The sequence below is a fragment of the Gossypium hirsutum genome, chromosome A08 (assembly GCF_007990345.1).
Source record: "Gossypium hirsutum isolate 1008001.06 chromosome A08, Gossypium_hirsutum_v2.1, whole genome shotgun sequence".
Lineage (NCBI taxonomy): Eukaryota > Viridiplantae > Streptophyta > Magnoliopsida > Malvales > Malvaceae > Gossypium > Gossypium hirsutum.
Window position 1 is genome coordinate 90,577,197 of NC_053431.1, and position 72,089 is coordinate 90,649,285.

General features: G+C 32.0%; 3 protein-coding genes and 2 long non-coding RNA genes across 15 annotated transcripts; 3 read left to right on the forward strand and 2 right to left on the reverse strand.

The window, feature by feature from the left end:
* The first annotated feature begins 1,411 nt into the window (after positions 1-1,411).
* On the forward strand, positions 1,412-3,259 carry LOC107947665 (uncharacterized). Of its 2 annotated transcripts, XR_001697212.2 has the most exons (4): positions 1,412-1,818; positions 1,968-2,047; positions 2,401-2,837; positions 2,922-3,259. It is a non-coding gene; the product is annotated as an uncharacterized lncRNA (long non-coding RNA). The 2 variants fall into 2 exon arrangements; XR_001697211.2 differs by having other exon boundaries at positions 1,434-1,818; positions 1,968-2,837.
* Positions 3,260-10,279: 7,020 nt separating this feature from the next.
* LOC107947654 (uncharacterized) lies at positions 10,280-11,690 on the reverse strand. Its single transcript, XM_016882240.2, has one exon. The coding sequence runs from the start codon at positions 11,254-11,256 to the stop codon at positions 10,513-10,515; it is 744 nt and encodes a 247-aa protein (XP_016737729.1). The 5' UTR covers positions 11,257-11,690; the 3' UTR covers positions 10,280-10,512.
* A 163-nt stretch (positions 11,691-11,853) lies between these two features.
* Positions 11,854-21,154, forward strand: LOC121204589 (uncharacterized). Its single transcript, XR_005899709.1, has 2 exons — positions 11,854-12,520; positions 19,436-21,154. It is a non-coding gene; the product is annotated as an uncharacterized lncRNA (long non-coding RNA).
* A 6,232-nt stretch (positions 21,155-27,386) lies between these two features.
* On the forward strand, positions 27,387-40,730 carry LOC121203189 (F-box/FBD/LRR-repeat protein At1g13570). The gene is made up of 4 exons (XM_041075964.1): positions 27,387-27,521; positions 39,079-39,924; positions 40,003-40,146; positions 40,255-40,730. The coding sequence occupies exons 1-4, from the start codon at positions 27,387-27,389 to the stop codon at positions 40,546-40,548; spliced, it is 1,419 nt and encodes a 472-aa protein (XP_040931898.1). The 3' UTR covers positions 40,549-40,730.
* A 5,344-nt stretch (positions 40,731-46,074) lies between these two features.
* On the reverse strand, positions 46,075-49,248 carry LOC107947595 (uncharacterized). Of its 10 annotated transcripts, none has more exons than XM_041074475.1 (6): positions 48,954-49,248; positions 48,746-48,869; positions 47,948-48,003; positions 47,791-47,868; positions 47,325-47,672; positions 46,075-46,507 (listed from the first exon to the last, which is right to left on the reverse strand). In XM_041074475.1, the coding sequence occupies exons 5-6, from the start codon at positions 47,666-47,668 to the stop codon at positions 46,231-46,233; spliced, it is 621 nt and encodes a 206-aa protein (XP_040930409.1). In that variant the 5' UTR covers positions 47,669-47,672; positions 47,791-47,868; positions 47,948-48,003; positions 48,746-48,869; positions 48,954-49,248; the 3' UTR covers positions 46,075-46,230. The 10 variants fall into 10 exon arrangements, with proteins under 10 accessions (XP_040930409.1, XP_016737692.2, XP_016737702.2 ...); XM_016882203.2 differs by having other exon boundaries at positions 47,948-48,078; positions 48,954-49,243; XM_016882213.2 differs by having other exon boundaries at positions 47,948-48,074; positions 48,954-49,208.
* Positions 49,249-72,089: the final 22,841 nt, after the last annotated feature.

Sequence of the window (72,089 nt, forward strand, 5' to 3'; positions counted from 1 at the left end):
CGGAATTTTGCAACTTATAATATGGTCAAAATATTGAAGTAGAGTAAGTTGAAAGTTTAACCTACAAAAATTTGCTAAAAATAATATAAGTTCACTTTTCTCCAATTATTTCATCTAATACATAAAAATTGAAATATGAGACAAAATAAAATAATTAAAGTATTCAATAACACAATTCAAAAAAAAAATTTATCACAAATATTGAAAAATTTATGCTCTATTATATCTAAAGTGGATTTTCAAGGGATGCTTAGATGACATGGATATGAAAGTCAAATTATTAATCTTTGACAAATTAAAGGAGGGTAGTTGATTTTTTTTACTAAAAAGCTTTAAAAAAATAGATTTAATGAAAATGCCGTTTTTTTTAAAAAATTGACGATTTAGGCTATTTTTATATTATTTAAGAAAATAAAGACCCGTTTTTAGAGTTAAAAGTTGACGTGATAGAAAATGCGTCTTGTAAAAAATACTTTTAGACAACGGTGTATATGAATCGCACTTTTAAAAAGTACTTTATACCAAACATACTTTCTTTTAATAACTTAGTTTTTTTTGTTTGGTAGGTTAAATATTTGTATTTTCTACTTATAGGTTCTTAGTTCGAATCTCTCCTATGTTGGTTTGATTGTTTTTTTTATATTAATGTTTTTGAAGGCTTTTTTAATTTAATTAATATTTTTAATTAATAAGCATGTTATTTTCAAGTTTTTAATTAACAAACATGTTTTAAAGTTTTTAATTTATTTTTAATTAATAACTTCTTTATCTATATAGACAACATAATAAATTATATAATTATGTAATTAAAATAAATATTTTATATGTTAAATATATTTTATTTTTTAAAAAATATCAACTATTTTTTTGATATATTTTTCTTTATATATAATTTTTATGTCAATTTTTTATGGTAAATTTTAATATTATAAAAATAATTATTTCAAAAATTATTATTTTTTCACCTACATTATGGATATAATAATGAAAATATATTTATATATATCATTATGTAGAATATATTTTAGTTTTTAAAAACATCAACTAATTTTTTATTTTTTAATATATTTTTTTATGTTAAATATTTGTTTTTCATTATATATAAGAATAACATATAAAAAATTAATTATATATAAAAATATATCAAAAACTAAATATATTCAATATAATGATATATAAATTTATTGTCGTTTTATAGGTGAAAAAATAATGATATTTAAAATAATTACTTTTATAATATTAAAATTTATTATATAAAAAAAATATTTGACATGAAATTTTTTTTTAAACAGAAAATTCCACTAATCCATTAATAAGGAATGCCTTTCTTTACACCTTCTGACAAAGAAATAAATGACATCTCATCCTAATTGGCCCATAAGATCGGTTCACTCTAATTAAGAAAAGCCAACAGCCACATAAATTAAAACAGTAAAACAAAAAGAAAGAAAAAAACCTAAAGCAAACATAAAACCTAAGTCTTCATTAGAGGGTAACTAAACAATTCCCATTTCTTCCCACAATCTATTCAATCAGTGGTTATTTCGACAACCCAAATCTTGCAACCTTCCATTCCAATGATCATCTTATAGTCCTAATTGCTTTCCTATTGCCGATCTGACACTCTAAGGGCATTTTAACTTCTTTTTTTATCCTGACTTTCCTTTATAACTCCATTTCCTCCCCTCTGCATTCGCCTTTTGTCCTCTATCACCAACTCTTCCACTCTCATCGGGGCCTCTTCTATCCAGTACTTGACCGTTTCAAACCTCTTGCCTTTTTGAGCCAGTCCATGCGCTGCGACATTTGCTTCTCTAGGTATGAATCTAAACTTTATCTTTTCAAAATTTTGGGCGTTTGTTTTAATTGTTTTAATCATTGTGCTCAATATTGATTTGTCTTCGTCTTTTGATATTACTTTTTTGATTACTGTCAATGCATCTCCTTCCACCGTGATTCAACGAAAGCCCATCTATTCTGCAAACTACACTGCTTGCTGACATGCACTCGCTTCCGCCATTGCTGGGTCCAAGACATTTTTAATCGGGTATGTGCATGCTCTCATTATTAATCCTTCATGATCTTGAATGATGATTCCTAATATTGTTGAATTTGTGATTTGTTGAAACGAAGCATCAAAGTTGATTTTTACTATCGATTCCTCTGGTGGGTGCCGTGATTTGCCTTCATCTATTTTTTTGTCTGATGTTACATTTCTGATATCCTTGACTTTTTTGATATATGCCTTAACGTAGGATATAACACTAAAACTATTCTGACCAACATTTTCATGTAGCCCAGAAAGCCACTGTTATTGTCTTGCATTCATCTATACTTGCTTTTATAAACTCAACTGCTAACCACATTCTCCATTCTTGGTTGTTGTTGTCTGTTGTGAAGGATACTCCCAGGTCTTGAAGGACCTGCCTTGTGAACGAGCAAAATCTCGAAACCCATACTCAACAGTTTCCTCTCCAGCTCCACAAACAGGACATTGATTTGTCACTGCAAATTTCCTATTTTGTAACACTTGTAATGTAGGCATATAGTTATTAGTTGTTCTCCATAGCGTAATCTTTATATTAATAGCAATCTGTAAATTCCAAAGCTTTGTATAATAGGTTTTTAGTGTTGTAATTTGTAATGTGCGCTCTCTGTTTGATGTGTTCGTGGCCTCTGTCATTAACCACTTGTATCTGTTCTTTGTGGTGTATACACCACTGTTGTCACCTCTCCAAACCCACCTGTCATCTTGCACACAATTGCTCAGTGGGATTGTCAAAATTCTTCTTGCATCATCTTCCTCAAACAACTCACAAATCACATCCTCTTTCCAGGTATTTTCTTCTTCATTAATTAAATCAGAAACTGTAGTATATTCCGTACTAATTCTTTGCACTTGAACTCTCTCCCTTGACCAGACCCCGGCAACCAAGCATCTTTCCATATATTGACTCTAGTTCCTCCCCCAATTCGCCACCGACAACCTTGCTCCAGCAACTTCCTAGCACTCCAGATACTTCTCCAGGTAAAAGATGGGCAAGAGCCTAAATTAGTCGTTATAAAATCACCATTCAGAAAGTATTTTGCTTTTGTAACTTTTGCCAACAAAATATTTTGATTCATTAATATTCTCCAGCCTTGCTTTGCCAGCAGCGCAATTTAAATTTAGCAAGGTTCCTAACCGCCAACCCCCCTTGTGCTTTTGAGCAGCAATTTGCTTTCCATTGACACCAATGAATTCCTTTATTTGTTTTTATATTGCGCCATCTGAATCTAGAAATTAATTTCTCTAATTCACGACATATATATCATGGCAATAAAAAACATTGCATCACATATACCAATATAGCCTGTAATATAGATTTAATAAATACCTCCTTACCCCCTGCTAAAAGTTGTCGTGTGCTCCAAAGTTCCATTCTTCTGACCATTTTCTTCTTCAGGCTTACGAATGCGTCTACCTTTTTCCGGCCCACCGTTGTTGGTAGTTCAAGGTTTTTCCAGGATTATTAGATATCCTTACCCCAAGCACTCGACCAATTTGATTCTTTACCACGCTTGGCACGTTTTTGCTAAAAACTAATTGACCTGATACCCCTTCATACTCCTCTATAATCCTTTAATGGCAATCACGCTTTCTTCACTTGCTTCTGCAAATAAAATGCTATCATCTACAAAGAATAAGTGTGCTACCTCTAGTCTACTACGTTCCAACTTAACCCCTTTAATCAACCCATCATTCCTTGCTAGATTAATAAGACGCGAAAAACCCTCCGCACAAATTAAAAAAAGATAGGGGCTTAACGGATCACTTTGTCTCAATCCCCTAGAAGGCCTAAATACCTTTCTTTGTTCTCCGTTAAGCACTACTGAATATGACATGGTTTTAACACAACTCATTACCATATTAATCCACCTTTTACAGAACACCGTAAATGCCATCATCTTCTCAATAAAACTCCATAATAAAACTCCATTTTACGCGGTCATATGCTTTACTCATATCTAGCTTTAATGCAATTGCTCCCTTAGCTCTCACCTTTCTTCTTTTTAGAGAATGCAACAATTCATATGAAATTAAGACATTGTCTGTAATATGCCTTTCTAGAGTAAAAGCACTTGTACCTCTTCAATGTAGTTATCTAACACTCGTCTAAATCTATTAACGACTACTTTAGAGACTATTTTGTAGATTACATTGCATAGACTAACGGGCCAGAACTGAGTCATGTTGTTAGGCATATTTATCTTTGGAATGAGGATAATATTAGCTCGATTAATCTGGGTCATATCCTCTCTATTCATTAACACATCTAAGTATTTTGAAACATCCTTTCAACCGATGTGCCAGTATTTTTGATAAAAGACGGCTGGAAATGTATCCATACCTGAGGCTTTCAATGGAGCTACACTTTTAACCATCTCCTAAGCGTCTTCAACCGTGAATTCTGTATTAAGCTCTTCGTTCATTTCCTCTTACACATTGTTGCACTTTTGATTGTTGCACTTTTGATAACACGTGATCGCAATATTGCACTTCACTAGTTGAAAGTAACTCTTCAAAATAAGATGTCGCCACTCTCATCATTCATTTATCATCATGAGCCCATTCTCCATTTTTCTTGCACAATCCTTTAATTTGATTTTTCTTTTTCTTGTTTCGATCCCCAAAACGAAGCCAATTAGCTTTTGTTCTCTGCCCCCAAACAAAGAACTGTTGGAAAAATGAGTTTGGAAAACGTAGTGGAAAATAAATTTAGGGAAAAATCAGAATTTTAATTTTTTTTAATTCAGGGAAAGATTTTGGTTGTGATATTTAAGGTAATAAATACTTAATCAAAATTGTACCTTATCGATTCGTCCAGGATGAGCGCTTTGACCGAGTAGTCTTCTCCGCTATCCTCAAACTCACATCTACCGAGTACGGGTTCTCTTTGAATCAGAAAATTTTTCACAAAAATTACTAGTAAGGTAATTTTATAATTTCTCAAAACTTTTGGGTCAAGTTGTAAATTAAAAAAATATCTCTATAAATTTTCTGAAATAATCTCTTTAGGAAATTTTCTGTCTGCAACTTTCTCTTGAATTTAACTCTATGTAAATAATGACCCAAGGCTCTCTTTATATAGGGAGAGTTTAGAAAGTTCAACTATGATTAAACTTAATCACTTTAATATTAAATTAATATAATATTTATTAAGATAAATATTAAATTAAATTTAATATTAAGATAATCACTTCAATATTAAATTAATAAAATATTATTAATATAAATATTTAATTTAATATAATATTAAACTACTAAAGTAATATTATTTTTGGAATACTTAATTTAAAATCAAATTTTCTAGTAGAGTCTAAGTAAGAGTGTAACTCTTTCATTGCTCAACCACTGACGACCAACCAATGCCGACAATCGGGATGTCGCTATCGCAGTCACCGACACCGTCGTGTTTGGTGATGCAGGTGCGACACCCTTACGGCACCCTGAGTCAATGCAATCCTTGTCAATGACGACCTAATCGGTTCAGTCTAGCCACTGATTGGACCGTATGCCCGGTTTCACATATCGGGCCCGATTCGACCAGTTTTAGGTCTTAGTCTCGGTTTTGAGCTCTCGGACCCAATTAACGATCTCAGGTCCAATTTTCAAGTTCAATTACTCATTTGGCCAATTGTAGGACTTGAAAATTAACTTCCAAAAATATCATATTAATTGTAACTGATTTGATTAATTTTAATTTTACTTGATCAAAATTAATTTTTTTTAAATTACTTAGATTTTTCAAATCATTTTTTCAAGAAAATTCTTTAATTAAATTCTCTAGTTGAACAATTCTCACGACCACCTAATTTAATTCCATATCAAATAAATTGACTCAACTAAATTATTCTCAAAGTCGTAGAATTTTCGTTTGATTCAAAAGCAGTTTGATTGAGCTTTTGTTGAGCTAGCAGAGGGACCAATCAGACATATACAATTATGCTCTAGTGATTGCAATTACTTAATCATGGAGTCAGTCCATAAGAAGTACCATGATTGAAAACTCCTTATTGTATACCCTTTACGAAAGCAATTTATCCAACTGCTTTGTCCAATGACCTCGTCATGTGTGCGTTACCTTCATATGATATTCTTAACTCCTTTGAGTTAAATCTGTTCACTAAATACAATCCTATTTTATCTCATTGTCACAATTGTGTCTTCTTAATTATTAATATGATCACTGTCATTAAATGACTGTGATAAATTGCTTATCGAGAACAAGTAACCCATGACCAAGTTCCATATTTATCAATTCACATAATGCCAATGAGAGGATATCATTAACTCTTTAATTGGGCTATGAATTCTACTGTTGCTAGTAAAGCCATGCTATATACAAGTCATGTACCCAACATACCAACTATGGGCTCAATCATCTTCAGAGCATAAGCCTCCACTTATATTAAAGTACATGAGTTGCATACGCATGGTCAATAGGATTTAGGTAAATCACACCATGAACATCACAATGAATTAATTAAAAAACGGGTTTAAAATTAATTCATCTTGGTCTGGTCAATGTATCATTCTGCCAATGAATATATCTATGTCTCTACTCGTGGAGTCAACTGTTTTGATAAACAAGACTAGTCATCTTCCCAATTGAAATTGTAGACGACATAATAATCCTTATTAATATTTGAATCAAATGCTCACTTTGATTCTTTTACGGGATTATGGACTTATTTAGATTATTTACTGAAGTAAGTTTTTGTCTCACAATATAATCGTTCTTTACAATGCCACTTATTTTTAGTTTGAACTTTAGACAACTAATGAGCTAATATTTGCTTGTCACAATTTCGCTATATATCCAAAATATAAAAGATATAAATACAAAAGATATAATAGTGAAATATGGAATTAATTTTATTTATTTATTCATCGTTCAAATAAATAGAAAACAGTTACATGTTTACTACAATATGGACACATTTCTCAACAAGAACTTTCTTCTTATCTGCCTCCTAATTGATGCGAGTCTAATTTCGATTAACTCGTCCAATGTTTCATCATCAGGTTCACCTTTATTAATTTCACTTAACCTATAATTTAGCATAGTCGTCTCGCACTTTCTATTTTTTTTATTTACTGCTGCCCACGTCGCCATCCCATGCCCAAGATTATATAACTTCTCTGGTAACCTTCCCACTACCTTCTTCTTACATCATTTTTACCTCCTCCTCCAAATATTCTTCTAAAATCCAATTTGCATTAAAACGAAACTAAGGTTGTGTTCTTTTCCTTTTTCTTCTATTGTTTCCTTCTATTTCCACCAATAATGGGTAATGATCAGATATGGAATGAGTAAGATGTTTCACACAGTATTCGGAAAAAAAATGCTCCACCATCATTGATTCACCACTCCTCGATCTAGCCTTGCTTTTATGTTATTTTTCGGTAATCAACCTCTTTCCTATATAAACCACTTCCCGAGAATCCCAAATCAACAAGTTGACAATCCTCTAGTACCGTTCTAAATACTTGCATATTATTCTCATTCCGAGTCCATCCATCTCTCTTTTCGAAAGAATATTTTATTTCATTGAAGCCCTCAACAACTAACCATGGCAAAGAACTGATACTATTTAACTGTCTGATTAAATCCTATGATTCCATTCTTTATCATTCATCCGGTGCACTATAAAAGCCTGTTAACCTCCACGGGGTCATTCCTTCCCCTTCAGAGACTTCAACATCGATATGCGACTTTGAAAAACTTCTCAGTTGAACACAATAATCACTTGTCCATCCTAAAGACAGACCTCCTCTTAATCATATGGCTTCAACTTCAATTCCATTCAAATATCCACACTTATTCCTAACCTTTTCCATTCTTTTTGTATTTAGTTTTATTTCAATGAGAAACAAAATATGGGGCTTGACCTTTCTCAGCTTATTTTTGAGACAATTTACTGCTCGTGGTTGTTCCAACTCACAAACATTCCAACTTAAGATTTTTATTTCTTCCGATTGGTCTACTTTCCAGTGATTGCCAGAACTTTTAAACCTATTGAATCACTTTGTATAGAAACACTCGAATTTACATTATGTTTTCTTTGCCTTTTTTTGTTTTCTACCATCTCAATTGGTCTATCTTCCAAATCTGAACCTAACTCCATTTGTCCATCTTCCTCTAGTTTTGATGTTGATTCTGTCTTTCAGTATCGATTGAACCTCCCTTTACTAGGTTTCGATTCTTCCTCAACCTTGGCATTGGGGTAAAACCCCCTTTTTTTATTCCTCTCCTGATATGACCATGGCGCTTGTCTAGATCAAAGTATGACTCCTTCTTTGTCCTTTCTCACCTCCCTTCCCAACGAATTATCCCCCTTATTGTCCTCCCTCAGCCACTTGCTTACTTCTATTTGACCTCTTCTTGGGGTCGCCCTTAATGAAATATCCCAGCTAAATTTTACTTCTTGTGATTGCAGTGTTAACCTAATCCGACAAAAGCCTTCTCCATGCCTTAATTTGCCACATAAAAATAGAATATGACAGTTTTTTGTGCTAAAAAGTCGCATATGTTGATTGGTTTGAGCCAATTGCTATTCGTTTCTTTCTTTTCAATGGCCTTCTAATATCCAACCTTACTCGTATACACATATATCTTTTAATACCTCTTGTAACTAACCCCGTGTCATATTCCATAAATTGTCCAATAAAATTTCCAAATTGGTGTGCCATTCTTTCCGACATAAGCCCCATCAGTAGATTATGTAGTTGAACCCAAAACTCCACAAATATCAACGTAACTTGTAAAGGATCTTCCCCCTGATTTAGTTGATGAAATAAAATAAGATGCCTATTGAAAACCCATGGTGTTCCTTGAAGAACCCTTTTTAGGTCTAACTCATGATAAAATCGGAACAAACTTCTCTTTTTACCAATGTTTGTGATAGTAATACCATCCAATGCATGCTAAAGTTCTGCTAAAGTGCTCCTCATTGAAGGAAAATGAACCACGCTTTCTGTTAAAACCCTTCCAACCAAACATAACTAGAACTTGTCTTCCACTTCCTCGATCTCTTCTTGATTTTGCAACAAATCTTCTTCGTCATCTAACAAGTTTAGGCTAGCCAGTTCGTCTTCCATATTTCTTTTGATTTACCCTCCTATCATCATCCTAAAATCTCAAGCACATAGCGCAAAAAGGAGAAAAACATAAAAGAAACTAGAAACCCTAGATATCTTGCCAAGGTAGCAGATAGAGAAAAACTCTTGCCAAAGTGGCAGACTTATAATATAGTATAGGACTTTAATATGCTAAAGTTGAAAAATGAAACTTATATATAAAGAAAAAAAAATTAGTTGATGTTTTTAAAAATAAAATGTATTCAACATAATGATATGTAAAAATATTTTTTCATTATATCCACAATGTATGTGAAAAATAATGATATTTGAAATAATTATTTTTATAATATTAAAATTTACCATACTTACAATCTATGTGAAAGAAATAAATATTTGACATATGAAAATTATATATAAAGAAAAAATATAAAAAATAGTATATATAAATTTTATTGTTATTATTAATTTAAAAAAAGACAGCATATTTAGTATAAAGTGTTTTTTAAAAAGCATTTTTTATAGGATGTGCCTTTTGACACGTCAGTTTTTCGGTCTATTTCCTTAAATAATATTTAAAAACAATTTAAATGGTTAAATATTTTTTAAAAAAGGTATTTTTTTTTTCTTTTAAAACATTATAAATGATAAATATGAAAATAAATCCGTAATTGAAGAAGTTGAGATGTTAGGAGAATAGTATATGTCAAAGAAATTTCAATGTATAGCATTTGAGCTCGTGCTTAAAATTTGAAAAATAAAAAAAAGTGGTGCTTAAACAACAATAGAATATTAAACATTTGACCAATGATAGTCTAGGAAGCTTCAGTAGAAAGATGAACAGTCAGAATAAAAGAAGGATCTAACGTGGAAAAAGAAATTTCTTTCGCTTATGGTGTTGAAGATGATGCCACTTGTACTTCATCTCATCCTTAATTCCAAATCTACATTTTCCAAATTCGCCAGTCTCGTTACAATTAACGTTTTGAAAATATTTATATTTGAGTGGATTTAAATCCATTTAATTCGGTGGAATTAATTAATTATAGTTGAGTTAAGGGTTTATTCCATAGTAATTAAGTTGGCTCACCCTCTAAAAACCTTACTAAGGATTATTCAAAAGAACATGATTAGTGTAACTAGACTTAGAGCTGTTATTCATTAAAATTAACCACTCTATGTAAAAAAAAAAAATTGTTACCAAATAAATTACATCGAAACTTGGGATGCACTTTTTTTCCTAAACTTGCAAGATATTTTCCACCCCAGATATTTGTATCATGCATTATTGAGAAATTAGTAAATAATCTTGACAAAGGATTTTGATGGGAAAACAATCATACAGGGATCCAATGGAAGGCCACAAATGATTGTAAAAGAAAATGAGTCTAGAAATCTAGTTCAGGCCTGCAACTTTCTCCGATGAACTGTCTTCCCGAGATTCTATAAGTCGTGGTACAATTTAATCTAACCACAACGCGTTTCCTTACAATTTTAAGTATTTTAACTCGACCCGAAATTGTACTGTAACTGCTTATGCTGAACGCCCCTGAATTAAGATCGCTCCTAAAGCTTGGAACGGCCTCAATTTTCTCAGGATCTAATTCCACCGTCACATTCCTCTGCAGTGTACGCCGTGCCTTGGCCTGCCCTTGGAGATGGATGGCCCCACCGATCACCCTCCCACCGTAGTAAATCAACGTTGTGCTGTTACTGAATTTGAAGGTTGCCACATTGGGGTTCTTTACTGAAACATCGGCTAAAAGTGTAACATTCACATCATTCCTGAGACTCCCGTTTATAAGCTCCAGGCGCTGGATGGTTACAGAGTTGATCTTGATCTTGGGATCGTGTATGCGAAAAAGAGTGAAAAACAGCACGAGAACTACCACCGCTAGGATTAAGGAAAGCGCAGCGATGCAACCGCAGCACTGCACATATCTTCTCTTTCTCAGATTCAATTGCGTAGACAAGGCTTCTTCCTCGTCTCTGAAGGCTGCCGGGGCTAAGGGCTTGACCTGCTCCTGCTCGACCATGGACAAGTTTTGGAAACTTTGGTTGCTACACCAGGTGTTATATATAATGGTAGCAATTGGGATTTTAATTATATCCTGTATTTTGTCTAAATGCATATGTAAAACGCGGTTCCAAGCTTCCCACGTCTTGACTTGGGCTACTCAGTCTTTGTTTAAGAAATTCTACCTTTGTTTGAGGTTTTTTTCTACTTTCATTTGTTTTGTTCAAACTATGGACATAAAATCGTTCAAATTAAGTAGCTTCTGTGATTTTCTTTTCCTTTTGGAGAAAGACTTGTGAAATTTTATAGATTATTTTATTTGTTTTGTTCTGTACGTTATCATGATTACATAATTATCTGTATCTACCATCTGAATAGTATGGGAATGGGACAATAAAATATGCCATATTCTCATTACTCACATTACCCTGAATTTCATGTCTATCTACAAGGAAAAGAAATGGCAACATCATTGATTCGTATTACCATTTCCCTTGTACACAAACTGATTTAGATGAATATTTTTGGATAGTAAAAAAGTTTATAAATATTGGCTGCTAAACCAATTCAAAGTCAGCTTAATGTTTTATTTGGATGATAGACAAAGATGAATGAATTAATAAATAGATATTAAAGTATGAAGTATGATGTTAAATATATAAAAAAAGAATAAATAAAATGATAAGGCATGCGTATCTGTATAACATGAGTAGTTACATACCGATGATTGTGTTTTCATTTTCATTGCCTTTTATGGCGGGCTAGCATATAGGGTAGCTGAAGGAAACTAAGAAATGTGATATGACTTCTCATATGATGTTGAAGCAGGTGATAGGTAGGTCTAAGCACATTAACTTTTCGAGGAAGCTAAGTCCGTCCTCCTGTACATTAAAAAAAGTCATGAATGTTAGAGAAAATGAAACAGCTAGAACCAAAGGCAGGAAGCATAACAAAATACAATTACGGTATTCAATTGACGCAACCTCTGCATATAAGATATCTCAATGTTATTAAGACTTTGTTCAACTATACTTTTGAAACAAACTTTTTATTTTGCTGTTAATTTATTTTTTTATCCTCCATTTTTCTTCTCCCAAAACACACGGTATATTCCAATTTCTTCTTCATTTTCTCTTTCAAAGTTGATTCTCTGGTTCTCATTCCCTTTTATCAAAGTTGAGTCTCTGGTTCTCCTTCCCTTTTATTTTCTTCAATTCTTCCAAGGTTTTTGCCCCCCACCCCCCCTCTCTCTCTCTCTCTCTCTCTCTCTACTTCTCTAATTCCATCTTCTCATTTCAACTCCCCAAACTTTTTCATTTTTTCGCCATTTCAAGTTAAGCTATTTTTGGTTCCCCATTTCCTTTTTAATTCTTCCATCGGTGAGCTTCTTCTCTTTTACACCCACTTTTTATTCTTTTCATGTTTGATCATCAATTTGGCTGTAAATCCATCTTATTTATGCTTAGTTTTTGTTGTGCGGAAGCGTGTGAAAGAGTAAAATTATTGTACTAAAAAATCACACTAAGTTCAATTCCCAGGAAAGAGAGGTGGATCACGAGGATCACTTAAGTACCAAGTCTTTCCTAGCCAGAATATCCCTCTATCGTAATTTAATAGCACAATAAATCACTACAATCAAATTCACAAAATATGAACAATAAATAGTAAAGAACACCAGAATTTTAACGAGGTTCGGCAAATCTTGCCTACATCCTCGGGCACTACCAAATATATTTCACTCCAAAAATACAAGTGAAACTTTACAAATAGGGAGAGAGAACAATTGCCTTAAGTAGAGAATGGCAAATGTGGGATGATGAGAATGAGCAATGGTTGGCCTATTTATAGTTGAGATTCAAGGGCCACCTTGCAAAGTCACTATTCACTTAGGGACCAAAAATTGCTATTTTCCCATGCCCAACACTAAATAAATATTTGGTGCCCATAACTTTGACCTTTCCAAAGTATGGGTAGGTATGGGAAAGGTATGGGCAAGGTATGGGGTATATTCTAATAATCTCCACCTTGAAGATTTGATTAGGATAATCTTATCTTCACGCAATTCTTTCTGCTTTTGACAACAATACTTGATAGTGCCTTCTTCAACTGTTAAACTTGCAGGATATTAATCAAGTTCAAACAATGTTCGAACTTGGTTGATGTTACCACCTTGGTCATCATATCTGCGGGATTATCTGCAGTCTTGATCTTCTGAAGACAAATTTTCCCCTCTTCAATAATTTCCCGCACAAAATGGAATCGTACGTCGATATGTTTTGTACGTGCATGATAGACTTGATTCTTTGCTAAATGAATAGCACTTTGACTATCACAATACACGTTAATATGCTCCTGAACCAACCCCAAGGTTTTAGCCATACCTTGTAACCAAATAGCCTCCTTTACAGCCTCTGTTACAGCCATGTACTCGGCTTCTGTGGTTGACAACGCAACTGTAGACTGTAGTGTAGACTTCCAACTTATTGGTCCTCCAGCAAGTGTAAACACATAACCGGTGGTTGATCTTCGCTTGTCCAAATCACCGGCATAGTCAGAATCAACGTACCCAATAACACCTTTACCAAGTGTATTATCCTGCTTGAACAGTAATCCAACATCTACGGTCTTCTGAATATACCGTAGAATCCATTTCACAGCTTGCCAATGTCCTTTTCCAGGATTATGCATATACCTGCTCACTATACTAACTGCCTGTGAAATGTCGGGTCTTGTACACACCATTGCATACATCAAGCTACCCACTGCATTAGAATACGGAACTTGCAACATGTATTCTCGTTCCGTATTCGTCGAAGGAGATAGTTGTGCAGAAAGCTTGAAATGAGAAGCCAACGGGGTACTTACAGGTTTGGTCTGCTCGTTCATGCCAAACTGCTGTAGTACTTTCTTCAAATACTTCTTCTGAGACAAGCTAACTCTGCCATGAGCTCTATCTCTACATATTTCCATGCCAAGAATCTTCTTAGCTTCACCTAGATCTTTCATCTCAAACTCGAGATTGAGTTGAGTCTTCAATCTCTCAATCTCAACTTTGCTCTTAGATGCTATCAGCATATCATCAACATATAAGAGCAAGTATATGAAAGTTCCTTCTTGTAGCTTCTGAAAATATACGCAATGATCAAATTTACTTCTTGTGTACCTTTGCCCTTTCATGAACTGATCAAATCGCTTGTACCACTGCCTCGGAGATTGTTTCAATCCATAAAGCGACTTTGTCAGTTTGCAAACCCAATTTTCTTTATCAGCAACATTGAATCCATCAGGCTGAGTCATATAGATTTCCTCTTCCAAATCACCGTGTAAAAACGCGGTCTTCACATCAAGCTGAACTAGTTCAAGATCATATTGCGCAACCAAGGCTAGCAAAATCCGAATAGATGAATGCTTCACAACTGGAGAAAACACTTCATTGTAGTCTATTCCTTCTTTCTGAGCGTAACCCTTTGCTACCAATCTAGCCTTGTATCGAATTTCATTTTTACCAGGAAATCCTTCCTTCTTTGCATATACCCATTTGCATCCAATTGCCTTCTTTCCCTTGGGCAGTCTCACCAACTCCCAAGTCCTATTTTTATGAAGAGACTGCATTTCTTCATTCATAGCTTGCTTCCACTTTACACCATCAGAGTTACTTATTGCTTCTGTGTAAGTGGAAGGAACATCATCATCTGCAATTGGAAGTGCATAGGCCACCATATCGTCAAAGCGAGCAGGCTTACGAATCTCTCTTCTTGGCCTCCTATATGCAATTGAATCTTGTTGCTGTAGAAGTTCTTGGGTCGAAACTTCTTCATCATTTGTTCTTTCAATATTAGCTGGATCATCATTAACCTTTTCAAACTCCACCTGCTGCAAAGTACTACTGGTTTTGTCATCCTTTTGTGAATCCTCGTTCTTCATCATGGTTGATTCATCAAAAGTTACATCTCTACTGAAAACAATCTTCCTTGTATCAGGACACCAGAGACGGTATCCTTTTACACCACCAGTTATACCCATGAATAATGCTTTCTTTGCTCTTGGGTCTAACTTAGATTCTTTTACATGATAATATGCAGTGGAACCAAAAACATGTAAAGAATCATAATCAGTAGCAGGTTTACCAGTCCACATCTCCATAGGAGTTTTTCCATTTATTGCAGCTGATGGCAATCGGTTAATTAGATGGCACGCATATGTAACTGCCTCAGCCCAAAATTCCTTGCCCAATCCAACATTGGACAACATACATCGAACTTTCTCCAGTATAGTCCGATTCATGCGTTCTGCCACCCCATTCTGCTGTGGTGTATCTCGAACAGTGAAGTGTCGCACAATGCCCTCATCTTGACATACTTGTAGAAATGGATCATTTTTGTACTCAGTACCATTATCTGATCGAAGTCGTTTGACCTTTCGACCTGTCTGAGTCTCCACCATCTTCTTCCACTTCAGAAATGCATCCAAAACTTTATTTTTTTCTTTTCATTAGATACACCCATACTTTTATTGAATAATCATCAAGAAAAGTGACAAAATAGTGCATACCTTCCAAAGAAGCCACTTTGGTAGGTCCCCACACATCACTGTGAACATAGTCCAGAATTCCTTTCGTATTGTGAATTGCTGAACCAAATTTTACCCTCGTCTGCTTGCCCAGAACACAATGTTCACAGAATTCCAATTTGCAAGAATTTGCACCTTTCAACAAGCCTTGCTTCGCCAAAGTCTGCAAAGCTTTTTCACCAGCATGTCCCAATCGCCTATGCCATAACCTGGTAGCCTCTGAATCTGCATCTTTCGCAGAAGCTGTTGATGTTGATCCAATAACTGTACTTCCATTTAAATAGTACAAGTTATTTCTTCTAGTGCCTTTCATCACCGTCAATACCCCAGCTACTACCTTTAGTAATCCATCTCTCAAAGTGATTGTGAGCCCTTTAGATTCTAGGGCCCCTAATGAGATGAGATTTTTCTTCAAGCTGGGTACATAGCGAACATCTGTCAGAACTTGGATTGAGCCGTCATGGTTCTTCAATTTGATTGTACCTACACCCATTGTCTTACAGGCACTATCATTGCCCATAAAAACAACTCCACCTTCTAGTTCTTCAAGACTAGAAAACCAGTCCTTTTTAGGACACATATGGTAAGTACATCCCGAATCCAATATCCACTCATCCGTTTGACATGCTATTGCCATGCCAACCAAGCTAAAGTCTGACTCCTCATCATGCTCCGCTACACATGCATTAGAAATAGACTTGCCATTTTGTAACTTAGGACAATTCTTTTTCCAATGCCCTTTCTCACGACAAAAGGCACATTCATCTTTGGCGGGTCTCCCTTTGGACTTACCCCTTCTACCAGGTTTGCTGCTGTGTGAACGACCTCTTACTGTTAAGACTTCTGCAGTTGTATCTCTGTGATCTCTTTTATCTTTCTTCCGAGTCTCAGATCTATACAACGCACTACAAACTGCATCAAATGTGATCGTGTCCTTCCCATGAAGCAATGTGGTGGTAAGATGATCATATTCATCAGGAAGGGAATTCAACAACAATAATGCCTTGTCTTCATCTTCAAATTTCTCATCCAAATTTAGCAAGTCTGCTAAAATTTTATTGAATGAGTTCACATGGTCATTCATCGACATACCGGGTGCATACGTGAATCGATAAAGTTTCTTTTTCATATAAAGCCTATTTTCAAGGCTTTTCGTTAGAAACTTTTCTTCCAGTGTATCCCATAACTTCTTCGCTGATGCCTCCCTCATGACAGAGTACTTCTGCTCTTTGGCCAAACATAGGCGGATTGTACCACACGCCTGTCTATTGATCTTGGCCCACTCCTTGTCATCCATCTTGTCAGGTTTTTCTTCAAGGGCTATATCTAGCTCTTGCTGACATAAGACATCCAGGATCTCACATTGCCACATACCAAAATTATTGGTACCGTCAAATTTCTCTACTTTAAATTTTGCATTTGTCACAGTAGTCCTTGCTGATGACGATGCTGCTGCCATTTTTCTCCTCAATCCCAACTACTGTATACGTGAACAGTACCGTATACGTGAATAGTTCCGTATACGTGAATAGTACCGTATACGTGAATAGTGCCGTATACATGAATAGTACCGTAAACGGTCGTATTCCCCAAGTACGAACCTTGCTCTGATACCAATTGTTGCGCGGAAGCGTGTGAAAGAGTAAAATTATTGTACTAAAAAATCACACTAAGTTCAATTCCCAGGAAAGAGAGGTGGATCACGAGGATCACTTAAGTACCAAGTCTTTCCTAGCCAGAATATCCCTCTATCGTAATTTAATAGCACAATAAATCACTACAATCAAATTCACAAAATATGAACAATAAATAGTAAAGAACACCAGAATTTTAACGAGGTTCGGCAAATCTTGCCTACGTCCTCGGGCACTACCAAATATATTTCACTCCAAAAATACAAGTGAAACTTTACAAATAGGGAGAGAGAACAATTGCCTTAAGTAGAGAATGGCAAATGTGGGATGATGAGAATGAGCAATGGTTGGCCTATTTATAGTTGAGATTCAAGGGCCACCTTGCAAAGTCACTATTCACTTAGGGACCAAAAATTGCTATTTTCCCATGCCCAACACTAAATAAATATTTGGTGCCCATAACTTTGACCTTTCCAAAGTATGGGTAGGTATGGGAAAGGTATGGGCAAGGTATGGGGTATATTCTAATAGTTTTAGTCTTTTCCTGCTTTCGCTCACATGACTTTCATTAATTTTTATGTTTAGTGCTTTAAGGGAGCAAGGGAAGAGTGCTTTTACACCCATTTCTAGGGTTTTATGAATTTGGATTCTTTAAAACAGCTATGGCAGTAAAGTTAAGAGTTGCTTGGGTTCTGGGTTTTTTTGGGGTTTTAGCTTAGGACTGGAAAATACCTTTTAAATATTATGTCAACATTCTAGGGTTTCAACATAATATTGGATAATTAAAAACAGTCCTGTACATTAAAAGCTAGGGTTTACTGTTTTGGCTTGCGAAAGAATTAGGTCTTATAGCTCTTGATATTGGATAATTACAAGTCTTTTAGTATGTTCTACATTTATTCAAGTCTTGCCCGATAGTTTAGCTTCATTGTCTCTAATTTTAAAAACAGTTTTGATGCAGTAAAGTAGTAGACTTAAAATATTATGTCAACATTCTTTAAGTGTTAAAGCTGATGTTTTCTAAGTGTCAAATATTTGTTACTTATTTCTTGCTAACAACTGAATCTATGGTTTGATTCTAAAACGGTAAATAAGGTAGGAGAAAGGAATGCATTGAATTTAAAATCAATTATTAAGGCTCAGGGTTCTTTGGTTGGATTGATATTATAAAGTAGTTTTTACCCATAGATATAGGAGGGAGTTGTTTTTGCCTCCAATGATTATACATTGGAACCAACCTTCTGAATGTTGGTATGCTTGATATACCAATTCTTGCAACACCATTGCACTCATTCATTCTCCCAACTGCAAACACAATCACCATAGTAAGTCAAGGACTTAGAGAGCGCTTCTAAGGTGGGTCCTGGGCATGGTCTTGAACGGAGTAGTCCCTGTTCTGTCACGACATCATGATATTCGTGTCTAACACAAGCTGGAATTGATGTGCACCATAATGTAAGCGTAATTTTTCCTGGGGCTATCTGTTTGCAATCCTTCCAATTTTTTTGCCTTTCTTTTGGCATCTTTTGTTTGATTTCGCCCTTCCAAGTTGAGAGCAGAGCAATTCAACATGATAAGAATATAAACACATTGATTATAAATTAATTAAATTCATAAATAACGATCGTTCCTTAAGAAAATCCTTCGTTGTTCAAAGTTGTAAAAATGTCTTAAAAACACAAGGGATAGAATACCATACGACTAATCCTTTGGAGAGTGCAATCGCAGACCTTGCCAATCAAACTATGTCAATGCCCTTCACCTTAAACATATATAATCTAAATGGTTCCTATCACTTTTTCATTTTTTCTTGAAATTATAACCAACGCTATAATGTCAATATCATTACATTGCTGCGGTAAAGTAATATTGATTTGAATTGTCATATATGTAGATAGAAATTGATAACTCTTGAAAAGAGTTATATTTCGAGCCTCTAAACTTGATTAAATGTCTATATTTAAGTAGATATATTTGTATTTTTAGGTTATTTTTAGAATATTGCATAAGAACGCTTGGATTGTGCATTGAATGTCATTCTATGTTATTTTTCCTGTTGGGAGAAAGAAATTTGGTTGTTATATGTAGCAGGTGTAGGAAAGATGAAGAAAAGGAGAAAAAAGAGGAAACAAATGAAGGAAGTGAAATATTGCCATGGCAAAAGGTTGGATGGATTTCCAACATAAATGCCATGGCAATTCCAAGATAATGTTGACGCAACACTCAACTCTCTTCACTCTCAGCTAGCTGTCCTTGTATCAGATAAATCCACCTGAAAAAGAGGGAGAAAAGTATGTGCTGAAAGAGGGGAACCTACCCTATAAAATAGGAAGGAGAAATGAAATGAATAGAGGATTTTTGGAGAGAGGGATTAGAGATGATTTAAGGATCAATTTTCTCTCTAGAAAAAGCTGATAGAGAATTTTAGAGAGAAAGGGCAGCAGCTTAAGAAAGCAGAATACAGATGTAAAGAAGGGGGGAGATAGCTATCTTGGATTCACGTAAAATCTGAACATCCAAGAGAAGCTGGAGTGTGGCGAAAATTCTTTCATTTCTGCCTTTATTTTCCTAATTTTTGTTATTCGAACTTATTTGAGAATGTTGATGAATGATTTTATTTTGATGTTAACTTTTCTACCCATGAACTAAATCTTTTTTGGGTTGGGGTTATTTAGGTGAATGTTTTATCATCTTTAATGCCCATGATTTGAGATTGCCTATGTTATTATTTCATTCGATTTATGCTTATTCAAATACATGCATACAAGCTCTAGCATAATTGATTGTGTGATGAGTTCTTAAATGTATTTTTAATTCTGAAAAGGTTAAATATACTAGATCCTGAATAATTTGATGCAAGCGAATACTCGATAGAATATTCGTAGCACTCTAGACATAGATGTTGCGAGTTGTACAAGAAGAACGTTCATTGTAGTTATTAATCTAGAGTACTGTAGACATACAGTAACTTAGATTTCTAGCTTAAGATCTAGCAATCGAAAGAGGCTGGTTACAGGAGTGACTCTCTAAGCAGTTGATTAGACAATATTTTTCCATGGCATTATTTTGATATGAACATTTCACCTAAATAATTCCAACCCTATTCATTCAACAATAGAAATACTCTTGTTTTTCTCTGTAATTTGCCACAGCATTTATTTTCCATATCAATTCTTTGTTTTTAGCATTTGATTTCATTAATTCATTATACAAACATCTTATTCAACTTGAGAATGTTTCCTGCTATTTAGTATAGTATAGTCAATAGGATTGTAATAACTTACTCAATTTCTTACCAATTTTTGATCCTTGTGGAGACGATACTTACTTATCACTTTATTTATTGAATGACGTATACACTTGCACAATTGCATTAGTTATTTACATGCAACAAAAATCAAGGGATTCTTTATTTAAATTTTGAATATCAATGAACTAATAGAATATGTACTAGTAAGTTAAGAATTGTTGGGTATTAAACTTTTGTTTATTTGTTTTTGATGATGTAGTTATGCATCAGTTGTAATTGAGGAATTTATTTGAATAAGTCATAAAAACTCATTGGTTTGGTTTTTTTAGATTTCATGATTAGGTAAAGAAATAATGGACAAAAAAATTTGTGTGTGGGATAGTTGGTTCCATTTAGATCTTGTTGGTATTGACCAAATATTGCCCATATTCACTTTTTTAACTGTGTTTGACACTGTTATTAGTTATATTCTCTTTCTTGGTTATTATTCCAGTCTTGGAAAGTTGATTTTGATTGAGAAAAAAAAAATCTTAGGATCCTATCTTGATTTTGATACACATCTCCACCATTTGGAAAAATCATGTTATCTTCAATTGTTCCTTTCAATAGTTTCAAACGTGTAAAAAATATACTTATGTGACATTTGATTTTCTTGATTACTTTACTGGTTGAAACAAATATGTTTATATACTTAGTGGTGAAAAAGTCAAAGTAATGTGGGATAAGAGATTGATAGAAATATTCCGTAATATTTGTATTAAAGAGATATTGAAAGGCAATAGACTTGGTACTCATTTCACAAAAGATGGATGGTTGAAAATAATGACCAACTTCGAGAAAGAAACAAGCAAGGCTTATTCACAAAGATAACTTAAAAATAGGTGGGATGCCTTGAAAAAAGAATGGAAGGCTTGGAAGAAACTTAAAGGCAGAATACTGGCCTAAGGTGGAATCCTATAAAAAGAGCCGTTGATGCATTAGATGATTAGTGGAAGAGTAGGCTAAAGGTACATTAATAATTCTGGATATTTTTGTTTTTACTTATTTATGATGTTATCGATAATTTCTTATTAAAATACCATTTTATATGTAGATTGTGCTTGAAGCTTAACAATTTAAAACATCATGTATTGATCCTGATTTCGAAGGGAAGTTGGACCAAATATTCATAGGGGTAGTTGCAACCGGTGATAAAGCATAAGCACCTTCTTCTAGTACACTCCGTAGTGAATTTTTTGATGATGTTGACAATGATATCCTTAAAGAGAGTAAGGAAGAAAATGTGAGAAATGATGTTAACATTTCAAATGATGCTCACATTGATGGAAACAGTTGAAAAAGGAAAACACCTGAGAAATCAACTTTACATTTTAAAACTGGAAGGAAGAAATCCTCAAAACAAATTAGAGAGGTTGCAAGATTGTTTAGTCTAATAGAAAAATTATGCAATACAGCTTACAATATGAGTCGAGGCACATCTTGTTTGACTCCTATTTTGGATCCATATGGTATTTCATAAGTAGTCAAAGTGCTTCATAGCATGTCGAAGGAAGTTCCAAAAGCTAGGCCGCTATACTTTTTCTCACTGAAATTATTACTCAATAAGGAGAAGAGAATTATGTTTTTATCAATTAATCCCAAGACAAGAGCTTTGTGGCTTAAGACGGAAATGGAGTATAATTGAAAATTTCTAGTATTCTAGGGTATAGAGATATCTACTATGTGACTAAACAACAATGTTAAACTACTTTTATCAATAGTTGTTTATGTTTGGTTTTTGGATATTGAACTTGTGTATCAATAGTTGTTTATGTTTGGTTTTTGGATATTGAACTTGTGTTCTACTTATTTATGTGTAATCTAATTTTATCAATAGTTGTTTATATTTGATTTTGGATATAAAATTTGTTCACAGGTGATGAGTATGGTTAACAATTCCAACGGTGATGAAAGTGATGATGAAAGGGAAATGAAAGAAATTTTACAACGCATGGAATGTTTTAATTGATTATTTGTTGTTGCATCTTCTTCTGTACAATTATATTATAAGAAGGATATATTAAAGTAACCACGCATGGATTTAAAACAGTCAACTGAGGCATGGATTCGAGAGATCCTTAATGGTCATGGATCATGTTGTATGATTAATTTTAGGATGTCTAATATTGTATTCATAAGTTTGTTTAGTGTTTTGTAGACGAGATATTGCAAATTTCAAGACATATCTTCTTATGAAATGTTGGAATTTTTTTATACATCTTAGGCACTAATGCAAAAGTTTCCAATGTCAAGAAAGATTTCAAAGGTTTGAAGCAACAATAAGTCGATACTTTGCAATTGTGCTTAAGAAAGTTTCAAGGATGGCCATTGATCTAATTGCACCCGAAGATTGTTTTTTTAGCTTAATACCCGAACAAATACGTAATGATTCTAAATATATGCTACATTTTAAGGCTAAAACTTAATATTATATTATTATATTTTAATATTTTTGGTCAATTAAAAATATGCATGGGACTAATTTGATTATTTGTTTATTAGGATTGCATAGATGCAATTGATGGTACTCATATTGCCACTATTCTTCCACCAAATGAAAAAATTCCCTACATTGGAAGAAAAAGTGTCTTGACTCAGAATGTTATGACAGTGTGTGATTGTAATATGTGTTTCACCTTTGTTATGATTGGATGGGAATGATTGGCGTATGACGCTAGAATATTTCTTGATACAATTCGAGATCCAAAATATAAATTTTCGCACCCACTAAATGGTAAGATATTTCATTTATTTATTTTTTAAAACATAATAAAGTATAAATTCTTTAATTGATAATTTTAAAAAATAAATAATTCTTGAATTAATTGTTTGTTATATTATGGCATATAGGAAAATATTATCTTGTTGATTCTGGATATCCTCAAATGAAAGGTTATCTTGGACCATATAGAGGTTAGCTATATCATTTACCAGACTTTCGTAGAGATAGATCGATATCTGGTAAAGAAGAGATATTCAATCATTCACATTCATCATTATATAGTGTGATTGAACGAACTATTGGTGTTTTGAAAATAAATGGGTCATTTTAAGTGATATGCCAAGTTATAGTTTTGAAAAGCAAACGATGATCGTTGTTGCTACAATGACGATACACAATTTTATTCGAAAACATGTCAGTCAAAATGGTGCAAATTTTATCGAATACAAAAATATTAATAGGGCATATGAGAATATTATTGATTCAGAAGATGTACATGATGGAGAAGTGACGATGATGATGGTGGGGGTGGTAGTGAGGGTGAATCAAACAATTTAAGTGGTTTTGAAATGAAATTAACAAGAGATGCTATAGCTTCTAGTTTAATGAATTCATTTTAAATTGTAAATGCTAATGTAAATTTTTTTATATTTATATTTGGTATATAAATATTACCTCTTTTTGAAACTTTAATCCAAATACATGTAATATTTTAATTTGTTAGGTTTATGTTTTCTATGTTACGTTAATATCTAATATGGGTCAAATTACATTTTAAAATAAAATAATACAAATGTGTTAAAATCATTAATTAAAAATAAAAAAGCATTTATTAAAATAATACAACTGTGTTAATATTTAATTACAAATATTTAATGGTTATATTTAAATATTTAAAATATAGTTTATATAATCTATTTAAATTTTATAAATAATTAAAATTAATTACTTATAAATATTTAAAATTAATATTTCATATATTAAAATATTAACAATAAGTTATAATATTTTTTTTATATTTTTGCTAAAATATCATAATATTAACTAATTTGAATATTATTTAAATACATATTTGTTACTTTACAATACCATGTCTAAAATGGACATTTTATTTCTCAAAAACACTTTTCCACATTACTTTTTAAAAACATTTTTCAAAAGTAATGCTAAACTAGCCCTAAATCTGGGCCAAATCAGTCAATCAAATTGGTTAAATAAAAAATTAGCTGGTATATCGAACTGGAATAAGTATGAGAATTAGTAGAATTGTAAATCACAACCCATAAATTAGATAAACTAATAAAAAAACCGGTTGAATTGGCTTTTCTATTTTGGGACCAAACTTTCTAACTTATATTCATTGAAAGTAAACCCAAACCCTTAAAATTTAATAATCACAACCCAAACACCTGACCTAAAATAATTCTATAAATAAAAATAAAGTTAAAAAAATAACCTTCAATTCCCTAATCTGCCTTATACCTAGACCTAATCATAGGTTGAGTCATTCGGCCCACACAAAAAGTGAGAGAGTTTATACAAAAATATATGCCCAAAAAATGGGTTTGGGAAAAAAATGAGGCACATTCTAAATGGTTTGAGCCTCGTATAAGCCTTTTTTTGTCCAAGTTCAGCTCAAATTTGTAAAAAAAAACCCACTCCTTTTTGTTGTTTTTACTGTTTTTTATTATATTTTGTCACTATTTTGGTGTCATTTCACTACTATATTACTACTATTTTGTTGTTATTGTTTTATTGTTAATTTTACTACTATTTTAGAGGTATTTGCTTATTAAATTGCACCTATCTTAATGTTATTTAAGTATAAATAATTTTTTAAATTTATTTTCAATTTGTTAGGAAATATTTCTTTTAATTTTTTTAACATATTTGATGTATTATATTTTTTAAATTTATTTTTATATAAAAAAATAATATAAAAATTTAATACGAACGGGTTGGACCGAGCTCAAATTTTAGCATTTTTATCCAGAGCAGAGTTGGATAAAATTTCTGGCCCATTTTTTAGGCCGAGCTAAGTCAGGGCCTAAAAAAAACCTAAAATTTTATTGATACCCAACTCGGAGCTAACTCGGCCCGACCCATAATCCCCTCTACTTGTACCTACTAAAACTCTAAAATTAAAACACTTGAAGAAAAGTCTTCAACTCTATTGCTCTTTGCTTTGGCCTTTGCTCTACCGTGAGTTGACGACTACCTCTCTACTTCTCTTCAACTCTTCTCTCATCACAAGTTTCAACCTTAGTTACTGTTGATAATTGTCTTTAACCATTGCCGACCACCATTTCTTGCTTTAAAGATTATTTTGGAGAGATAAGGATATGATTTTCACCATCTTTTGTTTTTCCTCCTTCCTTTTCACTTTTTCAAGACCAATTCTATCATTGGGAATAAATAGATTATTATTTATTTGCGTTCAAGACTAATGCTTTTGAAATTTGCTTTCCAACGGGATGACTTTGGTTTTGTAAACATTGATTATTTCTCATTAATGAAAGTATTTACTTCAAAAGTTTTCTTTTTATTCACATTAGGAGTGTGGCATACAATTAGAAGTAAATTGAGTCGTGAAAGACAAAAAGATTAAAGTACTTTTTTTTTCAAAATTTTCAAAATTATTTATTTTAATATTTGAATCCGTTGTACCAATAGTTGAACCAGTTAGACTAATTAAACTGAAAATTGATAATTTGATTTGTTCGACTACTGATCCAATTCCAAAAACATTGAGATATACATATGTGCACATATGTAATGTTGAATGTATACTCTATTTCGCTATATAAACAGAAAAATCTTTAATCAAAAAGGGTAAAGAAAAAAAGAACCTTTTTTAGGCAAACTTCTCCTTTAAGCAAACGTTAATTTATTTTTTTCAATCTTATGATTCTGATCTAGCAATCAAATTCGGGCACTATTAGGGTAATTCATATCCATATCTCTATTCTCTATAAATATCCACTAATATTGTAATTTGTTTATGTGTTTTATTTAATTTCCACTAGTGTGGGTTTCTTCTTAATTTGACAATGGTTTGATTTAATTCAGTGTACACTCTATTTGTCCTAATTATTTAAACACGTATGTCACACTCAGTTTTCACTTATGCCTCGAAATTTAAGGAAATAAGAGTTATTTGAGTAAAATGAAAAAAAATGGAGGACTCTGCTGGGAAATTCAAAAATCTTAGTGGTTAAATTGTGAATAGTTGGATTTTAATTTTGGTTTAGTTAGATTGGAACAGGTTGGCTCCTTAGTTAGAGACATAATAATTAGAAATAGATGGCTACAAAGGACTAAGGAAATCATGCAAGATTGTGATATATATACGTATGTGAGGGAGGAAGGAATTCTTTCAATTAGTTTATAACCTTTTTATTCTTTGCACTGTCTTCTTTGGTTGTTCTGAAGAAGAGAACTTAGGAGAGCTCTGCATGGAGCAAAAGTCGTAAGAGTTGAAGTTGGGAAGTAGAGAAATTGAGAAACTAGTAAGCTTATTAATCTTCAGTGCTTGAGAATTAGGGAAAGAAGGAGGGCAAGGACTCCTAATAAGTTTCTGTAAACTGGGTTTTAGGTTTTAAGGTTTAAATGACTTCAAATTAAACCAGATAAAAAGTTGACATGCTTAGCTGCCAGGACGAAGGAGGCTTTGACAATGGGACAAGCTAAGCTGACATGGAAGAAGAATTTAAGGTGAGTTTTGTTCTCTACCTTTGGGTGATTGATGTAAAATGTGTTGTGATTGTTTTGAGTTGTTTGACTCTGCTATTATGAGTAAACATCGTAAATAAGTATATTATAGATGCATACCCTTGTAAAAGTATGATTGTTGATTGTCAAATAATAATCACATGGCGATTAAACAATTGGCGTATTATGTGTTTTGTGATAAGTACTTTGCTTTGTGTGTAATGCATGTATATATTATATGCGAAGTACAGAGGGATGTACCAAGATAGGGTAGATGGAGTTAGGAATAATAGGTGAAATGAAGGATTAGATGGACTGCAATGGGTATACAAGGGAGTTTGGGTGACACCGCGAAAATGGAATTGACTGGCTCGCTAAAGCAACACCGTGATGACGGTCTATTAACTTTGTGGAGTGACACCGTGACGCCAATTATCGAATGGCTCACTACAGCGGTATTGTGATGACAATCTATCAAATTTATAGAGTGAAATCGATTATTAGGTCCTACGGGGTGATACCTTGGAAGAGTTTATTGATTCCTCGGAATCGAAAGTCCGCCAAGACAATAAACATGAGATCATATTGTGTAAGACCATAGCTCAGCTATGGTAACATATGAAGTCCGCCATGACAATAAACATGGGATCATATTGTGTGAGACCATAGCTCAGCTATGACAACATATGAAGTTTGCCAAGATTGTAACACCCCTTACCTGTACCCGAGATCAGGACAAGGTACGAGGCATTACCGTATATAGACAGGGCATTTTCAAAACACATGAGCCATCAAATTTCATTCCAAATTAAAACCAATCAAACAAAATCATATTGTCCTTATTATGGACCTATGAGGTCCAAAACATATATTAAAAACAATCTGGGACTAATCCGAGAACTTACGAGAATTCTAAGAAAATTTCTAGGGTTGAGCTTTACACGCCCGTGTGGAGGTAATGCCACGCCCGTGTGCTTTAGGACATGCCCGTGTCCCTTACTCGTATGGGATTTCTAAAAATTATTTTTCATTTCGAACCTACAGGGGTTTTCACACGGCTGGGCACACGCCCGTGTCCCTCACAAGGCCTAGACACGCCTGTGTCCTCACTCGTGTCCAAAAACTTGGACATTCTTTTTATGACATCATCACTTATTTAGGGGCACACGGCTATCGCAAACGCCGGTGTGCTAGGCCGTGTCCTTCACACAGTTGAGACACACGGTCGTGTCTCTACCCGTGTATTTACTACCATGCAAACTGACTTAGAAATTTTAGGTGCAAGGGACACACGGCTGGGCAACACACCCAAGGGACACATGCTTGTATGTTTACCCGTGTGGACCTTTTTGGAAGCTATTTTCCAAGCTATTGGTCACCCTCAATCACTCATACATTCAAACACACTTTACAACATGCAACATGACATATTTATACACTCAAACATTCCACACCATGGCACTCTCACATCTTCATAATGTCATTTTATTGCACCCTCATTTGTTACACCATTTAGAGGCATTCCACACCTATTTCATGCATTATTAAACTTGTTACCATAACCTCAAATTGTGTATTCATGCACATAGTCATTTTAAGTCATTAGGTCATCCTTTAACCTTTAGCACTTAATCCACAACTTACCATGCATTCATCAATCAACAACATACCACATCATTATCATGTATTCACCAAGCAATAACATATCCTACCATCAAGACACTAACACATGCATGTATAGGTAATTAGATTACAACCAAAATGATCAAATATGAGCCATATCACATAGCCATTACAAAAGAATCATCATCATCATACGCCTTCACAAATTGGCCAAATAACATGACACATATCACAAAATGACCAAGTTCCTATACATGCCATACTCAAAATAATAATTTCACTATACCCAATAGTCTTTTGATAGTGTGATCGAATACTCCAACAGCTTCCGATCTCTGAGTTAGCTTAGCAGAAGAGGGGAATAAGCATTAAAGCTTAATAATTCCATATAAAAATAATATGTAAAAGTAATAAACAATCAACATGTAAAAACATGGTAATATATACATAAAGATTTTTCTCTATTCAAACCTTTTTGCTTACTCATCATATGCTCATACATACTTGCTCATCTTAAATAGATCCTTATCAAAGCATTACTCATAGGTTTGGCGTACGTACCTGTACTCATCGTAGATATCGATAACCATACCTCTTTCATATGCCCTCCTCGAGACTTTTATTACAATCGTTACATTACCGATTGAACACTCGAAATACTATTGGATACGTGGAAACCTTGCACATAAGTGCTACATATACAAAAGTAGCTGAAGCTACCATATAACATGTAACACATCCATAATAAACTCGGATCTCTCAATGAGCTCGAATGTTACATGAATCGCATCCATCATGAACTCGGACCATTCAACGAGCTCGGATGCTCGCATTCATAATGAACTCAGACCTCTCAACGAGCTCGGATGCTATATACCTCACGAACCTGGACCACTCAACGAGTTCAGACTCCTTAGTTCCTAGTGACATGTCACTTGTATCCTAAACTATTCCTAAGGTTCAAACAGGATTTTCCTCACTTGCATATAGTATCTCCATCGTACTTGCTCGTAACATTGTGGTTAACGACCATGATAACATTAATGTTTTCATAACAATCAATAGGCATATAACTCATAATTACAATAAAACATTTATCACATCATATTAAAGCATTAAAACATACTACAATACCACATTATTTGCACATGTACTTACCTCGGTACAAAATGATGATAATCGAGCCTAGTCGTCGTATACTTTATTCTTTTCTCGATCAAGTCCCGATTCACATGTTTCTTGATCTATAATGCCAAACTTATTTATTATTCACATTATTCAAATGGGTCCATAAATCATACTCTTGCAAATTTACATTTTGACCCCTAAACTTTCACATTAGTCTCTCGGCTTGTAAAATGAAATGCATGCATTTTCTTGATTACCCAAGCTGGGCCGGACCTTTTCTATGCTAATATCAGCCCATATTTTCTTTTATTTCACATTATTACTACTCACTTTTACACTTTTACAAACAAGTCCCTTGTTTAGGTGTTTTCACTAAAAATCACTTAATAAAATATGTTCACCATGCATCAAACATTCATATTCCTCCATAAATTATCAAAATAAAAGCATGTCATGCCTGGGTCAATTTTCATACATGAACCCTAGCTCAAAATATAGCTAGAAATGGGTAGATCATGTTTTCGGGACTTCAAAAATACAAAGAACATTAAAAACGGGGGTAGGGAACACTTATTATTGAGCTTGGAAATGTTAAACAAAACCCTAACTATGGTGTTTTGTGATTTTCGGTAGCCAAGGAGGAAGATGGACACATTTTTGGTTTGGTTTTTCCCTTTTTATTCTTTTAATTACCTAATGACCAAAATGCCCTTAGGGTTTCTCTTTCCAATATTTTTCTATGCATGTCTATTTTTGTCCAAAATTTTATAAATTGGTCAAATTGCTAATTATGACCTTCTAATTCATAATCTAATGAAATTTCATGCTTAAAGCTTCTAGAATACAAGTTTTTCCTTTATTCAATTTGGTTCCTAACATGCAATTAGACATTTTATGCATAGAATTTCTTCATGAAGCTTTCACACAAGCATGCATTCATAACATAAACCCCATAATAATCATAAAATAATTATTTTTATCTCAGATTTATTGTTTCGAAACCACTGTTCTGACTAGGCCCTAATTCGGGATGTTACAAAGATGGTGAACTAGTAAGCTGACACGGCACAAAAATGGGGACATCGTTGGATAACTCGCGTGGTGGGTAGTATAATATGATGGATGAGGCATGTTTGAGAAAATGAATAAACGGGCTAGTAAGAGAATCTACTAACTCACGAATATAAGGAAACAAGTAGGAAAGTCTGGAAAGGCAGGTAGGCCAATAAGGGCATCTACCAAACTGCAATGTTGTGAGGAATTGGTATAAGTGGTTTTAACACGTCAGATGTAATGTAAGAGATATTGTATTAGAGGTACTTAAGTATCTGACTGGTAAGCCCGCTAGAGATTGGCGAGTAAACCAGTATTGGGTAAGATATTGAGATGAACAAATAGATACAAATCCCAAAGGTCGGGGGGTAAAAGGCAACAAGAGTTGGGTGAGTCTGCCAAGGACTATCTTTGGTAAATAATCCACCGGGATTTTAATAAATTCGTGGATGTTTGTTGAACCTAATTTGACATAGGGAAATCCTCAAGGGGCTATCTGCCATTGGAAATGTCTCAACAAATATACCGAAGGGGAAATATCCTATAGTGAAATCCTGCAGAGAGTAAGACCACAAGAAAAATGAGTGTTTACACAACCAAATGACATATATGGGGCTGCAAGAGAAGATTTTAGAATTAGGCCTTCCTTAAGGAAGTGTGTATGCGAGGGCTAAAATAGAATAAGATAATTATCAGGGTAATAATGTAACCATATGTCGGGATCAGTGTAGAACGAATGAATTAGGGCAAGGACCTACCATTGAGGCGGTGACAATGGTCAGACCGCTGGTAGAAGTAAACAGTCTGAATGAATAAAGTATGTAACTATCTTTAAATAGACAAGTCGGGAAGGGGGATATGAAGATATGTGAAGAAGTTGTATAGGGTCAAATTTTGAAAGAAGTTATTTGGAAGAGTACATCTAAGTCTATACCAGGAACTAAGTCCACTAAACGAATGGCTTGGAGATTTCATGGCTTAGGATACACCTATTAGATGACGAAAATTCCTAAAGATGCACAGGGGGTTATGAATTCCATGTTTATATATATATTTCATTCTTAGAAATACAATACTTATGTTCATTGTTGTACAAGATTTCACTAAGTTTATTTGAACTTATGGTTGTACTGCTTTGGATGTAGGTTCAAGATTAATAAATTTGAAGAATAATGGATCAAGCCAGACATTCCTAGCATTGTACGAAGGTTGCGAAAATTGTAACATGCTTATAGAGGGGCACCTTTAGAAGCCACCTTTAAAGGCCACGCCTTAGGGATCAAGCTGGATATCTCTATATTAGAATTTTTTTAATAATTTTTAGATAATTGACAGGGTTAATATGATATATATATTTCGCATAAATTTCATTAGTAGAAGTTAAATTTTTGAATCAGATATTGTCTCAGTATGTGAACAACATAGTTTAGGAATTTGTGAAGTTAATCAAGTGGTTGTAACATTCGGTACCCGGTCCTGGCAATCGGGTCAGTTAGAGGTTGTTACAAAGTACTCTACTAGTATTATAACTTTGTAGTTGTAGATTTTTATATGTCAAGTGAGATCTTTGCTTCCTAATTGTAGAAATAGAAACATATTTTTTCTCTACTATACATGGTTATGTACAAGGTAGTTCTCAGTTTCAAAAAACAATTAGTCTCTTACCTATTTTATTCTCTAAAATTGTTTCTAAGGATATATTAATGGAAAAGGTAGATTAAGATTGCAACTAGATCAACAACTATGATATTAACTCATCTGAGGGATCTTTAGAACATTCTCCAAACACCAATGGGCACTAACATGTGCAAACAATGAGAATTCATAGAAGGCTACTATTCTTTTCCATTATGATGAACTGGAGGTAGTAAGTCAAGACTTTTTGCAAAGTCAATTACTATAAAATAGTAATCAAGTCATTCATCACAAAAATGAACGACCCATGACCATGTTTATTTTTCATCAACCATATAATGCCAATAAGAGGATATCATTTACCCATGTCTCGGGCTATGAATTTCACTATTGTGAATGACCCTACATACTGTAGAAGTCGTACACCAAACACACCAATTTTTGGTTCCTTATCTATTCGAACTTTGGCATTTACTTACATCAAAGTGTACAAGTCACATATACATAATCCGTCATCCACATAGGATTTAGGTATGCCACACTATGAATGTCACAAGTGAATAAATCTATAAACGGATTCAGGATCTATTCTTCTTTGGTCCAGTTAAATGTACTGCTAGTCCAGTCAGTCACATCTATGTCTCTATCTTCTAGGAGTCATCTGTTTCGATGCTCGAGACAAAACATCTCCCTAATTGGACTTGATAGACGACATATTAGTCTTTCAATTGGCTTGCTCATTTTCAACTAGACTAAGGACATGTTTAGGTTCGTCTGCTAATACAATTTGTCTTTCCGTATTATGATCTAACCACGTAATACCGTTTAGTATTAGTTTAAATGTTAGACAACCAATGAGCAACAATGGCGGCACTGAAAAACATTGGAGCAAACGTACCATTTTCATAATTAATCTATTTCCTATCCTATTTTTGTATTTAATTATATTTTTAGTATAATTTTTGAAAAAGAGCCAATATTAAATCATAATTTAATTTATTTATACCACCTGTAATCGATTGGTTAAGAGAATTTCTTTTAATGAAAATATGAGTTTTTTTTATCTAAATAATGCAAAAATAATTACAAAAAAGGGATGAGTTTAAGATTAATTACGAGAATGATATGTTTTTTATAGTAAAATTGGGTGTCGTCAACGTGTCAGGTGACACCAGTTGTAAATTATAATATTTTAATAAAAATAAAATGAAATAAAAATATTTTAATGTAAAAAGGGGTGATGCCAAAATGATAGCGGCACCCCTTTTTCTCCTTCTGACTTTTAGCTTTTCTTTTTTTAATTTGGGGTAGTAGTATAATTTTAAATTTCATACCTCTATTTTATGGAATTTAGTCCTTTTATTACCATAATTAATAAAACCATCAATTTAACCATTTATATATGGCAAATTAGAAAAGAATCAACGGTTCAAGTTTATATGTTTTTATCAACAATTGGCTTAGTTTTGATAATGTGCGAGGATTAAATTTTAAAAAAATCATAGTAAAGGGATTAATTTCTCAATTTTATAAAGTACATAGATAAAATTCATAATTAGACCTTTAAAACAAACTTAGCAATACTAAACATTGTATGGTTATAGAAACATATATGATACAAAAAAATAATTAAAACATGAGAAAACATAAAAACATAAACTTACCAAAATTTTCTAATTTGCCACATATAAATTGTTGAATTGATGATTTTATTAATTCTTTGCATATGAATTTGATAAACACTTGACCTTGAAGTAAGTAATTTGATGATCGAGTTTAATCTTGAAGTAAGTAATTTGATGATCGAGTTTAATAGTATCAAATAATTTGACTAACTTTTTAAATTTGAAAACATACAAAGGCCAAATTTTGACAATTGAAAATAAAAGGATTTACTTCTAATTATTATAAAATTGAATTATGAAATTCAAAATTATACCATAACCACTTCATTAAAAAAGACAAAACTAAAAGTCGGAAGGAGAAAAATAGGTGACGAGAGACATTTTGGCAGCACCCCTTTTTACATTAAAATATTATTTTTAATTTATTAATTTATTTATTTATTGAAAATATTATTTTTATAGTTGGTGCCACCTAACACGTTGGAGGCACCCAATTTTATTGTAGGAAACATACCATTCTCGTAATTAATCTACAACCTATCTTATTTTTATTATTTAGGTAAAAAACTTTAGATTTTTATAACTTTTATTTAAAAAATGGATTAGGAGTTTAAAAAGCCTTCAAACTTTTTTTTTAAAAAAAGGCAATTATGTAATACCCTTAACCCGTATCCGTCACTGAAACTGGAATACGTAGTATTACCGGACAAATGAAATAGTAAAATATTCAAATCATACATTAATATAAACATAATCAAATTTCATTCAAATACATTCATAATGTCCCTTAATAGAGCTCTCGAGACCCTAAAAATACTATAGAAACAATTCGGGACTAAACTGAAAATATTTGGAAATTCTAGGAAAAAGCTAAAAAAATTTGGACTGTAAGGGTCACACGGCTGTGTGACCAGGCTGTGTGACTCACAAGGCTGAGACACAAGACCATGTGATCAGGCTGTGAGACTCACACGGCTAAGACACACGCCCGTGTCTCAGGCTGTGTGGACATTCAGAATAGGGACACACGACTGTGTCCCAGCCCGTGTTCATACCCGTGTAACTCATTAACTTGGGTTACACAACCAAGCCACACACCCGTGTGCCAGGTTGTGTACCTCTGATATGACCTCACACGCCTGTGTGCCAGGCTGTTTAACTGCCTGACTTGTAAGCCTTGAACCTACAAGGGGCACATAGCTGTGTCACATGACTGTACGTCATACACGGGTGAGACATACGCCCGTGTCTCAGGCCGTGTGGCCCCAAAATGAACCTTAAAACACAAGTTTACCATTTCAAGTTGCTTGACCTTAATAAACCCAAATACCAACTAAAATACCAACTCAAAGTGATATTAATCGAGCCAAAAACACATCAAAACCAACCTAATAAGTGTCTAACCAATGTACCATCGTTGGTACCCCAAGTATATACAATTTTACAACAAAATAAACATTAATTCAATTTTTCAACTCATTCAAGTAATACCAAATCAATATACCTAACAAAGTTACCACAATCACAATAATTCAAATATATATACCACACATACTAACATAACAAATATACCTCATTCTCATACAATATGCAAGTTGGTTATTTGCACAAAATATCATTCATAATATTTACATAAGCCAAACATTGACCAAAACTGCACAAAAGCCTATACATGCCATATAATCCGAATTAAACGTTCAAAAACTACCGAGATAAGCTGGATAGTGTGACTTGAGTGCCGATCCAATCGTCCAACCTTTTGAAAATCTACAATGACGTTAAATAACACAAGTAAGCCTAATGAGCTAAGTAAGTTCAACGAATTAAATGATAAATTTTACCGAACTAATTATAATAATTCAAACAATAATAACCATTCAAAAGAAACCTGTCATTCACAACTTCAATCGATAATTCATCTATATTCAGATTAATATGAAATAAACAACATATCTTTCAAATTCATTAAATGAACTACCTTATTGAGATTTTCCATTTGAAGAACGAATTACGAGTAAGAGTACATCATCAACAGAAGCTCATAAGAGTTGGTCCTCCCGACCACGCTAACAGAAGCTCGTAAGAGCTTATCCAACCGAATCACGCCAAACAGAAAGTATAATGCGAAAGTTCACAACAAATGCTGAACCTCAGTTTACTTGGGTAATATGCCGATATCTCCCTCTAATACCATCTCCACTCCAAACCCCCATCATACACAAAACATGAATGCACTGAAATCCCGTATTCAATCCAAACCGAGTATTAACATCAATAATATAATATCAACAATAATTCATTTCCAATAATAGAACATATATATATAATATCAATCATCAATTTATAAAAATGTTAAATTTTAACCATACGAACTTACTTGGACTGAATTGTAGTCGTTGTAGAAGTTCAGAGACTATTCCACTATTTTTCTTTTTTCACGAGTATCTACGAGATTTGGACCTAAAATGTAAAATTTTTCATTATTAGAACATATTTTATTTCCAAACCATTTTACAATTAATACTATTTTATTTTTTAAAATTACACAATTACCCTAAACTTTTACCCTTTTTGCATTTAGTCTCTTAACCCAAAATTCATCAAATTAACCATTTTTCTCAAGTAAATATTTTATCAAAATATAATAGGCTCTCAAAAATCCTCTCATAAACATCAAATTCACTATTAAACCCTAAAATTTTGACATTTTCACAATTTAATCCTAAAATCAAAATCTAACAAAAATCATTTTACAAATTCATCAAATAGTATAATCAAAGCTCCAAATACATGTTATTCATCAAGAACATTCAATACTCAACAATGGTAACTTCCAAAATTTTTAACAGTATAAAAACGAAGGTACAGACTAGTTGGACTTAGTTGCAATGATCTCAAAAACATAAAAATTACAAGAAAACGATTCAATTTCCTTACCATGCAAAGACAAAATATAAACAAAGCTTCCTAGATTATCAATGGTGAGGTTCGGCCAAGAAGAAGAGAAAAATGAGAAAAATGAGAAAAATAAAGCTTTTATTTCAAATTGTTTCTTTAATTTTGAATAAATTACAAAATTGCCATTAAAACATTTTATTTTGTCATTTTCTTTTAATTAGCTCTCCCACTATTTAAATTAAGGCTTAATTATCCCTTAAGTCCTTCCTAAAATACTAATTAACCATTTAATCACCTAAATGCATTAATTAACAAGTTTTGCACCTTTTTCAATTTGATCTTTTTTCTCTTAATTAACTATTTAAACGTTAATATTTCTAAACCAAATTTTAATACGACTATAATGACTCTATAAATATTCTAAAAATAATATTTACAAGTTGATACAACGAAAATTTGTGGTCCTGAAGCCACTATTCCGCCACAACTAAAAATCGGACTGTTACAAATTAAGCTCTTATTTTTTTTTGCGCACAATTGGGTACTTGAACTTTCAAAATACACCGAAAAGGCCTTCAAACTTAAAAATAAAATAAAATTAAGCCTCTACTTTTTTTACACTCAATTAGATACTTGAACTATCAAAATGCATCAAAAAAATCTTTTGACCATTAATTTTAACAGTTAATCGTTAAAGTTAATTGCCCTAATTTTTTTCAATTAAAGCCACCACGGCATGACATGTGGCAAAAGAAATATAAAAAATAAAAATCAATAAAAGTTATAAATATTATTAAATTTTAATAAAAATAAAAAATAATTAAAAATTTATTAAAAATTAGAATTTTTTTAAAATTATAAAAAATCATAAAAATAATTATAAAATACATAAAAAAAGCCCTTTAACCATTAACTTTAACTATTGATGTTGAAGTTAAAGAACCCAATTTTTTTCCAGTTAAAGCCATCACGTGTCGTAACACATCATGACATGTGGCGAAAAAAGATAAAAAAAATAAAAATCAATAAAATTTTATAGAAATATTATAAAATGCTTCTTTTGGCACGATAATTTTGATAATTTTTTTTACATTTTTTTATAATTTTCTTACCACTTTATAAATTTTTTATTTTTTTATATTTCTATATATTTTATAATTAATTTTATAATTTTTATAAAAATTTACAATTTTTATATTTTTTTTCGATTTTTATACTTTTTATATATTTTTATTAAAATATAATAATTTTTATAAATTTTATTGATTTTATTGATTTTATTATTTTTTGCCACATGTTACACTGTGGTTGTGACACTTGATGCTTTAATTGAAAAAGATTACGGGTGATTAATTTTAACTGTCAAATGGCCTTTTTGATGCATTTTTGTAATTCGACTATCCAATCAAGTGAAAAAAAAAACGAAGCAAGAACATAATTGCTCCTTAAAAAAGTTTAAGATCTATAATTTAAAAATTCAAATACTGAATTGAGTATAGAAAAAAATTAATTATTATTTTTAAATAGTTTGAGAGCACTTACACCCTTAAACCTAAAAAAAATTAACTGAAAAATAACAGGAATTATAATATACTCGTTACAATGTGAAAGCGAGCAACCAAATTGTATGATATTCGATAGCCTAAAACTTAGTCGGTAAGTAGCCCACTAAACAAACTAGTTAGGCCCAACGTCTTTTTATATTAAAGGAACTTGAACAAGGCAACGCAAGCACCAGTCTTCAAATTTTCAAAACCTACTTTCCTCTTTTATATCTCATTCATCTCAGTATCTGTAATGATTTTCTTTCTTACTCGCGTTATGCTGTTCCTGTAACAATTCCGCTGAAATTTAGTTTGTTTATTAATTTAATTTCATTGTTTGCAGCTAAATCTTAAAAAGCCATAGGATTTATTTCATTTTGGAGATTGAGATGAGTGAAGTTTTACAAATTATTTGCTTTAATCTGTCTGACCTAAGCTGTTTTTTGTTTCTTTTTTCGTATTGGTTCTTTGATTGATTTGGTTTCCTTTACTTATGGGGGCACTAGAGAGAATATGATAACATAAATGAACTACCAGATGAACTTTTGATTTCGATTCTGGCTCGTATGCCAATGAAAGAAGCAGCGAGAACTAGTGTCCTTTCACGCCGATGGAAAAAGCTTTGGACTTCCCATCCATATCTAGTCTTTGACGGTTCAAACTCATTGCGTGGCATTCATTACAGGTCGGAGCAAGTTTTAGAATCAGAACAGTTTAAGTACTTAAATTGGGTGAACGATGTCTTAGAATCTCATCATGATGCAGCCATTGATGAATTCAAAATTCGCTTTTATCTCGACCAATGTTATCAAAGTGACATTGATGACTGGGTCAGGTTTGCATTTGGAAAGAAAGTTCAAAGATTCGAACTGGATTTGTCCAGTTCTCGAGTCATCTCTCATGTTCAAGATTCTGGTTACGAGTTATATTTACACACTCTTCATTTTCAAACTCCTCTTTCACTCATATCCCTTGTACTAAAACAAGTACGTGTGAGTGGGGAAGTTCTCGAAAACCTTCTATCCAATAGCCCTTTTCTCGAACGCCTATGCATTGGAGCTTCGACCTCTCTTGTCCATCTGAGAGTGGCTGGTCCATCACTTTGCTTGACATACTTGGAGATAACTGCCTGTGCAAGAATGAAAATTCTAGAAGTTGATGCCCCCAATCTATTATCACTGAAATATTCTGGACAAAGTATAGAAATTCGCTTCATCGGGGTTCCAAACCTTGCTGAATTATTTATCGGAGGCATGTTTGTGGAAACCTGTACTCGTAGCTATTTATTGCCTCTGGTTCCAACATTTGCCTCTCTACTCCGGAAGCTTGTACTAGAGATGAGAGTTGATGAGGTCAGTCTGCGGAATTTTGGTTCATTGGTTGTAGTTAGATTGGTTCTTTAGTTTCTAACTCCTGGTTTGGTAATTCAGAGGAAAATGAAGTTGTTTGAATACCCCATATTGAGTCAACTCAAGGAATTGGAGCTGCAGGTTAGAGCACGTGATCATGATAGCCTTCTTTGTCTCACTTCGTTGATAAATGCCTCTCTTTCCTTGAACCGACTTTCATTGGAGGTAAGCTGTTATTGCTTTGAATTAAATAATGGTTATTTTTGTAGTAGGCATGAGGCATGAATTTAGATAAGGTGTGAGATGATGGAATACATGTGTGGAATAATGCAGCTGAGTTGGTCAAAATCGTATACGAGGAGGAGAGTGATGAAAGTGAAGAGGCATCATTATAACCTGAAGGAGGTGGAAATTAGGGGGTTTGTAGGGGGAATAGTTGATTCAGAATTTTGCATCTACTTGGTGGAGAATGCAATATTGCTGGAGAAGATGAGTATAGATCCTTTTACTAAAAATGAGAAAGGAGGGGGAAACTGCTTCAAGGCAGAGAGAGCGAGAGCAGCTAGAGTGCATGCTGAGTATCTCAGGTCCAAATATGGTGTTGAAGATAAGTTGGTAATTCTATGATGTTGATAATTAGAGTTGGATGCCAAACTTTTGTCCGAAGAATAGTTGCATGAATTAGTTAACGCCAATTAGCCTTAGTAGTAGTATTAATAATAGTTTTAACGCTAGTTTAACATTGCTTTTGAAAAGTGAAAAGTGCTTTTGAGAAATATTTTTGAAAAGTTTAGTTTAAGATTTAAATATTTAGTATTGTTGTCAAAAATTGTTTTTAAAAAATAAAATGTCTATTTTAGAAATGATATTATAAAGTAACAAATATGTATTTAAATAATATTTAAATTAATTAATATTATAATATTTTAGCATGAATATAAAAATAATTTATTATAACTTATTGTTAATATTTTAATATATAAAATATTAATTTTAAATATTTCAAAGTAATTAATATTATTTATAAAATTTAATTAGAATATAAAATTATATTTCAAATATTTAAATATAATCATTAAAAATTTATAATTAGAACAAGAAAATATGGGAAGCAATAGAGAATGTATTTTATTAACTAATAGAATCATTATAATGCTTCAGAGTCTCTATTTATAGACATAGGAAGTATAAAAGAAATAGATATCTAATTTTAATAACTATTAGAATTTATAATATATTAAAATTTCATCTTGATTATAATAGACATCTATTTAATAAGCTATTCATAACACTCTTCTTTCGATATCTATTGGTAGATAATGTGCCTCGATAAAATTTTATTAGGAAAAACCTTATGGGATAAAAACCTCGATTAAGGAAAAAATAGTGCAACGTATATTTACTCCATTTCATAAAAACATCATATATTTTTTTATATTTTATGTATTCAATCTTGAATATTAGTTTTACAAATGATTATTTGAATGTATTTGTTAAGCATTTATATTACCATTCTTTTAAAGTCATGAGTTAGGAAAATTTGGGGAAATATATTTTAATTTCTTTTGGAGATTAAACAATAATCATAACAAACTTTAATCATGATTATTTTATAAAAACACAAATAGATATTTTGGATTATTTTATAATCCTCCTTCAATTACTATTCACTGAGTCAAATTTACTACGTATGTTCAAATTAATTCAATTCATATAAATAAACAATTTCTCAAGAATTTTAATATGCTTATAGCGTCTTAAATCTTTTAAAGATTTTAATATAAACTTTACTATATAGTGATTTATAAAAGGTTGTAACAATAATATTAGACGCAAGTTAAATCTTTTATAAATTGTCAATTTAATAATATATCTAAAGGTTATTGTATCCACCACAAAAGAATATTATATCTTTTCATAATCAATGTCAAGACTTAGCGAAAAATTTCATATTTTTAATCTGTTTTTGCAAAAGTATTTCAATTGTATCTCACTGGCTTTATACCTTTATATATTTAGATTATTGGTCTAAAAACTCTATGAATTTAATTGTACTTGAGTTGTGTATTTCTATTTTAATCAATTTATTTCATATCTATATTTCTCAATAGATTTATTCAAGATATTTATTTTATTTCATTATTTCAATAATAATATTACATGCAAAATTATTATTGATCACTTTTATTTTTCGGTTCCACATTTTTTCGAATTGACATAATTTATCGAGATATCTTATTTTTATTATTTTAAAATTTAGTTTCAGGTATCTGAATCTGTTCTGAAGTTTTACTTATTAGTTATGTCTTAGGTCTCTTCTAGAGCACTCGCTTCTAGTATATGACTATTTAAAAGAATTTTCATCTTTGGAACCGATCAATCTATTATTTATTCTAATTAATTGTCTTATTAGGACTTGGATTCAAATTAAAATATTATATGGTATATAATATTTGGTTATTCTGTTTAAGTTTATAAATATATCTAACAATTAACTTGTAATGAGTTATTCTTATTGAACTTCTGGTTCAAATTACTCTCTCCCTAACTTATTACAAGTTATTATTTCTCTCCCTCTAATGTCGGGAAAACTATCGAATCAAAATTGTAATTACAAATCATGTCATAATTGAATCTTGAATACATTCAAAACATCTAATAGTATAAAGAAACTTGTAATTAATATATATTCTCAATTTTTTTTGAGGATTCATTCATCTTTGTGTATTGTGGTGGAGCAATTGGAATATATATGCACATATAAAAATTCAAAGATGAGAAATATTTAACTCTTGATCAAAAATTAATTATAATGGGGAGTATTTATAACTTTTTGGTTTGATGCGTACAACACGTAAATCAACATAATCTCATGTTGAAATAGGAAGTTTAGTTCTTATAAGTAATGGTTTAGACTTTAATCAGAGGCGTTTAATCAATAATTTTTCTAAATTATTATTCGCATAAATAACAAACTTTTACAAAAAAATTTCAAACTCAATAAATAAAAAATTGAGATATAAACGCATCAGTATTAAAAAGATGAATTGTTTTAATTTCATGATTTGAAATTAATTATTTAAATAAGTAATCTTGAAAACAACATGTTGTAAATTGATAACATATGTGATTATGTTGTAAATGCATCTACCAAAATTATATAATAGCAAAACCATCCACATGGTGGATGACTAGGTCCATATTCGTTTAAGAAATGCAAGACATTAAAATCTCAATTTTAGCTAATGAGTTTCTAATAATCAATTTTCATTGAGAATAAGAAACATATGAAAATTCTTTTATATTAAAGAATCTTATGATTCTTTAATGAATGATCATATAAATTCTTAATTAATTTTTGTATCATATATGATCCAAGATAGTCTAACTGGTCACACTAAGTAGTAAATGCATTTGTAACAATAAAGTTCTGGTTTACTTTAACATGTATTCTAATTGTACTAAATTTGTAATAAATTAATAATTTTATTATCATTCCTTTTACTTTGAATTCACATATAAGTGTTATTATGACATTTACTACTAAAAATGACTAAATCAATGTTATTATTATAATGTCACCAAGTCAACAAAATAAAGATAATTTCTAAACAATTATATGTAATATTTATCTCAGGGAATATGCCAAAATCTTCAAATATCTAAAAAAATTGTAACTTCATGTGCATCCAACCATAACGAGCTTTAGATAGAATTACTATATTTTATTGCTCATAAATAGATCTTTCAGAGTCAAATATTTTGCTTCCAACTCCTTAATGGGGATGATGACAAAAGAATATCACAAAAGATTATAAAATAAATATAAATTAATAACCCAATCCTCTCTTTTCATCCTTTCAAAATAGATATTTATAGCAATAGTGATTTATATGAAATATAATATTTTCTTCATTCACAATCTCAATATAAGATCCATTATAAATATATTTTAAAACCAATGGATTAATTATAACAAGATATTAATATATTAACTCTTCTAGAACTTTCGACTAATTTTGTATTATCAAATATTTGAATAATATTTATTTGGTTTAGTACTAAATAAGATAAATACTTTCTATTTATAATGATAGAATTTATTACTACATTCTCATATCTTTCTTCAAAAAAATATTAATAGAAACAAAATATTTAGGCATATACCACATATGTGGCCAATAATTTTCACATCACATTGATAACATAAGTTATCTTTACCCTTTGAAGAGTTATCTTAAGAACTCTCATTGTTCTCTTATTTATTACTATGTTATCAATTTTAGTGATCCATGATTATATCTTTTATTTTCTTTATATTTGCATTCACTTCAAGGAATGTAATAAATCTAGTAGGATAAACTTTTAAACGCCTCCATTGATTTTTTATTTCATAATCACCATCGCAAAACATGCGTGGATTTCAAATCAAAATCTATCTATTTATGTTGTCATAATTAGTCTCCAAACACATCATCAATTACAAGAATAATGATGATCTCTATATTTTTATTTTTCATAAATGTTATGTATTGTTACGTTTACTTCAGGGAATGAAGCAAAATTAATGGAAAGAATTTTATAATTTTTCATTAGTAATTTATTATTTTGCTTAACCACTAGAAGGTATGAGATCTTTCATACATATTGTTAAAGTCATTTTCACAATATTACTACTGCAGGAGCACATTAGATATTTCAATCATATAGTATAGTATATTCATTCGAGGAATATATATAATACAAATACATGAGTATCTCATGTTATTTATATATATGGTTTTAATGTAAAACACATGAAGGTTTTATTCAACATATATTTCTTGATCTGAAAAATAATATTATATTTTATAAAATTTTGTATCACAAGGAGCTAAAATATAAGCTCTTAAAGAGCTTTTTATAGTATGATACAATATTAGCTATTCAGGAGCATATAGTCATTTTATTGTATAACTTTAATGAATGATTAATTTATTTTAAATAAAATTTTATTTAGTCATATAAAAATAAAATGAATAGGTATAAATAAAATATATATTAAACGTAACAAATAATAAATTCATGTCACTAATAAATCATTGTGGCTAGATCATATATATTTTATATATCATACCACAACAAAATACAAAATATTATAATGTCAAATTAAAATAACTTTACAGTTATAAAAGTTTAAACATAAACATTTTCTAACCTTCACTTTTTATGACATAATTTCATCTTAAATTTTACAATGATATGAAATTATCATAGGTAAGGTGAATATTTCAAAGTTGATGACAAGTAAGTAGTTTTACTCACATTCCGCAATAATCACATATCTTAATCAAAATCAAAATTAAACCAATCAATTCTATTAAAGATGAAAATATATTTATCTCCACATAAAAAACCCAATAACTAAATGCGTGAAGGGCTTTATAAACTTTTACGACACGTTTGGTTGGGAGGAATGGAATAGAGCTGTAATGTAATAGAGTTATAATAGAATGAAGCTATAATCAATAATTCAATTGTTTGGTTAAATGGAATGGAATAGAGCAATAATAATATTCTTGTGTTTGGTTGAATGGAATAGATGTTGTAATGGCATAAGGAAAAAGACTTAAATGACCAAAATACTCTTAGTAAAATTTTTTTGATAGATGATTATTATTTTTAAATTTTAATAAAATTATTATTAAATATAATTTAATAAAAATAAAAATAAATAATTTAATCATATTTTAACGTAATTATTATTAAATATAATTTAATAAAATAATATATAATTTAATAACATTCTTAATATTATTATTAAAATATGGATTAATAAAAATCATAGTATATAATATTTAAAAATAATATATAACTACTTTATTATTTTTAAACATGTATTTAATGTGCTAAATGTTCCATTATCCATTTATTTTTTCCTTGCACTATTTTTCTTCCTTTAATAAATTTCTTTTATCTTTTATATAATAAAAATCAAATTTATATAATCTTCAATTGAATTAATTAGAAGATCCATCTACAACCATGGCTGAATCAACAGACTATCATCTTTATAAACATATCATTTATATTTTTATATAGTTAAATTAAAACACTTGTTCCTTATCAAACTGTAAAGAGAGTTACTCCAAACTAAGGTGCTATACTGTAAAAAAGCATCAGAATAGCACATAAAATATATATTTCAAAGTTTCATCTCAAATTGGATTATCCTACACATTCATGCAACCAAGCATTGCAAACGACACACATTCTACATTCTGATCAACTATAGGTTGTAAGAATACTCAGTAGCGGTACTTTGTCGAGTTATGTAACAGGGCTTCTATCAGCTGGCTCAAGCTCAAAGTCCTTTTCTGTAACAGGGCTTCTATCAGCTGGCTCAAGCTCAAAGTCCTTTTCTGTAACAGGGCTTCTATCAGTTGGCTCAAGCTCATCATCAACGTCATCTTTAACGAGAAGAGGAGATTTGTGATCCATGCTTTCAACAGATTCCTCATGGGAATGGGTATCACTTAACTTGTCCCGTTTACCTCGACTAGGTGTCATGTGAGGGGATCTCTCACGTGCTCTTCCCTGCCTATGCCTGCATGAAGAAGAGAGTTAGGGCACTTATCCATGCATATGTAGCATGACCACCTAACTAACAAACTAAGACTTAAACCTAATGGAAACCATAAAACTAAACAAAGACAATGAAGAAATCCTTGCTCAAAGTCAAATGCAGCCTTTCACACCAGCTTCTATCTTTCACTTCAAAATTATGAGATTGATTATGACGGCATGGAATTCATCTATGTAATCGGCTCATTAGCAAACAAGAAAGAGTCAATGATAACATCAACATAGATAATTTCTCATCACAGCAAAACATTCTAGAGAGTAACGCGTCTGCTTAAAGAAAACCAACTATGATGAAAACTGCACAATGACATCAGTTTACATAGGACAATTTTGATTGCACAATGACATCAGTTTACGTTATGGCCATCTTGATTCCCATTTATTTTCCTTTTCCCTTCAGATAAATAAAAACTAACACATCATCATTTTTGATAACTCCCAACATCCATCAAGTTCATTCATAGCTTCTCAGGGCATGAGAAAGCAGGTTTAGGCGTATTTCTTAACAATTAACATAGCAACTTATCCATTCCATTGTAATCAATAATCAGTTTATCCCAACTATATCTTGCTTATATTTTTCCACATAAATTATGCAAACAGAAAAGTAAAAAAATTAGAACAGAACCAGAACTAAGCAAATGTCAGGTCATGTTTGAAGCAGACAACATCATGCTACATGAAGCAGTGCAGAATCAGAAAAAACCAACACAATAGATTATATTAGATAATATTATTAAGCCAAATAAAATGACAATAAATTAATAAAAGATTAATACCTCTCATCACGAGGACTGCCAAAGTTTCCGTTATGATACATAGGACTCTGGCTCCTAAATCCAGGACCATATGGGCGTGATATTTCCCCACAGAAGGGCAAAATGCCATCATCTTCAGGCACATTAGTTTGAATAGAGTTCATAGTTCTTTCAACTAGTTCCCTCTTTCGGCTGCTATAAGCATCTGGAAAACCATTAACATATTCAGTATCTTCATGCGCAATATCAGCTTCAGATGCAAGATCTCCTCGAAGATCCTCCATTTGACCTTCCAAGATTAGCAGTATCAGCTGAAGTCTCTTGCCCAGTTGCTGCCGCCAATTCTGGAGGCAAATCTGGATCATAACCCTAGAAGAAACCAAGACAATTTTACCCTTATTAGCAATAGCAGAACAACAGAAATCATGGCGTTAATCCAAGTACTCAACAATCAAAGGGAAACAATTTTTTAGATATGCATAAGCACCTAATTTATCTGCTCTGTTTGCCCATTTTCATAAACACGAATTTTGCTTTGCATAGTTGTCTCCAAGCGACGTTGTTCCTAGAAGATTTCAACATTGAACGTTCCAAGATCTTAGTTCCGACAAGAACTAAATATAAAGAATCACTGTAGTAATTACCAGTTGTTTGCAATAATCTTTCCAGCTCTCCTCATTTAGACCAAAGTTAAAGAAGCCTGAAAGATCAACACCAGGATATTTCCACGGCTTTTATTCAAAATTGTCAATGTCAACATCAAATATTGTTCTAGCTTCACATAGGGAACAAAAAAATTGTCAGACAAAACAAGCAAAGAAGTTAAAGAGTTTGCAAACGATATTTGAAGAATGAAATACAACAATTTCTGGAAGAAGGCAAAATTATCCTGCAATAAGCAATTTATCTCCATATTCAGCTTCTACAAGCCAAATTTTTTTTTTTCATTCTACTATAAAAAGTGCAGTACACAACAGATGATTAGAACCTTGACATGTAAAAGAGATTGCTATAAACTTTCCATTCAATAACACATTTAAGAAAAATACCAACATTAGCATCATGTAACCAAACGCTAATTGTATTGTAAAAGAGATTGCTAAATCAGAATCTCTTTATAGCAAGTACGACAACATATACAAATAAAAAGCAAGGGCACATACACTGAAACCAAAATATCAATTATAATAAGAATCTCAAGCTGGAAATAACTTGACTTTTATGCCAATAAACCTAATTGAAAATTTTTGCGAAATCAAAATTTCCCCCTAAAGAGGAAAATTTCTTCCACAGGAATTTAGAATCAAAACTAAAATTTGAAAGATCAGAAGGTACTTCTCTAAATCCAATAAAAAAGAACAATCCAAAATCAGCATTAAGAAACCAGAAAGAAAATAGAGGAAGAAAAGTAATGGGAAATTGGAAAGATTAGAAAGAGGTACCCTTGGACATTCTTGAGGATTTGATTAAACCTGGAATCAAGGCTTTCTTTGTTACGCTGATCTTCTTCGCCATGGCTGCTGCTGTTGTTCTTTCAAACCCCTCTTCCTGCTCACTCCAAACGTTCTACACGGGTATATTGGGGGAATGGTGAGAGTAAAGAGAAAGTAAAAGAAGAGAAAGTTTATATAAAAAAGAGAAATTTCATACTCGCATAATCTTTAAAATTTGTTGAAAAAATCTCATATGGGAGTTGGGAGTTCAAAATGATGTGAGATGGGTAGAAAAGGAAAGAAAAATAATTTTGTATATTACTGAAAGCTTTGAATAACTATTCAGAGGAGGTGGCATTGAATAGCTATTCACAGGTTTTGAGGAATCAGGCTGTAATGGCTGTTCAAACTGTAATGGTTATTTAAAGGAATAGGTTTACAGCCAACCAAACCCCTGAAAAGTTTTATTGTATTGAATAAGGGGGAGAATGGCTAAGCCATTCATGTGAACCACGTAAAGCATCCGGATAGTAAATTATATAAATTTAATTTTTTAATAGAAATCAAATTAAATTTTAGAATAAGTTGATTAGTTTGGCTTACATTACCATGGATGAGAAGTAGTGATTATAAACCTTCTTTTGTAATAAAAAAAAGAGATCATCCCTAAACAAATATTAAAAAGTAAACTTGGAGAGTGAATTTTACTTCTCGATTTCATATAGGTAATGGTATCAAATCTTTCACCATCCTTAAGAACAAAAAGTAAAACAAGTTAATCAAAACAACGATAACGTATAATGAAAGAAGAATGAAAAATAATAATCAGATATGAAATATTAAATAAAAGAAACTTCTTGTAAAAAAAATTGTATTTTATCGTCAAAGATATTGAAAATCATGAAGAATAAATTTGATCGTCGACAAAAGGAACTATCACTTTGAGAAAGATCTTGCTGATAATGTGTTATAAAATAAAGAGAGTAAAGAACAAAGAAAATATGAGAAGTAATAGATAATGTATTTTATTGATCAATGGGATGATTACAATACTTCATCAAAGTCTCTATTTCTAGGCATAATAAGTATAAAAGAAGCAAAGATCTAATTCTAATAACTATTAAAATTTAAAGTAAATTAAAATTTTACCTTGATCATGATGAACATCCACTTAATAAGATATTCATAACATTTTTAAAATTTTTAATTAACTAAGAAAAAAATTGTTACTGTGAAAAATTATGAGGACAAAAAGGTAATTAACTAACTAAAAGCACTTTTGGCCTAGAAAAAAAGTTAAAAATTTCAACTTTTTCAATGGAAGAAAAAGGACTTGTTAAACGGGCTTTTTAAGTTGAACTGGAGTTTGTTCAGTAAATAATTTAAGGGAAAAACACTTTTTGGATGAAAGTTCTTTTGGAAGCACAAATAAACAAGCCCTTACAAGTTGTAAAAAGGTCTTCTTTTCCATGGCCAACCGTTATTTGGCCCACCATTTATTAATATCTTATTATTATTAGGGTAAAAGGTCAAAATTTTCTTTATGGAAAGGTAAATATATATATTTACTTAAGTTTGGTTTCCACATATAAATTAGCACATATGTCTTTTTTAAATATAATGATAAATTTAGCCCTTAACAGTTATATTTTTTTATTAATTTGACTCTTATTTTTTTAGTTAAATTCATTCCTCAGTCTTTTAAAAGGAGAAATTTGACCAATCTTTCAAAAAGAGTATTTGCTTTTTTTTAATGGAAATACATTAAAATTCTAAATTTTTAAACATGGTAGCTTACATGATAATCTATGTGTACTTTATGCTTTTTTTTTGAAATTTTTATGAAATATTTATAATTTTAATGAACTCTATGTATTTTGATTTTTGAATTTTTTTCATTTTATGAACATTTTTGAATTTTTATTTATTTATTGATGTGGAGTATATAACAAATGGTACCATGTTAGCATGATGTACACGTAGACTATCACATAGGTTGTCAAGCCAATATCATTAGAAGTTTAATGTTTTAATTAACATTTTTATAAAGGTTGAGGTTAAATTTAGTTCAAAAAAGAATAAAGACCAAATTAATAAAAAAATACAAATATTGAATGCTAAATTATGGACTAATCAAGTTTGGACATGCCACATCATTAATTGATGTACTAACCATAAAAACTATGTCTGTCTGAACCAAAATCATGAGAAATTGAAAAAAAAATTAAAAATTCTTAAAAAAAATTCAAGTATTTGTCTTACGTTACCTATGTCACCGCAACAGGACTCCTTGGAATAATTAGGACACTGTCAGATGTTAGACATGCGCCTGACTTAAAGAAAAACCTCATATTCTTAGAAATTTTGGATTCGAATGATTGTAGAATTAACATCGAGTCCAGCGACATTAAGGTATCTCGTGAGACTCTTGTTTTGATGAAAGGTAAAAAGATTGATAGTCTCTATGTTCTGGAGGGATCAATGGTGTTCGGTGAAACAGGCCGTCCATGTCTGTTAAGGAGTTGAAGTTGACTCATTTGAAGTGGAAACAACTTGGTCATTAAAGGGAAAAAGGTATGACCGTTTCGTATAAGATGTTCTCTTTTGGATGTAGGTTTTGAAAAGATAGGACACTGTGTTTATGGAAATCAGACTCGAGTCAGTTTTGATTTGACAATGCACAAGTCGAAGGTTAGAAGTCTTTCAACTTCTAAGCACAACTTCGTTTCAGTTAATATCCTGCATAGTTCGAGATAAGCTCGTGACGGGCTTTGACAAAGAAGTCATGAAAATACGAGTCAAGGTGGAGATTTGTGGAGTTATGCCTCGTATTTTTTAACTTTTCTTCTTCCAGTTAAATTTTGTTTTTAGTTTCTCACTTAAATTCTGATTAGTATGGGTTATTTTAATATTATTTGACTTACAAATTTAGCCTATAAATAGATCATTTTTTTACCTTCGAAAAATAACCAATTACACATTTAGGTATTAGATTTTACTAGCTTTCAAAAAATATTGTGTTTACGTTTTGAGGGTTTTTATTTCGAGTTTCTGGGCTTAGTTTTATCTCTGTCTTTTGTACTCTTTGTTTTTGCCGTTTTAGTGAAATTATTTTTGCTTTTTATCCTCTTTAGAGAGATTTTTCCATATAAAATATTTGTGTTTGATCTTTTCAATTTCTTCGTTATTTTACTTGTTCGTTGCTTAAATCGGGTTTATCCCTAACAAAGTATTTAGTATTGCTGTCAAAAAGTGCTTTTAAGAAATAAAATGTTCATTTTAGACATGGTATTATAAAGTAACAAATATACATTTAAATAATGTTCACATTAGTTAATATTATGATATTTTAGTCTGAATATAAAAAATAATTTATCATAACTTGTTGTTAATATTTTAATATATGAAATATAAATTTTAAATATTTTTAAACAATTAATATGAACTATTTATAAAATTTAATTAGAATATATAAACTATATTTTAAATATTTAAATATAACCATTAAATATTTTTAATTAAATATTAGCACATTTGTATTATTTTAAAAAATAATATTACAAAAATAACAAGTTTCTTCCTTCTCTGCAGAAAAAAAAAGAAAAAAGAAGGAAAATGGATGAGGGATGAAAAAGTAATTAAGCACTTAAAAGTGCTTTTGGGAGAAGAAAAGCTAAAATTAAAGCTAAAAATTTTAGCTTTTCCATTTGGTCAAAAGTGCTTTTGAAAAATTAAAAATTTCAATCGAAACTTGCTTATTTAACACAATTTTTCTTCCAAAAGTGTTTCTCCACAACATTGCTAAGCACAGCCTTAGTGTTGACATGCTTTTGTAATGGTCACACGATCGTTTGTATTGCATTTCTAGACCCTGCACAAGTTTTTAACACCTTTTATCTGAACTAACGAAAATTTCCAATAAACAATTTTATATTTTGTGTCCATAGACATTTTTTATCTATTGTTTGCTTAATGTCATCTTTAGAACATCTAATTTAAACATTTAAAACTCATTTTTAAGAGAAATGATTGTATGAAACAGTGATATAATCCCTTTCCAATAGTTTAATGTCATATTAGTAATTTTATCATGAATTTTAGGATTTTTATTTGGATTTAGGTATCCCACACTATGAACGTCACAAGTGAATAAATCTATAAACGGATTCAGGATCTATTCTTCTTGGGTCTAGCCTAATGTACTACCAATCCATTCACTCACATTTATGTTTCTATCTTTTGGGAGTCATTTACTCGATGCCCAAGACAAAATATCTCCCCAACTGGTCTTGATAGATGACATATTAGTATTTCAATCGGTTTGCTCATTTTCGGTTAGATTAAGGACATATTTAGGTTCATCTACAAATATAAATTATCTTTTCGTATTATGATTTGACCACGTAATGCCGCTTAGTATTAGTTTAAACATTAGACAACTAATGAACAACATTTGCTAACATTTTACTTTGCGTGCAAAAATCATATAAGAGCAATCATACAAAGTATATTGATGTAATTCATGAACTTGTTTTATTATTCAATCTGTTCGAAAAATTACAAGTTTACAAATGAATATACTACACTAAAGACACCAGATCCATAGCCTCTCCACCTTTAATTATCCCAAAATTTGTCATTTTAACCATAAGGAAAATTTTCTCTTTTCCTATTTGTAATTTTCACTTGTATATTTTGTAGTGAAATATATTTGGTAGTGTCTGAGGACGTAGGTGTAATTTGCCAAAACTCATTAAAATTTTCGTATTCTTTATTGTTTTTCTTTCAATATTTTGTAGGGTATATTTGTAGTGATATATTGTGTTATTAGATTACATTAGAGAAAGATTTTGTCTAGAAAGTTAGGTTTTAAAAGGTACCATTTGTGACCCTTTCAATCTTTTTTGGGAATTGAACTTAGTGTGGCTTTTTAGTATATTAAATTATTCTCTTTTACCTTATTCACACAATAAGTGGTATCAGAGTCAAAGGTTATTCAAAGTATGCTCTGTAGTTGTTGTTTAAACACATCTTCCACATTAAAAAAAACTTTCTTGGGTATATTGAAAGATTATGTTTGAAATGGTAGACAATCCAAGAGCTCCAACATCGTCTATGTGGGTGAGATCGACAATGGAAAATATGAGATTTGCAGTGGAGATCTTTGATGGCGTAGGTTATTTTGACGTGTGGCAAAATTAGGTTCTATATGCTCTCTTTCAGCAAGGTTTAGACGTTTCCATTGATGAGAAAAAATCAGATGATATAGAGGAGAAAGATTGGAAGACTATTAATCGTTTTTCATGTGGTACAATTCGGTCGTGCCTTTCTCAAGAACAGAGGTATGCTTTCTTAGAGGATAATTTTGCAAATATATTGTGGTTGACATTAGAAGAATTTTTTACAGTCATAATAAACTTCACATAAACAAAAGGTTGTTTGGCTTCACTTATGTTTCGGGTGCCACTATGAATGATCACGTCACTAGTTTTAATCAATTAGTCATTAATTTGGTGAATATGGATGAGATATTCAAAGATGAATATTTGACTTTGATATTGTTGAGGTTACTTTCTGAAGAGTTTTAGTTCCTTGAAACAACGCTACTTCACAAGAAGTGTAACACCCTTCGCCTATCTCTAACATCGAATTAGGGTTATGGGATGCTACAACAATTCACCAATAAAGAATATGCAATTTCAACTCAAAATTCAATTTAATCATTCATTAATAGATAAATATTCAATAATCATGCTAATCATACAAAAACGAGACTTAAATCGAGCATATACCTCTAGGTCACTATGAAGGAAAGCAGTCTTTACATCTAACTGTTCTAACTCAAGATTGTTTAATGCAACAAGATTCAAAAGTGCTCGAATGGATGTATGTTTCACAACAAGGGAGAAAACATCATTAAAATCAACTCCCTCCACTTGATTGTATCCTTTTGCAACCAATCTTGTTTTGTATCTAGTTTTGTTTGGACCTGAACATTCCTTCTTCTTAAACACCCATTTGCAGCCAACTATTTTCTTACCGATGGGTGGTTTTATTTATCGTTAAGTCTCATTCTTTTGAAATGATTTCATGTTTTCTTCCGTAACAACGAGCTATTTGCTAGAATCAGAGGCCTCAACTGCCTCAGAATAGCATGAAGTATTGTTCGAATCAGTGCTCTCTACAACACTTAAAGAATATGCCACTAGGTTTCCTTCATAGTACTTCTGTGGTGGTTAGATTTCTGGAATTTTTCTATCATGAGCCAACTTATAATTAGTTAATTGAGATGATAAGGATACTTGAGGGTCGAATGAAGTCCTAAACTAATCCGAAACAACTTTAGTTTCGTAAGAATCGGGATTTTGTCGTATCGTTGTGATGTCGCTTGCTTCCTCGTCAGGGTGACGACCCTATTCATCATGATGTCACCCTTATTTTGGCTTTTGACTCTACCTTTCTCGAGACACTCTGAATTGTTATGTCTTTAAAAATAAGTGACCCTTTTTCTGATCGAAACATGGTAGATTCATTGAACATGACATCTCCACTAACAATAGTTTTGTTGGTTTTTGGATACCACAGTTCGAAACCTTTCGTACTGGTTGAGTAATCTAGATAAATGCACTTTACGACCCTTGGATCGAGCTTTCCCTGGCTAACTTTAGCATAAACATGGCAATAAAAAATTCTAGTATTAGAATAATAGGAAGAATTACCTGATCATATCTCTTTTGGAATTTTACTGTTCAATTCTCAATATAAAGATAGTTTTACCAAATAGCTTGCCAAATTTACAGCTTTAGCCCAAAACTCCGTCCCTAGTCCTACTTTTGAAAGCATGCATCAGGCTTTTCCAACAAGGTTCTGTTTATTCTTTCTACAATTTCATTCTATTGTGGAGTATCTATAATGGTGCAATATCTCTCTATCCCTTCCCGTTTGCAGTAGTCATTAAACTCGGATGAATAGAACTCAAGTCTATTGTTTGCTCTAAACCATTTCACGGATTTCCTAATTTATTTTTCTAACAGTGTTTTCCATTGCTTTAAGATTCTAAAGGCTTCGCTTTTTTGTTTCAGAAATAAACCCAAACTTTCCTGGAATGATCATAAATAAAAGTTAAGAAACATTTATTACCTTCTTTTGAGATTTCAGGAGTCAAACCTTTTAAATCAAAATAGTCGTAGTTAAGAGTCCTTTTTCTTTTGTGCATTGTTGGATTGAAACTTACTGGCGTCTGCTTTCCGTTAGTTCAATGTTTGTAGAAACTTAACTTACCAATTCCAGTGTCTTCAAGAAGACATTGCTTGCACAATGTTGTTATACCTTTCTTGCTTATATGACCGAGTCAAATGTACCAGAGTTTAGTTGAATTGGAATTTGTAGAGAAAGAATCATGTCGCGTCGTAGAGATGTCATATTGATTTTCATCACATTTTGGTGATTATTTTGGCTCCTCTTCGATAATTGCAGCCGCATCAGTAACCGTTGACCCTTACAGATGCATGTACAAAGATTTCGTCATGTACAAAGCTTCCATTTTCTTTAATGTAAACGTTGTTTTCTCCTTCAAAAACCTCCGGTAACACATTATTTGTTAGACATAATTGAATTGTGGATAGAACTTTTTTATCTAGCCTATCCCCTTTTAACTGATCCATGTCTGCGAGCTTCTTATCTGTAAAGATACTCTCAAGATTGCTTTGAATCAGTATGGCTGACATATGAACTTGCCACAGATTGAAATGTGTGATGCAGTCAAACTTATGAATATCAAACATTGATGTTTCCATCTTTGAACGGGTTGAATATGGTAATCGAACTAGCTCAGATATCGGTTTGTAGGGAAATAACCCATGTATGCAACAAACAAGTAAATAAAGTAGAATAAAAAAGATCGAACACACAAATTCTAATATGGAAAAACTCATTCGAAGAGGATAAAAAATCACATGTAAAAGGAGATTTCACTATAAAAAAATGATAGTACAAATGATGAAGAGAATCAATAGAAAAACCTGAAGCCCCAAAAGAAAAACCTTTCAAAATAAAGAACAAAATTCTCTCAATCTAAATATTTTTGTTATGTAAAACATAGAGTAAGTAAGGCTTATTTATAGGTTGAAATTCTTAGTATATATGACTAAAATAACCCTAGGTTAATCAAAGTTTAAGTGGGAAACTAAAACAGAGTTTAACTAAGAGAAGAAAACCAAGAAACTTGAGAAACACGTTAACATGTCGTGACATGGCATTCGCGACGTCGAGACGAAGGGGACATCGCATCGTCGGGATGAAAGCTTTCTTTCCGTTGTGATGTCGGTTGTTCGTCAGGACGAAGAACAGTTCCTCATTGTGACATCACACTCTGTTTGGTCCAAAAATGCGAGGCATAACTCTATATTCTTTTTAATTTTTTTGACACAAATTTTATAAATTTTAACATATATCTAGAAATATAAAATTAAGTATATTCTTATCAATTATAAATTTTGACATATGACATGGCAAGTTGACTTCGAGCGTTAACTGATCAATTCCAGTCAATAGCGATCAACGTCTAGGGTCAATGTGTCGCATCATCAATTTCAAAATCTATTTATATAATATATAACAATATTCTTATAACAACTATCAAAATCTCTCAACTATTACTAATTTCCCTATTGGAAACTAAAATCTCTCAAATTATCACTAAATTTTCTATTGGAAACCAAAATCTCTCAACTATCACTAAATTTTCTATTGGAAAATCAATTTTGTAACAAAATACTAAAATTTCTATTGAAAACCAAAATCTTTCAACTATTCCTAAAATTCCTATTGAAAAATGATTTTTTTATAACCAAATACTAAAATTCCTATTGGAAACACACGTTTGTGACTAGGTACTTGGTAAAAATTCCTTGAAAAATCATAAAAAATTGTTAATTAAAAATTCTAGAAATTATAATGTCAAAATTTAATTTTATAATTTGTAAAATTGTTTTTATAATTTTCATAAATTTTTTTATGATTTTATAAAATACAACTCAAATCTAACAAAAATAAAATTACCGTGAAAGTTTTAAAGCAAAAATCACAATTTCAAACATAATAATAATAGAATATTAGTGGTATGTGTTACCAATTTGAACTGATGCAGCTCTAGGAAAAACCTAAAAATCAAGGAAGAGATAAGAGTAAAGTAATTTTTGAGAAAAAAGTAATGTAAAAGTTGAGTGGTTGAGTGGGGTAAAATTGAAATAAATAGTATTTAAAATTGGCTAAAACACATGTGATATTGAAAATCTATTTTGATATAATTATCACTCATTTTTATCTAAAAAATCATGTGACCTCATTATTTATAAAACCAATCAAATATCTTTTTATTTGATAATTATGTAATAAACGAGCTACAATATCAGTTTCAAGTAAATCAAACCGACTTAATGTTGTGGCTATCAATGGGATAAACCACCTTCCTGTACTATATTTATAGTGCTAGAGTTTTATGGATGTAGGAGGGGACTTAGCCAACTTTACTTGATTTGGACCCTTGCTAAAATGTCCATTATCATTTAGGCTCTACACTTATGATATTATTTTTAAACTTAGATCTATTTCTATGCATGATGATTTGAACTTTACATATTCTTTTCATTTAAAAAAAAACACCAAACTATGAACATTAAATTGTTAAATCAGACCATTTTACTAAAAGAAACCTATTTCCTACTTTATTGAAGAAAATTGGCCACTTTAAACTTTATTTACTGGAATGGTCCAAAAAATAAAAAATGCTTCCACGTAGGCACGTTTTAAGGGGAAATTTTAGAAAAGTACTTTCTTGAGGGAGCGTTTTTGTCATGTCAGCATAAAACGCGCTGACGTGGACATGTTTTGTTGACGCGGAAAAAACGCTCCCTCAAGGACGCGCTTTAACCCATGCTTTTTCTAGAGTTAGGGCCATTTGCATGTTTAGTGCTTAGAGTTTATGGGTTTAGGGGTTTATGGGGTTTGGGGTCAAGGTTTTTTTAAAATAAATTAGGAATTTATTTGTGAGGTTAAGGTTTAGGCTTTTTTTAAAAGTAAATTAAATTAGGGTTTAAGGTTTTTTAAATAAATTAAATTAGGGTTTAGGGATTTTTAAAAATAATTTTGTGTTTAGGGTTTTAGGGTTTTTTAATAGTTTTAGGAATGAGTCTTAAAAAAATTATATTGACAAGATGAGTTTTGTTTTTTTTTTTTGCATTTAGTAGTTTCTAAAAAAATAATTTTGATAAGGCGGTTCTGAAAAAATAGTGTAAAAAATGTTTCAAGCAGGATGTACTGTCAGCAAAAGTACTAAAAAAAGCTCCCACGTGGACGCTCTTTTCTACAGTAGTTTCTGAAAAATAATTTTAAGTAGATATTTTTGAAAAAATAGTGTAAAAACGCTTCAAGCAGGATGCACTATCAACAAAAGTCTTGAAAAAAGCTCTCACGTGGATGCTATTTTTCTACAGTAGTTTTTGAAAAAGTAATTTTGAGAAGACGGTTCTGAAAAAAAAAGTGTAAAAACCTGCTTTAAGCAGGATGCACTGTGAACAAAAGTACTAAAAAAAGCTCCCACATGAATGCTCTTTTTCTATATTAGTTTTTGAAAAAATAATTTTAAGAAAACGGTTCTGAAAAAATAATGTCAAAAACGTTTCACGCAGGATGCACTAATAGCAAAAGTACTGAAAAAAGATCCCACGTGAACGCTCTTTTTCTACAATAGTTACAGCTTGGCCTTCAGCTATAATTGAGCCAAATTTCATTCTCATGTTGTGTAATTTATAGCAAGAAAAATTAGAGAAGTTCAGAAGAATAGAAATTGAAGATGATTAAACATATTAGTGCTGTTATTTACTACAATGGTGAGGTCCGTGACATCAAGAACGACGTTGTTTTCTATCGGACAATACAGCGTGACTGATTTTTAACCAGAACATAGATTTGACAAAACTTCATAAAAGAATTAGGCTCAAAATATTCGAAACGATGCCAATGAGAGTTTCATCTATTAAATATCGATTTTGTGCTTTGAGTGATCTCGTGATATATGACTCATTTGATATCAAAGGTAGTCGTAGCTTGGAGGTGATGGTGCAGACTTATCTTGCTAATGGATTACTCTATCCTGAGTTATATGTAGAAATTTCATCGCCAAATGAAGCACTTGCGACTTCAAAAAATGTTGCTGTTCGAGAGGAATATACGATATCTGCCCTACACCACGTTACTAGGAGGTAGAACACGAAAGTGCCCGTGTTTGGTGGCAATATAGAATACACAACCCCTGCACGACACTCAGTTAGTTGATGTGACATGCACCTCGGTGGGTCGATATTTGTTGCTAGAAATACGTACTAGGGAATGACATCAACTTCTAGTGGTTGGCAATCCAGATCTGATTGGGGACGTTATTTGTAACACCCCTTAACCCTTATCCGTTGTCGAAACAGTGTTACAAAGTACTACCGGATATTTCAGAACAAATACGTATAATCATATAATAATATAATGTACACATCATAATTTAGTCATAGTATCCCTTTATCAAGCCCTCAAGGCTCAAATTACGTGTTAGAAACAAATCGAGACTTAATCGAAAGTTTAGAAAATTTTTTGTGAAATTTCAAAATTTTTCCTAGGTACTAGGCTCACATGCCCGTTTGACCCTAAACACGCCTGTGCTTTAGGCTGTGTCCAACCCCGTGTAACTCTCTGACTTAAACACAAATTAAGTGCGGTTTTCACATAGCCGAAACACATGCCCGTGTGCTAGGCCTGTTCCTCACACGGCTGAGACACACGCCCGTGTCTCTGCCCGTGTGGAGTTTCCTGGGCATTCTATTTTAAAATTTTTAAGTTACAGGGGACACATGGCCAAACTACACGCCAATGTGATAGCCGTGTGTCTCACACGGTCTAGTCACACGCCCGTTTGCCAAGCCGTGTGGACTCAAAAAGAGTCTTGTACATCAAATTTACCAACCCTGCAAACCTTGAACCTCAAGCAACACAAAAACTGAACATTCAACCAATCCAAAGCACATTCAAATACATTTAAAATATGTCAAAGCACGTTTAAATACATTTAAAATATGTCTAATTAATTATCCTAAGTACCCAACCAATGTACACTTATAGGTATTTCATGTATATTAACCAAATCAATCCAATTAAAACTCATTCAGACCAATTCTAATTTCATACAAATTTACTACTAAACTTATCATTTAATAACTTTAACATTTCATATATATAACTAACCATTATCATATTAGAACATCATTTACAAACATTTCTCAAAAAGAAAAACACAACATCTTAGATACATGGCATTTACCAAAAGGAAATGTACTTCACCATAATGAGTTTGGGATCGACCTTGGATGCTGATTCAACGATTTAGCTTTAACCTAACCTGTGTACGGAAACAAACCATATGCTAAGTATAAACTTAGTGGTATTTCTATAATCCAAATACTTATAAAAAAAGAATTTACAAAATTTATATATCTAAACACACATAACATGTAACGCCCCTTACCCGTATCCAACGTTAGAACAGGGTTCGAGGCATTACCTGACTTACATCAAAACATTCATACAAAACCAGGCCATAAAATTTCATCCAAATTAAAACTTTTCATACACAAGCATAACATCCCTTATACGGGCCTACAAGGCCCAAAACATACATCGGGGGTGGTTCAGGACTAAACCGAGAACTTTGGAAACTTTTGGAAAACTTAGAAAATTTCATCATGAAATAGGGTCACATGCCTGTGTGGCTCAGGACACGCCCGTGTCCTCAGCCCATGTAACTCTCTGTTTATGACGTCATCACAAAAATAAGGGCACACGGCTAAGGCACACGCCCGTGCCTTCAAGTTGTGTCCCTCACACAGCTGAGGCACATGGCTGTGCCACAGCCCGTGTGGCCAATTCGAAACTAAAGTACATGATGCAGGGGACATATGGCCCGTGTGGACAATTTTTAGGCTATTTTCTAAGCCAATTGCCACCCTCAATAACAAACTCACATGCTTACTTTTATTGACCATTAACATGGCACATTTGAACATTCAATCATCCACAAACAATACAAGATCATGGTAACCTCATATCATATTTTACATACTTAAAACATCATGCTTAGTCAAGCTCAAATTTACTAATTCTCATGCATCAAAGTTTATAAGATTACTCCCATATCACACATTTAAGCCTTAGTTATCAACACATCATCTCATCTCAATTAAACCATCAAGCATTCACCACAAAAAATATAACTCATTACATACACACAATCACAAGCCTCATCTCCATGACATAGGCACATGCATAATCATATAATCAACATAAGCCACTATTCATGGCTATACACAAATTGAACTATAACCATCATAGGCCAACACATTTGGCCACATTAGTAATGACATAATTACAAAAGATAAAGCTCCTATACATGCCATAGACTTAAGTAATTGAATACTTATACCCAAAATGGTAGCTTGATAGTATGATTGAGTCTCCGGCGATCTCCAACCCGAGCTAGCTAAATAAACCTATAAGAGATGAAAGGAAGGGAAGTAAGCTATAAAGCTTAGTAAGTTCATATGAAAATAATAAGCAATTTATTAACTTCCTTCTCAAGGTAATACAACCATATTTGCATTTTTACTTATGTTTAGGTCAAGCTATTTTCTCGAGTCACAGTCACAATTTATTTATATCTGAAGCTACGGAACTTAAAATTAAGTTATGATAATTTTTATTGAAACTAGACTCATATATATTCTTACCATAAAATTTTCAGAATTTTGGTTTTGCCAATTAGTACAGTTTATTCTTTAAATTCACCCCTATTTTTCTGCCCGACAGCTTCGACCTTTCTTCACTAAAAAATAATTATCTCATAGTACGGGACTCGGATGATGTTCCCGTATATTTTTATTGAAAATAGACTCATTAATAATTATATTCATATAAATTATAACCCATAAATATTTTTGTACAATTTTTAATGATTTTCTAAAATCAGAGCAGGGGATTTCAAAATCTTTCTGACTCTGTCTCACACAAATTAAAATATCTCATAATATTAGATTCTTTTGCTTACACCATTTCTTTATAAGAAACTAGACTCAATAAGATTCAATTTCATATTTTATTCAATCTCTAACTCACTTTCTACTTTTTTTGGTGTATTTTCAAAGTCGAACTGCTGCTGCTATCCAAAACTATTTTAGTAAGAAAATGATAATAACTAAATTTACCACACCTTCCTTTCTTTCAATTAGAAATCCGTACATTTATAAACATATATCATTATTCACCAAATTAACACAACATCATTTCACAATGCTTATGGACTTGCTATTCATGGATTTCATATGAAGTTGAGTTTCTGTACATACCTATACCGATTCTTACCATTTCATACATATACATAATGCCGTTGCATCTTCGATGTCTCGCACACTATGTACCATACTCAATACCTCGCACGCTAAGTGCTATTCAGGATGTTTCGCACACTAAATGTCATCCTCGATACTTTGCACACTAGGTGCCATTTATTTATATAGCCGAAGCTATTTCAAATTGCACACCAAGTGCCACTTTTAGCCGAAGCTATTTCGAACCGCACACTAAGTGCCATTTTAGTCGATAAGTCGTTAATCATAACAATAATCACGTATAGACAATTTATACAATATCAAGCATTAAAAGCATAAATTTAACAATGCTTAATACATACGAACTTACCTCGATCGTCAAAACGTTAAAATAGATCAACTAGTCCGAAACTCTATTTTTCCCTCGATATAGACTCGTACGGGGCTTAAATTGATCTAATCAATCAAATTCAGCTATTTCAATTCATATTCTATTCATTTTAACTCAATTTCATATTTTAGTAAAATTACTATTTTACCCCTACACCTTTGACCTTTTTACAAATTAGTCCCTAAGCTTGTAAAATGCAAATTTAGTCAATTTCATCATAGCCCAAGCTATCCGAATTTCATACATGCTCATATCAGCCCATATTTTTCATCTATTCACACTTTTACCACACAATTTATTATATTTCACAATTTAGTCCAAAATTGACATTTTTGCTAAAATTCACTTAACATAACTCAATAATCTACCATCAAAGATTTATTTTCTATCATTAAACATCAAGATACTCAAATATTCAACAATGGCATCATCCAAATACTTTAACAAATTTGAAATCGGAGGTACGGGCTAGCTAGAACACAAAGCAATGATCTCAAAAACGTAAAAATTATTAAAAACCGAGACGAAATGGACTTACATGCATGAACAACCATGGCCGAACCTTCAAAGCTTTGAGAACATTATTTTCTTTCTTACATTCGGCTATTGATGAAGATGATAACATGTAATTTGACTTTTGTTTTATTTTATTTTATTATAATTACCAAATTTCGTATTTAACCTTAATATACATTAATAATTTCCATTATACCAAGCCATGAAATTCCACTATCAACAATTATGGAATAATTACCACTTAAGGACTCCCACTATTTAATTCCATAGTCATTTAATATCTTTAACTTATAGAACACAACTTTTATGATTTGCGTGATTTAGTCTTTTTTGCTTAATTAACTATCAAAACGATAAAATTTTTCAACGAAACCTTAATACCATCTTATTGCCACTTCGTAAATATTTATAAAATATTTATGACTAGGTTTATAGAAACGAGGTCTCGATACCTCATTTTCTAAACCCACTTGACCTTATGGTCATATCACTTGAACTTAATAAATCGCTTATAAAACAAAAATCATAATATCAAAAACCTTTTTTAAACTCACAATTAACTCGTAATTATTAAATATAATATTTACAAACCTACTTGTCAGATTTGGTAGCCCCAAAACCACTGTTCCGATTAACCTTAAAAACGAGCAGTTACATAACAAAAATCATTTAAACAAATAATCAATTTCATAACACTTTCAATTCTCATATCTTACTATTTCAATCTCATGATTGATAATCAAATAATTTTTCTCAGTAGAATATACATATCTTTTCACTACATCAAAAACCATTTCTTGAACTCATTGGTTCCTACATTTCAATTTCATAACTCAATTCAATATTCCAATCCAATTTATGTTCAAAATCATCCAATATCATTCTTATTGTCAATTCATTTATTTACCCCAAATAACAAGACTCAGGGTTTGCCGATACAAGGATCCAACCAAAACACACTAGTATGACACCTAGTGCCTCATCGAATAATTCGAAGTAATAAGTTGACACCCAGTGCCTCATCGGTTCGTGGTCAAAGTATCCCTAAATTATTCCAATCCTATGGCATGCTAACTATATCCGACTTAGCCTGATACAGTTAATAGGGTTTTCAATTTCAATTTTTCAATTCAATTTCAATCAAAATCCACACCAATTATAAATTCACATGCATTCAATTCAATATTAAATAAATCACATATACTCATGAATTTAATTCAACTCAATTCAATACCACAATATCAAGCACTCACCTCAATTCACTTACCATACACATTAAATAATAATTACAACAATTAATTATTAGATTCAAATTATAGAAATACAACCGTAATTCTCGAGTTACTCCTCGATAATCTTGTCTTTTCCTTTCTTAACCGAGGCCTTCGGCTCAACGTTAGCTACGGGAATTAAACAATTAAAATTATCAATACAACACAATTTAACATTGAATAATTCAATTTATACACAACTTTTGGCTAAATTCCAATTTAATCCTTAATCAAATCTAACCTTATTTTCTTTATACTTTTATTCTTTATTTTCATTCAACTACCACTTAAAACTAATTTCAACTCTCTAATTTCACCAGAAAATCCTAATTTTGAAATTCTCTCAATTTAGTCCCTATTATTTCAAAACCTATAATTTATTTTGACACTTCAATCCTTTTCTCAATTCTAACATGAAATTTTATCAATTTAACCCCTAATTCTTCAATTTATTCAACATAAACAACATCTAAAAATCCACTAACTTTCAAAATTTTAACTTAAATCATGTAATATTTTGTTCTAGGATTCCAAATATATAAAAATTACAAGAAAATGGATTAAATTGACTTATCAATCACATTTGAAACCTTAAACCCTAATTTTTCTTTTTCTTTCTTCTTTCCCCCTTTTCTGTTTCGTTTGTTTTGTTTCTTTAATTCCTTTTTCTTTTCTTTTATTTCTTTTATTTAATATTATAATATAATAATCTTATAATATAATATTATTTTCTTAAATAACAAGTAAATATATATGTATTACAAATGTACGGGTGTGTTTATTACACATGTATTTTATTATTACCATACAATTGTCAGAATTCGGTATATTTATTTATTTAGTCCCTTGATTTTTATCTATTTTATAATTAGGCTTTCACACTTTATTCAATTTAATCTATATAATCTATATACCTAATTAACCTTAATTCAAACTAATTCACCTAACAAAAACCTAATTAACCACACAATTAACTTCATAAATATTTTTATACGAATTCGTTCGTTGAAAATGGAGACCCGAAAATACACTTTTCGATAACCGTAAATTTCAGGTAATTACAATTCTCCCCCTTAATAAATTTTGTCCTCGAAATTTACCTGAAAAGAGGTGGGGGTACTGAGATCTCATTGTTTCTTCTGGTTCCCAAGTTGCTTCTTTGATACTATGACTTCGCCACAATACTTTCACTAATGGAACTCGCTTATTACGTAACTCTTTCACCTCTCGAGCTAATATCTCAGCCGGTTCTTCTTCATATGATAAATCAGGTTGAATTTTAATATCTTCTGTCGAAATAATATGAGAGGGATCTGATCTGTATCTTCTGAGCATTGAAACATGAAAAACATCATGAATTTTCTGTAATTCTGGAGGCAAGGCTAACCGGTAGGCAACTGGCCCAATTCTTTCCATAATCTTATACGACCAATAAAATGAGGACACAATTTTCCTTTCCGACCAAATCTCAAAATTTTATTTCGAGGTGAAACTTTAAGAAATACTTTATCACCAACAGAATACTCAATATCCCGACGTTTCAAGTGTGCATATGATTTCTGTCTGTCAAAAGCTGCCTTCAGTCTATCACGAATATTTTTAACAGTATTCTCTATTTCTTGAATTAACTCCAGCCCAATAATTTTTCTTTCATTCAATTCCATCCAACACACAGGTGTTCGACATCTATGACCATATAGTGCTTCATACATAGCCATTTGAATACTTGATTGGAAACTATTATTGTACACAAATTCGGCGAATGGTAAATAACATTTCCAACCTGAATAAAAGTTAATGACACAAGCTCGAAGCATATCTTCTAAAATTTGAATAACTCGTTCAGATTGTCCATCGGTCTGTGGATGAAAAGCTGTACTAAAGTTGAGTTGAGTACCAAAAGATTTATGTAATTGTCTCCAAAATCTTAATGTGAACCGTAGATCCCGGTCAGATATTATCGATACAAGAATACCATGCAATCTCACAATTTCCTGAATGTAAACTTCAGCAAGTTTCTAGAGTGACCAATCAGTACTGACCGCTATAAAATGAGCTTTTTGTAAGTCGATCAACAATCACCCAAATAGCATTTTTCTTGCTTGTCGAAAATGGTAACCCCGTTACAAAATCCTTCGTAATACAATCTCATTTCCATTCATGAATATTAATAGACTGAAGTAATCCAGTAGGAACCTGATGCTCTGCCTTTAGTCATTGTCAAGTCAGGGATTTAGCTACATATTCAACTATATCTCTTTTCATACTTGACCACCAATAAGATTCTCGTAGATTACGGTACATTTTTGTTCCTCCCAATGTAATGCAAAAGGACTATCATATGCTTCATGAAGTATCAACTCTTTCAGTTCTAAAACATTTGGTACACCGATTATGAAATCTCAAACAACCATGATCATCAATGCTGAAATTTCCTGACATACCATTCTGAATTATTTCTCTTTTCTTCATCAATTTGCCATCTTCTAACTGTGCTGAGTTGATCTGATAAAAAATAACTGGTTTAACTTTTAATTCAGCCAATAAGCTTCCATCATCACTAATACTGAGCTGTGCGAACATTGCTTGTAATTCAATTGCTACTTTTCTACTAAATGCAGCAGCTACAACATTTTCTTTACTAGGATGACGATCAATAACACAATCATAATCCTTTAAAAGCTCTATCCACCGACGTTGTCTCAAATTTAACTCCTTTGGCGATAAAAGATACTTGGGACTTTTATGATCAGTATAAATGTAGCATTTCTCACCATACAAATAATGTCTTTAGATCTGTAGTGTAAATATCACAGCAGCTAATTCCAAATCATGTGTTGGATAGTTACGTTCATACAGTTTCAATTGTCGAGATCTATAAGCGATTACCTTTCCATCTTGCATCGATACACACCCGAGACCATTCAAAGAAGCATCATTATACATAATAAAATCTTTTCCCGAATCTGGCAAAGTCAAAACAGGTGCTTCAGTCAGCATTTGCTTCAACTTCTCAAAACTCTCCTGGCACTGATCATCCCAGACAAACGAAACATTCTTTGCAACAACTTTGTTATCGGTAAGACTATCTTTCAAAATCTATGTACAAATCTTTGATAGTAACCAGCTAATCCCAGAAAACTACGTACCTCTAACACATTTCTCAGTGTTTTCCACCGAATAATTGCTTCAATCTTCTTTGGATCAACTCTAATTCCATCTGTCAATACCACATGTCCCAAAAACACAACTTTTGATAACTAGAATTCATATTTTCTAAGTTTCCCATATAACTGTTTCTCTCGTAATATTTGCGAAACAAATCTGAGATGTTGTTCATGTTCAGATTCAGACTTTGAATAAACCAAAATATCATCAATGAAAACTTCCATAAGCTGATCCAGATACGGTTGAAAGATACGATTCATAAGATCTATAAAAGCTGCTGGAGCATTTGTTAATTCAAAAGGGATTACTAAAAATTCATAATGGCCATACCTTGTACGAAATGCTGTCTTTGACACTATTTTCTTTCACCTTCAACTGGTAATAACCCGATCTCAAATCAATCTTTGAAAACATAGAAACTCCTTTCAACTGGTCAAGTAGATCATCAATACGAGGTAACGGGTATCGATTCTTGATAGTTACCTTATTCAATTGTCAATAATTAATACACAACCACATAAAATCGTCTTTCTTTTTAACAAACAACACTGGAGCTCCCCAAGGTGAAATACTAGGATGTATAAATCTTCAATCCAGTAAATCCTGCAACTGCACTTTCAATTCTTTTTTAGCTCGGTAGGTGACATACGGTATGGGGGTATTGATATTGGAGCTGAACTAGGATATACTTCAATTGCAAATTCAACCTCTCGATCAGGTGGTAATCCTGACAATTCTTCAAGAAATACATCATGAAATTCACAAACAATCTGAATTTTACTGCATTTACTTTCAATAAAATCTGAATTAATAACATAGGCCAGAAAAGTTGCACAACCCCAATAACGAAGTTTATTAGCCTGAATCGTTGAGATAATACGAGTTGACCTACTGGTTCAAATTCTATTCACCTCAATTGTGTCACCACTTTCACTCTGAACAGTGAACTTTATTTTAGAGCAGTCTAAAATTGCCCCAAGCTCAGTAAGCCAATCCATTCCCAAATCAAAATCGCCGAATGGCATTATCAACAAATCAACAGGAAAAATTATGTTTTGTATTTTTAGCAGACATCTTCTACACACTTGATCCACTAATACAGTTTGCCCCTATAGACTAGACACTGCTATTGATACTCTAAACATTTCAGATTTTAAATTTCCCGACTCAACCAATTTTGTATTAACATATGAGCCCGGATCTATTAAAGCATAAACAGGTTCTGGATGCAATAAAAATATACCTGTCACCACATCATGTGGATCACCCTATTCACGTGTCCGCACAACATATGCTCAAGCTGGTACTCTAGCTTCTAATTGTTGAGTAGTTACATCATTTCCTCTTCTATCACCACCTCTGAAAAATGAACCACTTCTACCTGATCCTCGACCACTAGAAGTAGACACTGAGCTCTGAGATGTAATAGGTACAACGTTTTCATTCTTCGGACAGTCTCTAAAAAATGCTTTGTAGATTCGCAACGAAAACAACATCGAGTCAATTTCCAGCATTCACCTCTATGCTTTTTCCCACGGTGTTCACAATCTAGAATTTTAATATCCCATGATGGACCTCGTATACTACCAGTAGAAACTATCATCTATCTTTCACGGTTTCTATCACTCCTTTCTGATCTAAAACTCGATCTCCAGCTACCACGAGATTTTTTTGATCTTCTAGGTTGCGGATTTGAACTAGTAATTCCAGTACGTTTCCCAATCAAACGAGTATGTTTAGGATTTTTGTCAAGACCCAATACTTGTTCAACCATCTTTGCTCCCTCAACTAAGTTTGCAAATTTTGTAATTCTAACAGATACCAGCTGCACACGTAATTCATCACATTAACCCCGTAGAAATCTCTTACAACTATCAGCTTCGGTTGGTACAAATTCAGTTGCATATATATTGATCGTGAAAATTCTCGTTCATAATCAACTACTGACATTTCACCTTGTTTTAACATCAAGAATTCTTATTTTCTATATTCAATGTATAGTTCACCAACATACTTCTTCTGAAATCCTCTTTAAAAGAAATCCCAACTTACTTGTTCTGTCGGTACATGTCTATTAGAAATTGCCACCATGCATAAGCCTTCCCTTGTAATAAAGATACATCACATAATAAACTTTTTCGAGGAGTGCATTCAAGGTGCTGTAATTTTTTTTTGTAGATTCCATCCAATTTTCAGCTATAGACGGATCAACATCTTTCAAACCCAGAAATTCAGTCGCACCATACTTACGTAATTCTTTTATCGAGACTCGTCGGGGAGTAGGAGCAAATATCGTAGCAGATATAGTTCCTGCTGCACGTTAAAGGGCATAAACTATAACCCTAAGTAGCTATGAATCATTTCTCTCTCTAACATTACCTCCTTCCACGTTAGGTGATTGATTTCTTACTGGATTTGCACTCGGTGTTACTGACTCAGTTTCATCCCTTTCATATGATTCATCATCTCCAGTATACATTTCTTGATCAGTATCAGTAATATATTCATACGGCATATTTAACTATAAAACAAAAACAAACAAATATATCAGCATCCAATCCTGACTCAATTCGAATCAATTATGGCATGTACATCTAAACTCAATTTTGAGCTCGATTTAGTCTAAGAATCGACTAAACTTGAATAGCTCTGATACCACTAAATGTAACACCCCTTAACCATTATCCATCGTTGGAACAAGGCTACGGAACATTACCGGACATATCAGAATAAATACGAACAATCATATAATAATATAACATACACATCATAATTTAGTCATAGTGTCCCATTAGCAAGCCCTCAAGGCTCAAATTACATGTTAGAAATAAATCGGGACTTACTCGGAAGTTTAGAAAAATTTTCCTGAAATTTCAAAATTTTTTCTCGGTATAGGTCTCACACGCCCATGTGGTCTAGGGACACACCTGTGTGACCCTAAACACGCCTGTGTTTCAGGCCATGTCCAACCTCGTGTAACTCTCTGACTTAAACAAAAATTAAGTGTAGTTTTCACATGACCGAAACATATGCCCGTGTGCTAAGCCAAGACACATGCTCGTGTCTCTACTCGTGTGGAGATTCTTGGGCATTCTATTTTAAAATTTTTAAGTTTCAGCGGACATACTGTAACGCCCCCACGCCCGAGACCGTCACCAGAGTCGAGCTTGAGGTGTTACCGAACATAATTTATCAAATTAAGAACTTCGAATCATTTGTTTCTACATTCACAACTTTCTAGTTACCTGCGTCACAGTTACAAGAAAAATCATATCTCGAGTTACAAAACTCGAAATCAAGATCTGTAAATTTTCCCTAAATCTAGACTCATATATATATTTACTAAATTTGTTCTAGAATTTTTGGTTGGGCAAATTAGTACAGTTTATTAGTTAAAGTTACCCCTATTTTAGGACTTGGCTGGACTGACCTCTGTTTGCTACGAACCATATATCTCTCTGTGAAAATTTATATGACTGTGTCGTTTGTTTATCCTAAAACTAGACTAAATAAGGATTCCAAGAATATAAAATACAACACCTAATTAATTTTTTACAATTTATGGTAAATTCCTAAAGTTGGAA

Bases quoted from the DNA above. Each gene is read 5' to 3' on its own strand.
- LOC121203189 (XM_041075964.1), top strand. From the start codon at position 27,387: ATGGGTATACAAGGGAGTTTGGGTGACACCGCGAAAATGGAATTGACT. The intron at 27,522-39,078 runs GTATTGTGATGA...TGGGGGCACTAG, and splicing joins TCGAATGGCTCACTACAGCG to AGAGAATATGATAACATAAA. The intron at 39,925-40,002 runs GTCAGTCTGCGG...TTGGTAATTCAG, and splicing joins TAGAGATGAGAGTTGATGAG to AGGAAAATGAAGTTGTTTGA.
- LOC107947595 (XM_041074475.1), bottom strand. From the start codon at position 47,668: ATGATCCAGATTTGCCTCCAGAATTGGCGGCAGCAACTGGGCAAGAGA. The intron at 46,508-47,324 runs GTATTAATCTTT...TTCTTCATGCAG, and splicing joins GGCAGTCCTCGTGATGAGAG to GCATAGGCAGGGAAGAGCAC.
- LOC107947654 (XM_016882240.2), bottom strand. From the start codon at position 11,256: ATGCATTTAGACAAAATACAGGATATAATTAAAATCCCAATTGCTACC.